At 35.8% G+C, this 72089-nt stretch overlaps 1 long non-coding RNA gene and 1 other non-coding gene across 5 annotated transcripts; one reads left to right on the top strand and one right to left on the bottom strand.

Annotated features, from left to right (window-relative positions):
• The first annotated feature begins 6452 nt into the window (after positions 1 to 6452).
• TRNAL-AAG (transfer RNA leucine (anticodon AAG)) lies at positions 6453 to 6533 on the top strand. Its single transcript has one exon. It is a non-coding gene; the product is annotated as a tRNA-Leu (tRNA).
• A 7222-nt stretch (positions 6534 to 13755) lies between these two features.
• LOC136220546 (uncharacterized) lies at positions 13756 to 31391 on the bottom strand. Of its 4 annotated transcripts, none has more exons than XR_010684563.1 (7): positions 31062 to 31391; positions 30858 to 30955; positions 15246 to 15856; positions 14991 to 15077; positions 14752 to 14916; positions 14178 to 14298; positions 13756 to 14056 (listed from the first exon to the last, which is right to left on the bottom strand). It is a non-coding gene; the product is annotated as an uncharacterized lncRNA (long non-coding RNA). The 4 variants fall into 4 exon arrangements; XR_010684564.1 differs by having other exon boundaries at positions 13756 to 14298; positions 15246 to 15488; positions 15739 to 15856; XR_010684565.1 differs by having other exon boundaries at positions 13756 to 14298; positions 15246 to 15313; positions 15739 to 15856.
• Between the last annotated feature and the right edge of the window lie 40698 nt (positions 31392 to 72089).

Genomic DNA, 72089 nt, shown 5'->3' with positions numbered 1-72089 from the left:
AAGATGAGCCTGCAACTGAGGACACAACTGATCCTCCTCAAAAGAAGCAGAAGACTTCTACCCTTTCACCCATCAATGTCCTCCCACTTGACTTTGTTGTCACCATAGACTCGCATTATGCTCAGCATCATGCTGAAGAAACTGAGCTACGGGAAGATGCAGTGGAACTGAACGAACAGTTCATCTCTCAGCTCGAGGAAGAGCTTGAGAATAATAATTCTGAGGATGATGTAGCCGAAGGAGAACAAAAGGAAGGAGCTGACTCCGAGAAAACAGTTTGTGAAGATGATCAAGCTGATCAACCTCACTCTGAGTCAGCTGATGAAGCTGAACAACACAAAGTGCAAACTGACCAGCACACTGCTGATCAGAATGTAGATGTCTCTCCATCTTCAGCTGAGAACACTCAAGCTGATCCTACTCTTGTACAGAAGAGACGAATACGACTGGTAAAGGCAAGCATCCTAGACCAACCAGTCATTGCTCCAGTGCATGATCCTTCAAAGGTCAAAATGACTTTCTTCCGTAAGCCAAATCCTTCTGCACCATCTACTCAGCCTTCACCAGCAGCAGAAAAACAAGCCTCTGTTTCTATTCAGGAACAAGCCGAACAACCTATCTCTGCAAACCCACCAATCCAAACTGAGCAAAATCTCGAAGAAAACACAGTACCAGTCAGTTCTGAACCCATCCAACCTGACTACACCACTGAAACTGCACCTGCTGACCTACCAACTACACAATCAACACATGTGCAGAACCCAATAACAACTTCAGTCACTGACCCATCAACCTCTTCTCTATCTGGTCAAACTGCTATCCATCCAATCTCTCAGGCCACCATAAATGTCACTGAGTCCAGTCAACGAATCATTGACTCAGTACATGCTCTGATTAGAGATATTCAGCACTCCGCTCCTCCTGCTGCTGCCATTTCACACATAGAAACTACTCAGCCTTCTCAAGTAACTCAACTTCTCAATGAAGTTAAGGAACTCAAGGATCTGTTGAGTATTTTACTCTCTTCACAAGCACAGCAAGCTAGGCAGGATTCACTTGCTAAGCTGGCTGAGATCCAGCTGACAACGGTACAGTGCCTTACTTCTCTATCTTCCCAAATCCAGAACTTGTCAACTGCGAACTCAAATCTCGCCACTTCCTCTGAGTTAAAGATGTTGTTTGCTCAGCTTCATACTGAACAGAACAAGACCAATGCACAGCTCGCAAACACATCTCAATGCTCAATGGAGCAACTCAGTGAGGCAGTTCGTCTACTCAATCTCCATAAAGAACAAATGGACACCGACCAGCTCAAACAGGATCAAATACTGACCACTTCCCAGAAGATATTTGACCATGTTAGACACAACAATCTTCAGCGAGAGCACTATGATACTTCACTTCTCAAAACTTTCCACAACTCCTTTGCTGCGCTGACAGACACAATCACATGGCTGGGAAAAGGACAAGCCTATGTGCTCAGTATGCTTAGCGCTGCTGACATTGGTATTCATCCTGATGTTCTCAGCAACGGTGCTCCTATCTTTGATGGGTTAGATGAAAGTGCTGATCGCTTGAAGACCTTCTCAGCTGAGCTCACCAGAGCTGTTCTTTTGGATTCCTTTAAACTGCCTCCACTCGGTGCTGGCAAAATGGGGGAGAAGAAAGATCAGCGAAGAACTCAAGCTGAAGGCAATTTCAGTCAGCAAAAGAAGAAGAAATAGATAGCCAACCACCAATTAATCCACACTTAGCTTATTCTTCTTCTTCGTGTAATATGTATGCTGACTGATCTATGTTATTCATAATACTGCGTAAATACCTATTGAATACCTGTTGAATGTATGCTGCGTAAATACAATGTTTGAACCTGTCTAAAATGAACAATTGAACAAATTAATTACTCAGTGCTCTTTTACTATACAAATCTTCCGCTAAAGACTGAGTAAAATAGAATATATCCCATAAGCTGACCTATACTTGAAAACTGACCTTAGACTTATTCAATTAAACCTTAAAATGTTTAGAATAAAACTAAGTCAGTAGCTCAACCCTGACGGGGGAGTTTACTTAGTCAAATAGGTCAACTATCATGGGGGAGCTCAATGCTGAGTTCCTTGCTGAATAGTTTTTGCCAACATCAAAATGGGGGAGTTTGTTGAAACACCTTTCCACAGGATTTTGATTTGACAAAATTATTTAAGTACAATTAAATATTCTATAACACACTAAGTTTAAATGCTTTGATTTATTGTTACTAATGTGTTTGTTCAATGTTGAGTTTGTAATTGTTATAAGACATAAAGATCATAAGGCCCAAGCCCTATATGAAAGTTAAAGCCCAAGTCAAACAAGGCCAAGACCACTCAGCCCGCGTATTACAAAATGCTGCCATTGAGTGTTGAAACGCAGCTGAGCAAAGAAGGATCCAGAAGATCCACGTAGACAACTTCGGCATGAAGCTGCTGAGCTGTCTCGACAAAATGTACAAGACAGCAGCTGACTACAAAGCAGCTTCCAGACAAAGTATTTCCTCTTTTAGTAAAGATCAGGAGACGCAGCAAGCTGTCTGGTTGACGTTACCTAAAATGGAGGAACATACTGTCACACTGACCGAAGAACAGAAGATGCTGGAATCTGATTGGCCAAGAGAACTGCTGACAGACGGAGTGAAAACGATATGAAGCCGTTTCCCTCCAACGGTTATTTCAAAATTCGAAATAACCAGAAGCTCCCACAGCTCTCTATAAATAGAGCATTCAGAATCCACATTCAATAGAGAACTTTGTGCAAAGCCGTTACGCTGACCAAAAGTATACAAAAGTTCTCCATCAAAAGCAAAGCAAATTCTTACACTACAAGCTTATACATTTGTGTAAAAGTCTAGAGTGATTGATTCTCAATCATCTAAGGTGTTCTAGCAATTGTTGTTTAGGACAAATCTTAATCATTTCTAGGAATTAGAAAGGAGAGTACTCTTGTTATACTCAGCTTCTGATTTGTAAAGGGTTTTCGAGTCTCTACCTTTAAAGAGCTCAGTAGTGAATTGGAAATCTCGGAACGTGTTCCGGGGATAGGACGTAGGCTTAGAAGAAGCCGAACCTGGATAACTCCGCTGAGTGAAGTATTTCTAACCCTTAACTCCTTAATATATTGCTTGCTTAAAACAAACTAAAGCTGACCAAGTAAAAAGAAGTCAAGCTGAGTTGTGCGCTACCAACGAGTTAGTTCAGGAATAGACTCTAAATGCTATTTCCTGACCTAAGCAACGAAGCTGACCTAGTCACTAGTTGACTAAGCCAGTGTCTTGCTGATTGCTAAGCGCCGCTATTATATAACCTTTTCTCAAAGAAAAGAAATCTTCCCTAATCAAATTAAAAAGGTAGAATAGTTCCTAACCCCCCCCCCCTTTGGAACTATACTTGCAACCTTACAAGGGACCAACAGACCGGTCACAATTACCTGCTGTACACTTTAGTGGGAGGTCACCAAAAGGTTGTACATTTTAATGTGCAAAATTGAAGGTTGTACACCAAAGTGTGAAAATAGGTAAAGGTTGTACATCACGTATGTAATTTACCCCCGTCTGATGCTAGCTTGCTTTGTCGCATTACGTGCAATGACGACACAACAATCTCTATTGGAAACATTGCATCATGGCCAAACGTTAGGAAAAAAGAACTTACCCTAGTGGTTCGATTTTTTAAGGTTCGCATCACCCAAAGTATTTCGGATAATGTCTTATGCCATTTCCTCGGATTTTCTTCCAACAACTTTCTAAAATCACAATAAGAATTTTATTTGACGCCTCCGTTTGTGCATAAAAAGGTGTCGAGTGAATCAACTTAATCTCGTATTCCTTCATATCCTCACTTGTGAACGTAGTGCATTGGTCGGTAATGATAGACTTTGGAATAGGCGGGTTACCCAAGTATCTTTTAATTTCATCGAATGTTGATTAGTGCTTCTCCTCCCATTTGAAATGCTCTTCATCTTTCAGTTTCCACAGTTTGGAGAACACTTTCGATTTCCCTATCAAGTTCGATATAAACCGTCTTAAATAGTTTACTTGGCCTAGAAACCGCTACAACTCCTTCTTGTTCCTTAGAGGTTAAGCTTCTTGGATCACCTTGGTCTTATTCTTATTGCTCAATGCCTCGTTGATGTACTAGAAATCCGAGGAAATTCCCAGATTTGACTCTGAAAGCGCATTTCAACAGATTAAGCTTAAAGTTGTATTATCGCATATGTTCTTCAAATGTTCTATATAGTCCGCTTCCCTTTTGTATTTGACAACAATCTCATCAATATACACCTACATGGACACCCCAAGCAAATCATCTTCATTACTCATTGATAGGTGTCACTAACGTTCTTTAATCTGAATGGAATAACGATCCACTCAAATGTTATGATAGATATCAGACACCGGAAATCAGTTTTGGAAACATCCTTCTTAGTGATTAGGATCTAGTTCTATCCAGCACATCAATCACAGTAGGAAATGATGTCATTTTTAGACACCGCATTACTAGTATGTCTGTGATGTGCATGACATACACATCCTTCAGTGTGGCTAGATTTAGGTCTCGGATATCCACACAAAACCGAACAACATTAGACAGTCATTCCGCATTATCGCGTCGGTCGGATAAATTTTGCCTCGAGCAATTTCTCAATTTCTTCATTGACCTTCACTTCAACCTCATTGCTCATTCTTCATGCTATTTGCTGGAATGGCTTGAAATCAGGTTTTATTGGAAGTTTGTGCTCTTCTATCTCCCTACTGAGTCCCGACATTTTACCTTAGTTCCACCCGAAATAGTCTTTGAATTGCTCAAGCAATTTTATGATTTTTTTTGTTTTTGAGCGGGACGTAGCAGCTTGTCGACGTATCTTACATGAGGTTCTTCTTCTATTCCTAGATAAACTCTAGAACTGAAATTGTTACTATTTTTCACGTGAGAGTTAAATTAACTTTACTTCAAAAATCTTAAGGCTATTTTGGTACATCATCATTTTTCTTTTATATGAGCTTTATGTTATCAATGTACATTTGATAAATTATGTAAAAGAGATTGTTAGTTTTAATGGAGATAATTCAAGTTAAGGCGAAATACTTAAGAAAAAATTCTTTCTTTTTATCGAAAGTAGAGTGTTAGAAGAGAAATACTGAAGATAGATTAGTCATCTTAATAGTCTAATAAATATTTTATTAATTTTATTGAAAAACTTTAAAACACATATATTAAAAATTGGAGATAATATATATTTATATAACATCTAATTTATATGATTTAAAATATAGGATAAAATATAAAAATAAATCTCATAGTTTTAATTGTATTAGTATAAAATTTTGGCCTAATGCTCATCCAGCCCCCTTAACTTGTTCAAATTGATCATTTTACCCCTCCAACTCATCGAATGTCCTATTTACCCCCTTAATTCCATAGAAATGGTATTTTTCACCCCCTTAACTTGTCCAAATTAGTCATTTTACCCCTCCTCAACTTATCAAATGTCCTATTTACCCTCTTAACTCCATAAAAGTGGCATTTCTCACCCCTTATGATCATATTTACCCCCCTTAACTCCATAAAAGTGGTATTTCTTACCCATTTATAGTGCAAAATTAATAGCACTTATTCAAATGAGTTTGAAAATATATATTTTTAATATCAACTTTTTATTTTGTTTTAATTTGATAATTATATTGATCCTTCATGTGTTTATTATAATAATATTGTATTACAATAATTAGATAATCAAAATTCAACTAGCAAAAACAGTTGAAAAGAAAAGAATGAATAAAAGAACAAATAACAAGAACATTAATATAAACAAGTTGAAGACATTATATGTAGGGAAAAGGTACCAAAATAGGTCTATGATTTTGGAGAAGTATCAATTTAGGTTCCACGTACAAAATAGCACCAATATAGGTTTAACGTTTAAAAAACGTATCAATTTAGGCCTCGATGACGGATTGTAAGGGGTGAGAAATACCACTTTTATGGAGTTAAGGGGGTAAATAGGACATTCTATGAGTTGGGGGTTCGGGGGGGGGGGGGGGGGGGGTAAATGGACAAGTTGAGGGGGTGAGAAATACCACTTTTATGGAGTTAAGGGGGTAAATAGGATATTCTATGAGTTGGGGGGATAAATGGACAAGTTGAGGGGATGAGAAATACCACTTTTATGGAGTTAAGGGGGTAAATAGGATATTCGATAACTTGAGGGGGTAAAATAATCAATTTGGACAAGTTAAGGGGGCTGGAGGAATATTAGGCCTAAAATTTTTGCAAATATTTATACCAAGTTTTTTCCATTTGTAAAGATATATTTTTTTAATTAAAGACATCCAGATTTACTTACAAATTTGAATATTACTTTTCCAAGCAAGATCAGTTGTATCCATATGTTATAAAAAATTAGAAAAATTGATAAAAGTTGAGATGACCGAGTTGGTCTAAGGCGCTAGATTAAGGTTCTGGTTCGAAAGGGCGTGGGTTCAAATCCCACTCTCAACAATTATGTTTTGAATTTTAATTTAAAAAAGTTGAAAGTTAGCTTAGTGGTAATGTTTATTAATCAGCTTTTAATATTCAATAATACTAATTGGTATTTTCCAAAATTCTATGGATTTTGAAGGTTGATTAATGGATATTCGTGCATGAATCAACATTCATTAACGTTTATTATATTTCTACTGCATCACTAAGTGTACGAATGACGTGATGTACTAAGTGACCTAACATATTATAAACTTAAAAAGGATCTGAATACACTTTTATGGTAAATTATTATTTTAACTAGCTACTTTTACAATTATAAATTTTTAATAACTTTCCCATTTTGTTGAGAAAAAAGGGTGTTGTTATTCTCAGCCTCATTTTTCCACCCTTAGCCATTTGAAAGGATGAAAATGCCCTTTCAGGTGTTGGTGTGGGAAGTGTTTTTTTTTTACTCTCCCGACACGCGGGTGTGAGGACATCACGCCTCACCTTGTTGTGAGGCGTTTGGCTATCACGACTCACCACATAATGAGGTGTGATAGCCAAACGCCTCACCACAAGGTAAGGCGTATGGTTTCACTATGCCATTTTCCCTTTCACATGACACAAGATACATGACAGACATTTGTTTTCGTGTCGTGTGAATATTTTTCGTGATAGTATTTTAACTGTATGTCATCTGAAAGTGAAATAAAAAATGCGCTCGATTCTCAGATGACATTACAATTACATAATCCCGTCATCCAAAGAAAACGTGCGTTTTCGTTAAATTTCACTTACTTAACATATGACACTTCTAATAAATGAATGTCATTGTTTGGCGAAAATAAAAAAGCGACAAATGAAATTTCACTTACGCGGCCAATCCCCAAATTTTAGGCGCTCTTGTTTGACTGGAATTTCAGCTGATATATAAACCCTCTCTCTAATCCCAAACCCCAGTTTAGGTTACGTAAGAGCTTCATCCCTCTTATCCCTCTCTATCTCCATGGATGATTTGAACATGCAATCACTGGCTGAGCTATAAACACGGTACTGGTAAGTATCTATTGATTTTCATTGTTCCTTACTCTCTCTTTTCCTCATCCGATTTACTTTTGTGTATGTCGATTTCAGCAACTGGAATAAGGATCTATTGATTTTCAGAGCTATGATTTAAAGGGTTAGATCTCTCGCTTAGATACTGATTTTATTGTATTCATTATTAGATTCACCGCTGAAATTCTTGGGTCATTATCTTTTTTAACCTAGGGCAATACAGTGCCGGTTGCTGAAGATGTTCTAATTTCTTTTTATTTGAACATAATATTTGCAGGGAAAGTAAGAATGCTACATACGAAGGCTGACTGAAGAGATTGTCATTCAGTTCTTGCGTTTAGCATATGGGAAGATTTCTTTAACTTATTGAGTATATATTGTTGTTATGTTGGTTTGAACTGATTGGTTGCATGTATGATGTTGTTGTGGGTGGTGCTGGTGAGATAGGTTTGCAATATATCTTCCACTTGGATTGTTATCTGAATGAGTATGTGTATGTATATGAACATAGAACTCATTGATTTAGGAAACTAGCCCAATTTTGAGTATACATATATATATATATATTGTTATGTGGGTTTGAACTGAACGATTACATATATGTATGATGTTATGGGTGATGATGAAATGATTGATATGAACTGATTGGTTAGATATAACTGATTAGGCATACTCTAAAGCTTTGAATGTTCATTGTGATTGGCAATACTCTTACACCTATGAGTTATACTGATAGAAGTCATTGAGTATGTGTATGAAACATGTTTATGTTTGAGGTTCTGTATGAGTATGTGTACGATTGTTCAATTGGGCATGTAGCTTATTAATCATGCATCAAGTATTAGAGGAACATTGTAAAAGGGTCATTGAGCATGTATGAAGCATGTATTAAAGGGTAAATTTAGGCTAATTGCATGTACTGATATGACTTGCAAATGATAAGATATATATCACCATTCTCTTTTTTATTTGAACATGACCTATGATGATAAGTAAGGAATAAGTTGTATGCTTGTTATAGCATGTTCACTTGAATATACATGTTTGCTTGAATAAGTTGTCTACTTGTTATAGCATGTTAGGCATACTCCTAAATCTCCATTACTATGTATCATGTCACTTGGCTTGTTATGCTTATGGAAAAGTGTTTAACATGGTGATGAAGTTGTATGATTCTAACAACACAAGTTTATGACTAAGCTTGTGGTGACAGTATCATACACTTCATCACCATGCTAACTTCATCATGAATTGTACAATCCAAGTGGCAAGTACATAGTGGTGGCTTTATGATGCTATGAGAACAAGTTTTAGACATGCACGAATAAGTTGTCTATTTGTTATAACATGTTAGGCATACTCTTAAAGCTGAAAATGTTATGAAACCATTCAAGATGGTGATGAGATAAGTTTACAATATACCTTCCACTTGGCTTGTTATCTGATTGAAACCATTCAGGATGTTGATGGGTTTTCGATGCTATCAGCATATGAACTTGATATTATGTTTAGGAAGGTAGCTGATCATGCATACTCTTAAAGCTGAAAATGATGAACTTGCCTGATTCTTTTCTATTTTAACATGAGTTATGCTGATGAGACATATGTTTCATGTCAATTTAGCATGTTATGTGTTATGTGTCTATGTATGAAGCATGTTGGCTTGTTTTATGTTATGTTTATGAAGTAACTGATTCAGGAATAGACATATGTTTCATATCAATTTAGCATGTTATGTGTTAAGAAGTAGAACTGATTCAATTTAATAGACATAAACGAATAAGTTGACTACTTTGTTATAGCATGTTATGATCCACTTGAATATACATATATATGTCTACTTGAATAAGTTGTCTACTTTGTATTGCCTATCAAAAAAGGATAGCGTGCAAGGGGGGGCATTATGATGTGACGTGCGAATAGTGAAGGAAAATAGGCAAACGTTTGGCAGCGGAAATATAAAATTTTTACCTATTTCCTTTTTCCAAGATCCATTAATCGTTATTTCATACAAGGAGGGATTGAACATAAATACCTTTATGACGATCAATCTACCGTTGCAAACGAAGTGCCCACAACTTCAAAAGAGATGGAAACTGTCTACCAATCTGTCCCTACCCGAACAGACCTTCCAGACCTCCGAACGACAATCCCAATGGTGGAAACGTGGAAGAATATGTCTAGAAGCTCCTGTCCAAAAATCGTGACGATCCAACGATTCAATCTCCAGGAATTCGCGAAATCATGAACTGACCTGATGTAGGAGAAGCAAAACGAATTTCTCCTTTTGTATGTCTTTTCTACATTCATGAACATAACAAAACATATAAGTAAACGATTAGAACTCAACCAAGTAATAGCAATCAAGATAGATTGCCTCTAATTAATAAACACAAGATCAAGGAGAAAAAGGAAGAGATGAAATCAATTGATTCGGAAGCAATCGGTGGAATTCCGTCCTCTACTGTAGTGGTCGAAATTCTCAGTCTGCGGGAGAGACTAGGGTTAGCCGAAATTTGCTAATAGGAGGGGGTATAAATAACCTCTTGTATCTAAACCCTATTTAGATAGAATTAGGTTACGTAATAAGAGTTATATTTGGAATAATACTCTCGTTATTATTATCTATAATTATATCTAAATATAAAGATAATAATAACTTATTGATAGGATAATAATAGAAGTAATTTAATCTAATTAAACCTCCTAACTTATTTATCCTATAATTAATTTAATTCGCAATCATAATCTAATTATAATTGTTGGAAATTTAAATTAATTCCTTTATGTTTTATCTACATAAAATCGCCCCCCTATGTTACTGGGCCTTGGTGGACTCAGTTGGGCTTCCATCAATTAATTAATATCTGTTTCTCTTTTGGGCTCCACATTAGGTTCTTATTGCTTCTAGCCGTATACAACTATAAATTAATTCCTTAGAATTATATTTAATCTTTGCATAACGGAATGAGTACGCAAACTGTGATTGGCAGATCCGAAACATTCCCCTAGAGCTATAAGAAGACATGTTGATTCCGTCATTGACCTTTCCGTATTAGTTACAGTATAATTCGATCCTTCATCAACTATATCCTTGAACAGAATCTTATGACTATGGGCAATGTCAAGTCATATATAGCGAGACGTTCGTTTTACTTGTACATGCCGAGTTAACTCCAATTAGATAGGTTAAGTGAAATCTACATTTCAAGTCTTAAGCTATCACCTTGCAAGGATTTAGAGTTAAGTCTTCCACAAGTGATCCTTAGACGTATCTCCCATTTATCAGGAGTGACAAATGCTCAATCCAATGTATAACTATCCTGCAATTACTTCCTGTGATACCCAACGTCTGCCGTTCACACCCCAGAGTCATCTCTGTTATGGATCATGTTACAACAGGATCAAAGCATCACATTCCATAATCCAGAATCACTAATTAACATTCCTTTGAGTCTTAGGATTACTTATACCTATTAATACCAATGAGATGAACAAGTGACAAGGATAAATCTACCCATCCTGTTGTCTCAAGTCGGGTCCCCAATCCTAATGAACCCCTTTCATTGGATCCATGTAACTGTCCAGATATCTGTATATCTAAAGCTTGTGAGATCAGCTCTCTGTCTCGACAGAAGACATTGTTACATGCAAGTCTCAACAGTGATATGTCAATCCCTTATTCAAAACATATTACTTGACTTGGGGTGGTTTTAAGTTTATTAGTTTATCATAATGTTTCGTCTCACTTCATGCTTGTATGAACACTTTATAATCACTTTAAATAAAATTAGGGATTTCCTTTTATTAGACTTGTTTAGTTCTTTAAAGGAGGTTGCCTTCATACAGTTATAAAACCATATCTTATTAAAACAAATGACATAAAGAACAATTCATTTATATTAGGTTTATATCCTGGAACAATTGTTTATAGGACACTAAACCCCAACAAATAGCGTACAAGGGGGGGCGTGATGCGCGATTAGAAAGGAGATTTTGATGCTAAAGAAACACTGGAGCTGGATGGATGGAGTGGAGTACTGGAGGGGCATGGAGCCAACATTGAAGATTAGGTTGATTACCAAGTACATTTGTAATCAGTAATCATTCTGTTCTTCAAGAATGGCTCTATGCCCATCCATTAGTCCACACCATCCAGCTCAGTGTTTCTTTGGCATCCAAATCTCCTTTCTTCAAGAATGTGTAGATGGTAAACAAGGATATCGGGATGATGGGGAACCATTAGAGTTAAATGGCGTCGAATACTGGAGGGGCATGGAGCCAACATTGAAGATCAGATTGATTACCAAGTACATTTGTAATCAGTAATCATTCTGTTCTTCAAGATTGGCTCTATGCCCATCCAATAGTCCACACCATCTAACTCAATGGTTGCCCAACATCCAAATTTCCTTGCTATTCGCACATCATGCCCCCCTTGTACGCTATTCGCACGTCATATCATAATGCCCCCCTTGCTTGCTATTTGCACATCATATATCCACTGCATGCTCTTCAGTCCATCTCCTGGCAGTTGCTACGTAACCTGCCCTGTTGCTGATGTATCGTTCAGCAATTCGCTCTCGGCTAGAAAATGGCCCCTCAATGAAGGGCTCTACCAGAAGTCCATAAATATTCCACAGCAGCTATAAAATGCATAGATAAATTAAATTAGACCCCAAACATGAATAGATAAATTTACGGGTAAAAAATACATAGATTTACATCTTACCATGGCAATACTATGGGCATGGCGATCAAGTAGTTGGGGCATAGAAACATGCCCCAAGGGACCGATATTAGGATGGTAAATTTTGGTCCTGAATATGACCTACGAACAATAGTAATATCATGAGTGTATTTACAAAGATATGAACTGATTTATGTGTGTTAACAAGTTTATGCATGTTCTTACAACTGGAGGTGTGGAGGGGAAATCGATAGGGAAGTCCATTTGGACTATGAATACACCTCCTTCATAAGGGGTGTTTGGAGGGACATTCATCACGGCAGTCCATTGCCGCTGGTCAGGACCATGTATATTGACAAGCCACTAAGTATAGTGTTAGGTTGCCCTAGGTGACTATTGAGAATTGGTAAACGCTTCCTATTTATAATGTAGATGGGTAAGTGAAGGGTCTCAGAATGAAGAAAGGGTAAAATGAGATTAATTAGGTCTATCTGTATACGGTATGTAATTAATGAGCATCATCAATTGGTTTTGTAGATATCAAGACTTTGGGGATTCTAGGAGATGATGACTTAGATATGCTTCAGTTCAAGTTGGATTTGGCTTTCCAATCAACACCACCACGCCTCTAACTATATATACAGATTTGGATTTAATTGCTTTTTTTTACCCTACATTCATTCAGTTATTTGTGTAGTTCAAATGAATCTAGATTTTTTTATTAAATTAATATTTAAAATCGAATTTGAAATAGAAATATTAATATAGAAATAAAAAAAATAAAAAGAAAAATTAGAAATAAACTAGCATGAGTACCCGTGCAATGCACGGGATGTTTAATAATTTTCTTCACTTACATATATTTATTTATTCATGTATAAATATAGTTGAAATAAATAATAAATAAAACAATTTAAATCCATTTAATTTATTGCACAAATTGCATATTTTTAATTGATAAAATCTATAAAATAATTTTAACATTTTATTTTAATACGTCTTGAATTATACAATTCATTTTTCCTTTTTAAACTTTTATCTATACATTTATGAATTTAATCAATAATCATCAAATTTAACGTTAAACTGAGTTTTATGTTCAAAGCCGAATTTTTGGATCATCGGAGGTTTAATGTGATAAAAAAATAAAAGATCAGAGCTTTAAAATGTTAATTTAAAATAAAAGATCAAAAACTTAATACACTAAAAAACTACGAAAGATAAGAAGATTTATTAAGTTTTTACATGTCATATTTCTTAATAAAAGATAATAAAATTACAATTAAAAAATAATACCAATTGTTCTTGTACCTAAAATAAATCAATAATAGCATAAAGAAGTTAATACATAAACTCATATATGTAAAACCAAAGAAATTTGAAGAGAAAAATTATAATTCTTCAAAAGTATGCAGAAGATGCATGCATAAATATGAACCCACTTTCTGCATTGAACTACTTTATTTCTGCGACCTGAATAGCAGGGTTTTTTTTTTGATAGATGAATAGCATGCAGGTATTACAACTAACAAAATAGCATTATTGTGTTGAGCATATTCTCTAACCTTGGACAATAAATAAATTACAATATTGGTCATTAGGGGGGAAGGGAAGAGAAAGAAAAGGAGAAAGGGGAGAAAGAGCTTCAAATAAAGCATCCTAAAATAAAAAAAATTATACACATCAAAATGACCATGACTGGAAATGACATCTTTAAGATCAACAAAAAAAACTTTGAGATAAAAATTGATGCTCAGCCTCATCCATCAACTCCTTGACTATCTGCCTCTCCTCTACGGGTGTCCAAGAACTCAAAAGTTCAAAAGTTCAAAAGTTCAAAAGTTCATTGCCAAGTACAAAACCCATGAATCAAGCAGTGATCTATATATTCAAAACTTCTAACCAAGAAGAAATTGAAAGTAATTTCATACCTAATAACCCAAGCGTTCTCAGATTCAACTACTATGAATCGAAAACCCATGATATATTTCACAGCGTGTTTACTTCATCGAATTGAGAATTCTGCATCTGAAAACTTCATGAAACTGTTACCTACATGAATCGATCAAGACAACCACAATTAGAACAAAAGCATACAAATAGAGGGAGATGTAAAATTGTTCCAGAAAGGTTGGATTACCTGAAGTGGGGTTTTTTTTAACACATACAAAATTAATAAATACAATTTTTCTAACAAAAAAATAAATAAATATGGTTTTAATTCAATACATAAAAAAATTTATATGCTCTACAAAATAGCCATGTAAACAAAAACTCTAAAAGAGCATAATGGAAAGGATAATGCTCAACCTTTCAACAAACAAACATCCATTGATATACACTGATTTGATTCTATCATACAAAAGAAGGATATAATGACCAATGCGAACAAATATAAGCAATTACAAAAAACACACCTTATTAATTTGCAACTAATTATTCAACAGCAGAAATGAGCAAATATATATAAAAAACAAAGATGCAATAGGAGAAAAGATAAAGTACCCATTGAGTAAATTTGGAAGCCTGATTTTCATTAGGCTAGGAATTTAACCAGCAAAAGCTTCCACCAAAGCTAATATCCCAAGCTTGAAACTGGGACGAAATTGATAGTAATTTCTTCGAATCTAAACTCAAATTATGAACTCAAATTTCATCATCCCAAATTATCTGCAAAAGGAATCAATTATAAACATAACAACACTTTTATAAAAAGAGAAAGTAGAGTTAAAGGTAAAACAAACCATAAGACCAGTGAGATCATTGAGAGGAGATGGTCGATTAAGAATAGAAGCTAGCTCTTGATTTCTGTATTCCCTCTCAACCAAAACCTAAAATTCCCAATCTTAATGAGCCCCATTTTATGTGTGTTCTTGGATTCACAGAACAATTTTCAGAATAATTCAATGCATATAAAACAAATACGAACTCAAATTTCTCATAAATATTGTAAAGGAAAAATTATATAAAATTGAACACACAAAGATGCAAATGTATACCTTTGAAACCATGATAGATTGAACTCATAGGTGCAGAGACAGTGCAAACCCACGAAAGTTCCACTAAGCTGGAAAACCGGAAGATCCAACCCAAAACAAACACATCAGAGATGAAGAACTGAGGGGAAAAAGTAATGGGAAAAATTAACCTTTTAGTAAAGTTATCTTAGATTGACAAAGAAGTGAAGAAGAAAAGTGACCAACGATGAAAGCCGGACAAAACCTTTTGCATTGTTTATTAATCTACAAAATAACCTGTTGATTAGAAGGTAATATACAATATTGCAGAGTTTCCATTATGCAAATCAGTTTCCTAAGCCACTAAAACATAAATTAGCAAATAACAGTGCAGCAAAATATAGGGAAAGAAAAGATGAAGATAAGAATCGGTGTTCAAGTCTAAAAAAACCAGTTTTCACAAAACAAACCATTGGAAAAGAATCCCTTCAAACATACCATGTGGAAAAGAAAGAATGACAATAGGAGGACCAACCTTAGCAACTGCATTGGCTATAGCGTCACTGCCTAAGCACCCACAACATGGTTTTGGACCCCCTCCGGTAACACCAGAACTCTCGGTTTTTATGCCTGGTGAATCCGCAGGACTAATTCTAGAAGAAAACAATGAAGATTACCTACAAATTCATAATCAAATTGAGAGTAGAAAACTCTATGCAACTATAAGGAATTGCAATAATAGAAAGTGGCGGAGCTGTTGAGGATTACAGACAAAATTAAAAAGAAATTTAAGTTACCAGAAATCTAGACTATGAAAAGTTTCTTCTGCTTTTTGGATTCGAGAAAGGCTTCAGGATAAAACCTTTACCAAATGCATTATAAAAGCAAGAATTCACTTCACCAAATGCTTATAAATATGAACCAACATGCTTTTGGATCTTTAATTCATAATCAAATTGAGAGTAGAAAACTCTATGCAACTATAAGGGATTGCAATAATAGAAAGTGGCGGAGCTGTTGAGGATTACAGACAAAATTAAAAAGAAATTAAGTTACCAGAAATCTAGACTATGAAAAGTTTCTTCTGCTTTTTGGATTCGAGAAAGGCTTCAGGATAAAACCTTTACCAAATGCATTATAAAAGCAAGAATTCACTTCACCAAATGCTTATAAATATGAACCAACATGCTTTTGGATCTTTAATTCATAATCAAATTGAGAGTAGAAAACTCTATGCAACTATAAGGGATTGCAATAATAGAAAGTGGCGGAGCTGTTGAGGATTACAGACAAAATTAAAAAGAAATTAAGTTACCAGAAATCTAGACTATGAAAAGTTTCTTCTGCTTTTTGGATTCGAGAAAGGCTTCAGGATAAAACCTTTACCAAATGCATTATAAAAGCAAGAATTCACTTCACCAAATGCTTATAAATATGAACCAACATGCTTTTGGATCTTTAATTCATAATCAAATTGAGAGTAGAAAACTCTATGCAACTATAAGGGATTGCAATAATAGAAAGTGGCGGAGCTGTTGAGGATTACAGACAAAATTAAAAAGAAATTAAGTTACCAGAAATCTAGACTATGAAAAGTTTCTTCTGCTTTTTGGATTCGAGAAAGGCTTCAGGATAAAACCTTTACCAAATGCATTATAAAAGCAAGAATTCACTTCACCAAATGCTTATAAATATGAACCAACATGCTTTTGGATCTTTAATTCATAATCAAATTGAGAGTAGAAAACTCTATGCAACTATAAGGGATTGCAATAATAGAAAGTGGCGGAGCTGTTGAGGATTACAGACAAAATTAAAAAGAAATTAAGTTACCAGAAATCTAGACTATGAAAAGTTTCTTCTGCTTTTTGGATTCGAGAAAGGCTTCAGGATAAAACCTTTACCAAATGCATTATAAAAGCAAGAATTCACTTCACCAAATGCTTATAAATATGAACCAACATGCTTTTGGATCTTTAATTCATAATCAAATTGAGAGTAGAAAACTCTATGCAACTATAAGGGATTGCAATAATAGAAAGTGGCGGAGCTGTTGAGGATTACAGACAAAATTAAAAAGAAATTAAGTTACCAGAAATCTAGACTATGAAAAGTTTCTTCTGCTTTTTGGATTCGAGAAAGGCTTCAGGATAAAACCTTTACCAAATGCATTATAAAAGCAAGAATTCACTTCACCAAATGCTTATAAATATGAACCAACATGCTTTTGGATCTTTAATTCATAATCAAATTGAGAGTAGAAAACTCTATGCAACTATAAGGGATTGCAATAATAGAAAGTGGCGGAGCTGTTGAGGATTACAGACAAAATTAAAAAGAAATTAAGTTACCAGAAATCTAGACTATGAAAAGTTTCTTCTGCTTTTTGGATTCGAGAAAGGCTTCAGGATAAAACCTTTACCAAATGCATTATAAAAGCAAGAATTCACTTCACCAAATGCTTATAAATATGAACCAACATGCTTTTGGATCTTTAATTCATAATCAAATTGAGAGTAGAAAACTCTATGCAACTATAAGGGATTGCAATAATAGAAAGTGGCGGAGCTGTTGAGGATTACAGACAAAATTAAAAAGAAATTAAGTTACCAGAAATCTAGACTATGAAAAGTTTCTTCTGCTTTTTGGATTCGAGAAAGGCTTCAGGATAAAACCTTTACCAAATGCATTATAAAAGCAAGAATTCACTTCACCAAATGCTTATAAATATGAACCAACATGCTTTTGGATCTTTAATTCATAATCAAATTGAGAGTAGAAAACTCTATGCAACTATAAGGGATTGCAATAATAGAAAGTGGCGGAGCTGTTGAGGATTACAGACAAAATTAAAAAGAAATTAAGTTACCAGAAATCTAGACTATGAAAAGTTTCTTCTGCTTTTTGGATTCGAGAAAGGCTTCAGGATAAAACCTTTACCAAATGCATTATAAAAGCAAGAATTCACTTCACCAAATGCTTATAAATATGAACCAACATGCTTTTGGATCTTTAATTCATAATCAAATTGAGAGTAGAAAACTCTATGCAACTATAAGGGATTGCAATAATAGAAAGTGGCGGAGCTGTTGAGGATTACAGACAAAATTAAAAAGAAATTAAGTTACCAGAAATCTAGACTATGAAAAGTTTCTTCTGCTTTTTGGATTCGAGAAAGGCTTCAGGATAAAACCTTTACCAAATGCATTATAAAAGCAAGAATTCACTTCACCAAATGCTTATAAATATGAACCAACATGCTTTTGGATCTTTAATTCATAATCAAATTGAGAGTAGAAAACTCTATGCAACTATAAGGGATTGCAATAATAGAAAGTGGCGGAGCTGTTGAGGATTACAGACAAAATTAAAAAGAAATTAAGTTACCAGAAATCTAGACTATGAAAAGTTTCTTCTGCTTTTTGGATTCGAGAAAGGCTTCAGGATAAAACCTTTACCAAATGCATTATAAAAGCAAGAATTCACTTCACCAAATGCTTATAAATATGAACCAACATGCTTTTGGATCTTTAATTCATAATCAAATTGAGAGTACAAAACTCTATGCAACTATAAGGGATTGCAATAATAGAAAGTGGCGGAGCTGTTGAGGATTACAGACAAAATTAAAAAGAAATTAAGTTACCAGAAATCTAGACTATGAAAAGTTTCTTCTGCTTTTTGGATTCGAGAAAGGCTTCAGGATAAAACCTTTACCAAATGCATTATAAAAGCAAGAATTCACTTCACCAAATGCTTATAAATATGAACCAACATGCTTTTGGATCTTTAATTCATAATCAAATTGAGAGTAGAAAACTCTATGCAACTATAAGGGATTGCAATAATAGAAAGTGGCGGAGCTGTTGAGGATTACAGACAAAATTAAAAAGAAATTAAGTTACCAGAAATCTAGACTATGAAAAGTTTCTTCTGCTTTTTGGATTCGAGAAAGGCTTCACGATAAAACCTTTACCAAATGCATTATAAAAGCAAGAATTCACTTCACCAAATGCTTATAAATATGAACCAACATGCTTTTGGATCTTTAATTCATAATCAAATTGAGAGTAGAAAACTCTATGCAACTATAAGGGATTGCAATAATAGAAAGTGGCGGAGCTGTTGAGGATTACAGACAAAATTAAAAAGAAATTAAGTTACCAGAAATCTAGACTATGAAAAGTTTCTTCTGCTTTTTGGATTCGAGAAAGGCTTCAGGATAAAACCTTTACCAAATGCATTATAAAAGCAAGAATTCACTTCACCAAATGCTTATAAATATGAACCAACATGCTTTTGGATCTTTAATTCATAATCAAATTGAGAGTAGAAAACTCTATGCAACTATAAGGGATTGCAATAATAGAAAGTGGCGGAGCTGTTGAGGATTACAGACAAAATTAAAAAGAAATTAAGTTACCAGAAATCTAGACTATGAAAAGTTTCTTCTGCTTTTTGGATTCGAGAAAGGCTTCAGGATAAAACCTTTACCAAATGCATTATAAAAGCAAGAATTCACTTCACCAAATGCTTATAAATATGAACCAACATGCTTTTGGATCTTTAATTCATAATCAAATTGAGAGTAGAAAACTCTATGCAACTATAAGGGATTGCAATAATAGAAAGTGGCGGAGCTGTTGAGGATTACAGACAAAATTAAAAAGAAATTAAGTTACCAGAAATCTAGACTATGAAAAGTTTCTTCTGCTTTTTGGATTCGAGAAAGGCTTCAGGATAAAACCTTTACCAAATGCATTATAAAAGCAAGAATTCACTTCACCAAATGCTTATAAATATGAACCAACATGCTTTTGGATCTTTAATTCATAATCAAATTGAGAGTAGAAAACTCTATGCAACTATAAGGGATTGCAATAATAGAAAGTGGCGGAGCTGTTGAGGATTACAGACAAAATTAAAAAGAAATTAAGTTACCAGAAATCTAGACTATGAAAAGTTTCTTCTGCTTTTTGGATTCGAGAAAGGCTTCAGGATAAAACCTTTACCAAATGCATTATAAAAGCAAGAATTCACTTCACCAAATGCTTATAAATATGAACCAACATGCTTTTGGATCTTTAATTCATAATCAAATTGAGAGTAGAAAACTCTATGCAACTATAAGGGATTGCAATAATAGAAAGTGGCGGAGCTGTTGAGGATTACAGACAAAATTAAAAAGAAATTAAGTTACCAGAAATCTAGACTATGAAAAGTTTCTTCTGCTTTTTGGATTCGAGAAAGGCTTCAGGATAAAACCTTTACCAAATGCATTATAAAAGCAAGAATTCACTTCACCAAATGCTTATAAATATGAACCAACATGCTTTTGGATCTTTAATTCATAATCAAATTGAGAGTACAAAACTCTATGCAACTATAAGGGATTGCAATAATAGAAAGTGGCGGAGCTGTTGAGGATTACAGACAAAATTAAAAAGAAATTAAGTTACCAGAAATCTAGACTATGAAAAGTTTCTTCTGCTTTTTGGATTCGAGAAAGGCTTCAGGATAAAACCTTTACCAAATGCATTATAAAAGCAAGAATTCACTTCACCAAATGCTTATAAATATGAACCAACATGCTTTTGGATCTTTAATTCATAATCAAATTGAGAGTAGAAAACTCTATGCAACTATAAGGGATTGCAATAATAGAAAGTGGCGGAGCTGTTGAGGATTACAGACAAAATTAAAAAGAAATTAAGTTACCAGAAATCTAGACTATGAAAAGTTTCTTCTGCTTTTTGGATTCGAGAAAGGCTTCACGATAAAACCTTTACCAAATGCATTATAAAAGCAAGAATTCACTTCACCAAATGCTTATAAATATGAACCAACATGCTTTTGGATCTTTAATTCATAATCAAATTGAGAGTAGAAAACTCTATGCAACTATAAGGGATTGCAATAATAGAAAGTGGCGGAGCTGTTGAGGATTACAGACAAAATTAAAAAGAAATTAAGTTACCAGAAATCTAGACTATGAAAAGTTTCTTCTGCTTTTTGGATTCGAGAAAGGCTTCAGGATAAAACCTTTACCAAATGCATTATAAAAGCAAGAATTCACTTCACCAAATGCTTATAAATATGAACCAACATGCTTTTGGATCTTTAATTCATAATCAAATTGAGAGTAGAAAACTCTATGCAACTATAAGGGATTGCAATAATAGAAAGTGGCGGAGCTGTTGAGGATTACAGACAAAATTAAAAAGAAATTAAGTTACCAGAAATCTAGACTATGAAAAGTTTCTTCTGCTTTTTGGATTCGAGAAAGGCTTCAGGATAAAACCTTTACCAAATGCATTATAAAAGCAAGAATTCACTTCACCAAATGCTTATAAATATGAACCAACATGCTTTTGGATCTTTAATTCATAATCAAATTGAGAGTAGAAAACTCTATGCAACTATAAGGGATTGCAATAATAGAAAGTGGCGGAGCTGTTGAGGATTACAGACAAAATTAAAAAGAAATTAAGTTACCAGAAATCTAGACTATGAAAAGTTTCTTCTGCTTTTTGGATTCGAGAAAGGCTTCAGGATAAAACCTTTACCAAATGCATTATAAAAGCAAGAATTCACTTCACCAAATGCTTATAAATATGAACCAACATGCTTTTGGATCTTTAATTCATAATCAAATTGAGAGTAGAAAACTCTATGCAACTATAAGGGATTGCAATAATAGAAAGTGGCGGAGCTGTTGAGGATCACAGACAAAATTAAAAAGAAATTAAGTTACCAGAAATCTAGACTATGAAAAGTTTCTTCTGCTTTTTGGATTCGAGAAAGGCTTCAGGATAAAACCTTTACCAAATGCATTATAAAAGCAAGAATTCACTTCACCAAATGCTTATAAATATGAACCAACATGCTTTTGGATCTTTAATTCATAATCAAATTGAGAGTAGAAAACTCTATGCAACTATAAGGGATTGCAATAATAGAAAGTGGCGGAGCTGTTGAGGATCACAGACAAAATTAAAAAGAAATTAAGTTACCAGAAATCTAGACTATGAAAAGTTTCTTCTGCTTTTTGGATTCGAGAAAGGCTTCAGGATAAAACCTTTACCAAATGCATTATAAAAGCAAGAATTCACTTCACCAAATGCTTATAAATATGAACCAACATGCTTTTGGATCTTTAATTCATAATCAAATTGAGAGTAGAAAACTCTATGCAACTATAAGGGATTGCAATAATAGAAAGTGGCGGAGCTGTTGAGGATTACAGACAAAATTAAAAAGAAATTAAGTTACCAGAAATCTAGACTATGAAAAGTTTCTTCTGCTTTTTGGATTCGAGAAAGGCTTCAGGATAAAACCTTTACCAAATGCATTATAAAAGCAAGAATTCACTTCACCAAATGCTTATAAATATGAACCAACATGCTTTTGGATCTTTAATTCATAATCAAATTGAGAGTAGAAAACTCTATGCAACTATAAGGGATTGCAATAATAGAAAGTGGCGGAGCTGTTGAGGATTACAGACAAAATTAAAAAGAAATTAAGTTACCAGAAATCTAGACTATGAAAAGTTTCTTCTGCTTTTTGGATTCGAGAAAGGCTTCAGGATAAAACCTTTACCAAATGCATTATAAAAGCAAGAATTCACTTCACCAAATGCTTATAAATATGAACCAACATGCTTTTGGATCTTTAATTCATAATCAAATTGAGAGTAGAAAACTCTATGCAACTATAAGGAATTGCAATAATAGAAAGTGGCAGGGCTGTTGAGGATTACAGACAAAATTAAAAAGAAATTTAAGTTACCAGAAATCTAGACTATGAAAAGTTTCTTCTGCTTTTTGGATTCAAGAAAGGCTTTCGGATAAAACCTTTACCAAATGCATTATAAAAGCAAGAATTCACTTCACCAAATGCTTATAAATATGAACCAACATGCTTTTGGATCTTTAATTCATAATCAAATTGAGAGTAGAAAACTCTATGCAACTATAAGGGATTGCAATAATAGAAAGTGGCGGAGCTGTTGAGGATTACAGACAAAATTAAAAAGAAATTAAGTTACCAGAAATCTAGACTATGAAAAGTTTCTTCTGCTTTTTGGATTCGAGAAAGGCTTCAGGATAAAACCTTTACCAAATGCATTATAAAAGCAAGAATTCACTTCACCAAATGCTTATAAATATGAACCAACATGCTTTTGGATCTTTAATTCATAATCAAATTGAGAGTAGAAAACTCTATGCAACTATAAGGGATTGCAATAATAGAAAGTGGCGGAGCTGTTGAGGATTACAGACAAAATTAAAAAGAAATTAAGTTACCAGAAATCTAGACTATGAAAAGTTTCTTCTGCTTTTTGGATTCGAGAAAGGCTTCAGGATAAAACCTTTACCAAATGCATTATAAAAGCAAGAATTCACTTCACCAAATGCTTATAAATATGAACCAACATGCTTTTGGATCTTTAATTCATAATCAAATTGAGAGTAGAAAACTCTATGCAACTATAAGGGATTGCAATAATAGAAAGTGGCGGAGCTGTTGAGGATTACAAACAAAATTAAAAAGAAATTAAGTTACCAGAAATCTAGACTATGAAAAGTTTCTTCTGCTTTTTGGATTCGAGAAAGGCTTCAGGATAAAACCTTTACCAAATGCATTATAAAAGCAAGAATTCACTTCACCAAATGCTTATAAATATGAACCAACATGCTTTTGGATCTTTAATTCATAATCAAATTGAGAGTAGAAAACTCTATGCAACTATAAGGGATTGCAATAATAGAAAGTGGCGGAGCTGTTGAGGATTACAGACAAAATTAAAAAGAAATTAAGTTACCAGAAATCTAGACTATGAAAAGTTTCTTCTGCTTTTTGGATTCGAGAAAGGCTTCAGGATAAAACCTTTACCAAATGCATTATAAAAGCAAGAATTCACTTCACCAAATGCTTATAAATATGAACCAACATGCTTTTGGATCTTTAATTCATAATCAAATTGAGAGTAGAAAACTCTATGCAACTATAAGGGATTGCAATAATAGAAAGTGGCGGAGCTGTTGAGGATTACAGACAAAATTAAAAAGAAATTAAGTTACCAGAAATCTAGACTATGAAAAGTTTCTTCTGCTTTTTGGATTCGAGAAAGGCTTCAGGATAAAACCTTTACCAAATGCATTATAAAAGCAAGAATTCACTTCACCAAATGCTTATAAATATGAACCAACATGCTTTTGGATCTTTAATTCATAATCAAATTGAGAGTAGAAAACTCTATGCAACTATAAGGGATTGCAATAATAGAAAGTGGCGGAGCTGTTGAGGATTACAGACAAAATTAAAAAGAAATTAAGTTACCAGAAATCTAGACTATGAAAAGTTTCTTCTGCTTTTTGGATTCGAGAAAGGCTTCAGGATAAAACCTTTACCAAATGCATTATAAAAGCAAGAATTCACTTCACCAAATGCTTATAAATATGAACCAACATGCTTTTGGATCTTTAATTCATAATCAAATTGAGAGTAGAAAACTCTATGCAACTATAAGGGATTGCAATAATAGAAAGTGGCGGAGCTGTTGAGGATTACAGACAAAATTAAAAAGAAATTAAGTTACCAGAAATCTAGACTATGAAAAGTTTCTTCTGCTTTTTGGATTCGAGAAAGGCTTCAGGATAAAACCTTTACCAAATGCATTATAAAAGCAAGAATTCACTTCACCAAATGCTTATAAATATGAACCAACATGCTTTTGGATCTTTAATTCATAATCAAATTGAGAGTAGAAAACTCTATGCAACTATAAGGGATTGCAATAATAGAAAGTGGCGGAGCTGTTGAGGATTACAGACAAAATTAAAAAGAAATTAAGTTACCAGAAATCTAGACTATGAAAAGTTTCTTCTGCTTTTTGGATTCGAGAAAGGCTTCAGGATAAAACCTTTACCAAATGCATTATAAAAGCAAGAATTCACTTCACCAAATGCTTATAAATATGAACCAACATGCTTTTGGATCTTTAATTCATAATCAAATTGAGAGTAGAAAACTCTATGCAACTATAAGGGATTGCAATAATAGAAAGTGGCGGAGCTGTTGAGGATCACAGACAAAATTAAAAAGAAATTAAGTTACCAGAAATCTAGACTATGAAAAGTTTCTTCTGCTTTTTGGATTCGAGAAAGGCTTCAGGATAAAACCTTTACCAAATGCATTATAAAAGCAAGAATTCACTTCACCAAATGCTTATAAATATGAACCAACATGCTTTTGGATCTTTAATTCATAATCAAATTGAGAGTAGAAAACTCTATGCAACTATAAGGGATTGCAATAATAGAAAGTGGCGGAGCTGTTGAGGATTACAGACAAAATTAAAAAGAAATTAAGTTACCAGAAATCTAGACTATGAAAAGTTTCTTCTGCTTTTTGGATTCGAGAAAGGCTTCAGGATAAAACCTTTACCAAATGCATTATAAAAGCAAGAATTCACTTCACCAAATGCTTATAAATATGAACCAACATGCTTTTGGATCTTTAATTCATAATCAAATTGAGAGTAGAAAACTCTATGCAACTATAAGGGATTGCAATAATAGAAAGTGGCGGAGCTGTTGAGGATTACAGACAAAATTAAAAAGAAATTAAGTTACCAGAAATCTAGACTATGAAAAGTTTCTTCTGCTTTTTGGATTCGAGAAAGGCTTCAGGATAAAACCTTTACCAAATGCATTATAAAAGCAAGAATTCACTTCACCAAATGCTTATAAATATGAACCAACATGCTTTTGGATCTTTAATTCATAATCAAATTGAGAGTAGAAAACTCTATGCAACTATAAGGAATTGCAATAATAGAAAGTGGCAGGGCTGTTGAGGATTACAGACAAAATTAAAAAGAAATTTAAGTTACCAGAAATCTAGACTATGAAAAGTTTCTTCTGCTTTTTGGATTCAAGAAAGGCTTTCGGATAAAACCTTTACCAAATGCATTATAAAAGCAAGAATTCACTTCACCAAATGCTTATAAATATGAACCAACATGCTTTTGGATCTTTAATTCATAATCAAATTGAGAGTAGAAAACTCTATGCAACTATAAGGGATTGCAATAATAGAAAGTGGCGGAGCTGTTGAGGATTACAGACAAAATTAAAAAGAAATTAAGTTACCAGAAATCTAGACTATGAAAAGTTTCTTCTGCTTTTTGGATTCGAGAAAGGCTTCAGGATAAAACCTTTACCAAATGCATTATAAAAGCAAGAATTCACTTCACCAAATGCTTATAAATATGAACCAACATGCTTTTGGATCTTTAATTCATAATCAAATTGAGAGTAGAAAACTCTATGCAACTATAAGGGATTGCAATAATAGAAAGTGGCGGAGCTGTTGAGGATTACAGACAAAATTAAAAAGAAATTAAGTTACCAGAAATCTAGACTATGAAAAGTTTCTTCTGCTTTTTGGATTCGAGAAAGGCTTCAGGATAAAACCTTTACCAAATGCATTATAAAAGCAAGAATTCACTTCACCAAATGCTTATAAATATGAACCAACATGCTTTTGGATCTTTAATTCATAATCAAATTGAGAGTAGAAAACTCTATGCAACTATAAGGGATTGCAATAATAGAAAGTGGCGGAGCTGTTGAGGATTACAAACAAAATTAAAAAGAAATTAAGTTACCAGAAATCTAGACTATGAAAAGTTTCTTCTGCTTTTTGGATTCGAGAAAGGCTTCAGGATAAAACCTTTACCAAATGCATTATAAAAGCAAGAATTCACTTCACCAAATGCTTATAAATATGAACCAACATGCTTTTGGATCTTTAATTCATAATCAAATTGAGAGTAGAAAACTCTATGCAACTATAAGGGATTGCAATAATAGAAAGTGGCGGAGCTGTTGAGGATTACAGACAAAATTAAAAAGAAATTAAGTTACCAGAAATCTAGACTATGAAAAGTTTCTTCTGCTTTTTGGATTCGAGAAAGGCTTCAGGATAAAACCTTTACCAAATGCATTATAAAAGCAAGAATTCACTTCACCAAATGCTTATAAATATGAACCAACATGCTTTTGGATCTTTAATTCATAATCAAATTGAGAGTAGAAAACTCTATGCAACTATAAGGGATTGCAATAATAGAAAGTGGCGGAGCTGTTGAGGATTACAGACAAAATTAAAAAGAAATTAAGTTACCAGAAATCTAGACTATGAAAAGTTTCTTCTGCTTTTTGGATTCGAGAAAGGCTTCAGGATAAAACCTTTACCAAATGCATTATAAAAGCAAGAATTCACTTCACCAAATGCTTATAAATATGAACCAACATGCTTTTGGATCTTTAATTCATAATCAAATTGAGAGTAGAAAACTCTATGCAACTATAAGGGATTGCAATAATAGAAAGTGGCGGAGCTGTTGAGGATTACAGACAAAATTAAAAAGAAATTAAGTTACCAGAAATCTAGACTATGAAAAGTTTCTTCTGCTTTTTGGATTCGAGAAAGGCTTCAGGATAAAACCTTTACCAAATGCATTATAAAAGCAAGAATTCACTTCACCAAATGCTTATAAATATGAACCAACATGCTTTTGGATCTTTAATTCATAATCAAATTGAGAGTAGAAAACTCTATGCAACTATAAGGGATTGCAATAATAGAAAGTGGCGGAGCTGTTGAGGATTACAGACAAAATTAAAAAGAAATTAAGTTACCAGAAATCTAGACTATGAAAAGTTTCTTCTGCTTTTTGGATTCGAGAAAGGCTTCAGGATAAAACCTTTACCAAATGCATTATAAAAGCAAGAATTCACTTCACCAAATGTTTATAAATATGAACCAACATGCTTTTGGATCTTTAATTCATAATCAAATTGAGAGTAGAAAACTCTATGCAACTATAAGGGATTGCAATAATAGAAAGTGGCGGAGCTGTTGAGGATTACAGACAAAATTAAAAAGAAATTAAGTTACCAGAAATCTAGACTATGAAAAGTTTCTTCTGCTTTTTGGATTCGAGAAAGGCTTCAGGATAAAACCTTTACCAAATGCATTATAAAAGCAAGAATTCACTTCACCAAATGCTTATAAATATGAACCAACATGCTTTTGGATCTTTAATTCATAATCAAATTGAGAGTAGAAAACTCTATGCAACTATAAGGGATTGCAATAATAGAAAGTGGCGGAGCTGTTGAGGATTACAGACAAAATTAAAAAGAAATTAAGTTACCAGAAATCTAGACTATGAAAAGTTTCTTCTGCTTTTTGGATTCGAGAAAGGCTTCAGGATAAAACCTTTACCAAATGCATTATAAAAGCAAGAATTCACTTCACCAAATGCTTATAAATATGAACCAACATGCTTTTGGATCTTTAATTCATAATCAAATTGAGAGTAGAAAACTCTATGCAACTATAAGGGATTGCAATAATAGAAAGTGGCGGAGCTGTTGAGGATTACAGACAAAATTAAAAAGAAATTAAGTTACCAGAAATCTAGACTATGAAAAGTTTCTTCTGCTTTTTGGATTCGAGAAAGGCTTCAGGATAAAACCTTTACCAAATGCATTATAAAAGCAAGAATTCACTTCACCAAATGCTTATAAATATGAACCAACATGCTTTTGGATCTTTAATTCATAATCAAATTGAGAGTAGAAAACTCTATGCAACTATAAGGGATTGCAATAATAGAAAGTGGCGGAGCTGTTGAGGATTACAGACAAAATTAAAAAGAAATTAAGTTACCAGAAATCTAGACTATGAAAAGTTTCTTCTGCTTTTTGGATTCGAGAAAGGCTTCAGGATAAAACCTTTACCAAATGCATTATAAAAGCAAGAATTCACTTCACCAAATGCTTATAAATATGAACCAACATGCTTTTGGATCTTTAATTCATAATCAAATTGAGAGTAGAAAACTCTATGCAACTATAAGGGATTGCAATAATAGAAAGTGGCGGAGCTGTTGAGGATTACAGACAAAATTAAAAAGAAATTAAGTTACCAGAAATCTAGACTATGAAAAGTTTCTTCTGCTTTTTGGATTCGAGAAAGGCTTCAGGATAAAACCTTTACCAAATGCATTATAAAAGCAAGAATTCACTTCACCAAATGTTTATAAATATGAACCAACATGCTTTTGGATCTTTAATTCATAATCAAATTGAGAGTAGAAAACTCTATGCAACTATAAGGGATTGCAATAATAGAAAGTGGCGGAGCTGTTGAGGATTACAGACAAAATTAAAAAGAAATTAAGTTACCAGAAATCTAGACTATGAAAAGTTTCTTCTGCTTTTTGGATTCGAGAAAGGCTTCAGGATAAAACCTTTACCAAATGCATTATAAAAGCAAGAATTCACTTCACCAAATGCTTATAAATATGAACCAACATGCTTTTGGATCTTTAATTCATAATCAAATTGAGAGTAGAAAACTCTATGCAACTATAAGGGATTGCAATAATAGAAAGTGGCGGAGCTGTTGAGGATTACAGACAAAATTAAAAAGAAATTAAGTTACCAGAAATCTAGACTATGAAAAGTTTCTTCTGGTTTTTGGATTCGAGAAAGGCTTCAGGATAAAACCTTTACCAAATGCATTATAAAAGCAAGAATTCACTTCACCAAATGCTTATAAATATGAACCAACATGCTTTTGGATCTTTAATTCATAATCAAATTGAGAGTAGAAAACTCTATGCAACTATAAGGGATTGCAATAATAGAAAGTGGCGGAGCTGTTGAGGATTACAGACAAAATTAAAAAGAAATTAAGTTACCAGAAATCTAGACTATGAAAAGTTTCTTCTGCTTTTTGGATTCGAGAAAGGCTTCAGGATAAAACCTTTACCAAATGCATTATAAAAGCAAGAATTCACTTCACCAAATGCTTATAAATATGAACCAACATGCTTTTGGATCTTTAATTCATAATCAAATTGAGAGTAGAAAACTCTATGCAACTATAAGGGATTGCAATAATAGAAAGTGGCGGAGCTGTTGAGGATTACAGACAAAATTAAAAAGAAATTAAGTTACCAGAAATCTAGACTATGAAAAGTTTCTTCTGCTTTTTGGATTCGAGAAAGGCTTCAGGATAAAACCTTTACCAAATGCATTATAAAAGCAAGAATTCACTTCACCAAATGCTTATAAATATGAACCAACATGCTTTTGGATCTTTAATTCATAATCAAATTGAGAGTAGAAAACTCTATGCAACTATAAGGGATTGCAATAATAGAAAGTGGCGGAGCTGTTGAGGATTACAGACAAAATTAAAAAGAAATTAAGTTACCAGAAATCTAGACTATGAAAAGTTTCTTCTGCTTTTTGGATTCGAGAAAGGCTTTCGGATAAAACCTTTACCAAATGCATTATAAAAGCAAGAATTCACTTCACCAAATGCTTATAAATATGAACCAACATGCTTTTGGATCTTTAATCTGCAAATGTGAAAATCGACTCTAGACACTTTTCTATTATGGTCTCTGGGTGAAATACTGATAGCCGGGTCTATATGATTGGAATCCTTTATATGCAGAACCTCTACTCATAGTTCTTATGAAAATTCTGGAAAAAAAATAAAGGATCAGAGAGAATAACACCTAGAAATCATAAACTGTAGGAACAGAAAGATATCTCTTACACGTAGAGTCGTTATTCCCCTTCTTTTGATGAAAAACCTGGTACCCAGATACTAATTTGGCCAAATCATCTCCAACAATTCCACTGAACCCACAATTCCTATGGAAACAGATTGCAATAGATTAGGGAAACGGGAAAAGATAGAGCAAAAAGAGGAATGGAAAAGAAATTAGCAGAGTAAAAAAAAGATCAGAGAGAATAATACCTAGAAATCATAACAACTGTAGGAACCGAAAGATATCTCTTACACGTAGAGTCGTTATTTCCCCTTCTTTTGATGAAAAACCTGGTAACCAGATACTAATTTGGCCAAATCATCTCCAAGAAATCTACTGAAATTGAGAGAGACAAAAATGGGTGAAAAATTACAGAACCGAGAGAGGCAGGCGACGCTGTGGAATTGATAGGAGAACACACTTCAGAGAAGCGGACCATAATGGAGAACTAACTGCAGAGAAGCGGATCACAAACGCTCTGAGAAACAGAGGAGGAACATCTAAGATATAGATAGAGGTGAAGGAAAGAGAAAATAGGAAATGAGAATCACTGACGTGCAAATGAGGAAGAAGAAAGAAACCGTAGAGAAAAACAGGCAGCAGTTGTTAAAAACACGTAGAAGTATAGAGGAAGGTACTCTTGTCATACTCAATTGCTTATATTGTAAAAGGTTTGAGGCTCTACCTTTAAAGAGCTCAGTAGAGGATTTAAAATCTCGGAAGTGTTCCGGAGACAGGACGTAGGCTTAGAAGAAGCCGAACCTGGATAAATCTGCTGAGTGAAGTATTCCTAAACCTTTAACTCCTTATTTGTATTGCTTGCTTAAATAATCAAAAACTGACCAAGTAAAGAGGTCAAGTTGAGTTGTGCGCATTAAACGTAAGAGCTCAGGAATAGACTCTAAGTGCTATCTCCTGACTCAAGCTAAGAAACTGACCTAGTCACCTGTTGACTAAGCCAGTATCTTGCTGTTCACTCAGCGTCGCTGTTAAAACCTTTTTCCTTAGAAAAAGAAGTCTGCCCTAATTGCGATAAAGTTTAAATAGTTCCTAACCCCCCCTTTGGAACTATACTTGCAACCCTACAAGGGACCAACAATGACATTAAAAGTGACGTTAATAAATAAAAACGCATCGTAACAATGTTCATATGACAGTACGAAACTAGGCTGATGTCATGTATAGTATCTTCAAATGACAGAACCTAACCATCGTCTGAAGGTGCAATAGACGGCAGCGAGCCCTGTGACAGATTTATATCTCGCGGGACGACGGTTTTTAACCGTCGTTTGAAGGGGGGTTTGGCGTAGTGTTTTATAACACCTCACCACAAGGTAAGGCGTATGGCTATAACGCCTCACCACATGGTGAGGCGTGATAACCAAACGCCCCACCTTATGATGAGGCGTGATGTCCTTACACCCCTTGTAATTTTTTTTAAAAAAATAATTTAAATTAAAACACGTAACAATAATATAAGTTGATAAATAAATTAAATTTAAACATGTAATAATAATATAAGTTGATAAATAAATTAAATTAAAACATTTAACAATAATATAAGTTGATAAATAAATATTGTCAATTAAAACACATAAATTGATATACATCAATATAATCTATTCCAAGCCGCTCTCCTGTCAGCATAAATACTGTCCAAGTGTCTCGCACTCGGATCATGATATCCATGCTATTGGACGGGAATGGGAGGGACTGGAAATCCAGGTCTTAAATAAAGACGTATATAGTGTTCATAACTCCCCAAATGACAAATGACAATCTCTCACTCCGGTGGTCTTCCATCCCCTGAACGCATTGGCAGTATAGTACAACATCCTAACCGTGGCTCAGTAAAAAGGAATATCGATGCATTCAAAACAGATGCAGCAACATATAAGTCATCCGGACTCGCCATCCAGTGGGACTCACCACACCCTGCTCCTGCCCATCTAATACACATGAGTGCACTATCTAATCGGTTCCAGAACACTACCTCATACAGATCATGGTGGCTGTTGAGTGATTTCCGCAAGTGCACGATTTCGCTTGTAGTAATAAAAAGATATCGATCCCACAGGGAACGCTTTTTAACGAAAACTTATTTTAATTCAGTTTGATTCACGTTTTAGATTTATAATATGGAAATCGTTAATTGAATTTTGGGTTTTTGAGATTGAATTAATAAGAATCAGATTGGAAAATATGTAGAATGTTAGAAATCAATTCTGTTTGAATATGAATTACAAAACAGAAACGTTTAGTGTTTAAAATAAGAGAATAATTGTATTCGTTTGCATTAAGCAAAGAAAACAACTTTAAACTTTGTAAAAATTATAAATGTTTAATAACGTAAACTCTCTTCAATTAAAAGGCTTTGAACCGCAGACAATCCTCCTACGGTCGGGCAAGATTGCTACCTTAACCAAATTAATACTTATTTCCGATAAGCCGACTTAACGATCATATCGTCCTTAAGAATGAATTTGCCTAAGTGTTCAACAAAGTTTCTTTGTAAAGATATTGAATTTAACTACGTTTTAATGAAAACACCAGAACTCACTTCAGATCCTTTACCAAAGTGCTACATAAAAATATATTGAATTGCATGAACTTTGATAAATGCAAAAAGTAGCAAGTAAACATGCTTTATTCTCGCACTTATTCGAATTCTGATTCCTTGATTTTAGAGCTTTTTACTTGTTATTATCATAAGGTACTTGCAGGAACCAATTTGGAGAAAGTAAAGCTATTTAGAGCTTAATTGGGCATTTTTACCTAAAGTTACAGAATTTTGATCAGAGATGACTTAGTCTGGCCCAAGACTAAGGAAGGTCGACAGAAGCAGGATTGCCAACTCAGCAGATTCGGGATTTACTTTCCCAGCAAGCATCCTAATGTGCCAAGGAGTGTCCAAATTACCTAATTTCGTGGGGAATGAAGAAGTTTTGTTAGAATAGGAGTCTTGAGATCCTTTTCATTTGCCCTAGATGACTAAGGAGGGAAAAACTCTATTTAAGGCCTCACTATGTTTTGAGAGAGGCACGTTTTCTGTAGGATTGAGCTCGTTTCGAATTCCAGAACAGGGAGAATTCGTTTATCTTCCAGGTTTTGTAAAGCTATCATAGCCAAGTTCCATGGTTATGAGTAGCTAAATTCTTATTCGGTTAAGGGATTGAATCAAAGGCGAGCTTTTATTCTCTATCGTGAGATCGTTGATCTTCATCTTTATTTCTTGTGATTATAATCTGTTTGCACATTTATTAATCTATAAAATCAGGCATCCATTGAAAGCTCAGGTAAGAATCCGGCCGGGTCTTCACTTTTTCCTACAATCGATTAATGCTAGAAGATAGGATTTGTGATCATCTAAATATTCTAACAAGATTAAGCGTATGAATGTGTAAATTGGTTTAAATCGGAGTCACTAAGAATCCGATTAACTTAGACTAGGTCTTTCTAGGTTTTAACGCTTTCGATTGATTAAATTCCTACCGCTAAGGAGGAACTGTCTAATTGAAAAGAGGTTAATCTTTAGGAATACTTGGATTAACTTTATAAATTAAGGAAAGATAAGATCGGGAATGAATAAGGAACGATTATAACTAGTTCGGATTATTTTAATTAAGAATATATTTCACGGCCCATGATTGATAGAAAATAAACTGCTTAGCTTGCGAGAATCTCCCTTGACTGAAGTTTTCACCCATTGATTTAATTTATTCAATTTCTTTTATTCATATTTCAGTTTTAATTAGCATAATTAATCTTCACAATTCAAAACCCCCAATTTTACTTTTTGTTAATCGGTTGTCATTATTATTCGGTTTGTTGAATAATCTCTTGGGTACGATCTCCACTTGTCCTATCTACAAATTAGTTTGTCACTGGAAAGTTGAATTATTTTTGGTGGTCTCGACGCCCATCAAACTTTATTAGATGAAGTGTGAATTGATACAAGTTTATAGAGAATAAAAAGCATGGAAGCATTCAAGAGGAATTAGTGAGTCCGGGTTGTCAATCCTTCCTCAAACCTCGTTAGAGTTTGTCAGGCTCCGGGGTCGAATCCGCTACTTAATCTTCTCGCTGAATCTTCAGAATAGAGATGGTTCTTCTACTACCAAAATGTAAACTAATCTTCGAACAGATCTTAATCTAAATCTAACTGCTACTGTGTTTGTAATTAATTTAAGAACAACTTGTGTACGGCAAGATTGCTTTTACAGAAATGAAATCTAATCTCTGACTCATTTCTGAGTCAGAGTTTCTGCATAAATTCTGCACTCTTCTTAATTAATCTAACTCTCTATGAACTCTAAAATCAACCCTCTATTTATAGATGTTGAAGAGTCGTGTCTAAGGATCATGTCCGCTGCAAAGAGACGTTTCTATCCACCCGAATGGACGCGTTTCTTTGAAATTAAACATGTGAAAATGGTGCTGAAAGACCTGCTGATCCTACCGAGATTAATTAAATCTCTACTGAGATTAAGGAGCTGTTGATTTGTCTTCGAAATGAAGGAGAGAGGCGCCGGAATTTAGCGTGTCGCGACCGAGATTAGGGAATCTCGGTCGCGACGCAGGATTTATTTCCCGGATCCGCCTTCGTTCCCGTCCTTCGTATTGGTGCGCTGAATTCCTCATCTTTTTGGCTCGTAACTTAGGGTTTTTCCTTCGTTTTTGATCTGTTTTCGTTCCTATTCGGATTTTACCAAATATTTAGGTACCTTGCATGAAAAAAACATATTCGAACGTAAAAGTAATCTAAATAGATATAAACAGCATGATTTCATAGCAAAACTAATGTAAATATTAATGATATTTTAGGTATATTTTGAGCTTAACAAATCTCCACACTTAATCTTTTCCTAGTCCCGGGCAAAATTTCACTGAATTTATCCTTTAACTAATCACTTTATGAAAATAAAACATATATCTTTGTATTCCTTTTTAAATTAATTAAGCCGAAAAGATTACTTCGCATGAAAAATTTATACGCAAAATATCAAACTAACTAGTATAAAGGCGATATATCATTCGTCTTGTATTTTCAATTTTTAAATTGAAGTATTCGGAACGATATAAGCACGCATGTTATTGAGTCTTTTGTCTCAAGGCATTTCAAAGCACAAAATTTCCTTTCCCATATCTAAACTATTATATGAATTATATATATATATATTAAATGAATAAGTATTTAGGTTAATTTATTTGCTTAGTTACTCCCGAGATAAGGGTGGTCTTGATAGTAACTTTATTTGCATTTTATTTGTGTTTGCTTAAGAGGTACCGACCATGCCATGGGTGGACGCAATCGTTATTTTAAACTTAAACACGCTTAATTTTTGCTTCAAATTTAACGTTCCTTCCATACCTCGATTGTGATAAGGGTGGTCTCAATCATGGCCAAAAGTACCGTTTACTTAATTTTCTTCTCTTTCATACCTCGATTGTGATAAGGTTGGTCTCAATCGTGGCCAAAAGTTAAGAATACGACTAATTGATTTAATTAACATGAATTATAAAATTAAAAATTGTAAATTGGGAAAAAGAAAAATAGCACATTCATCCTATATTGACTTAAAATTCATCATGTATTATGGCTAAAGTTTCCTTAAAAACTGTTGGTCCCTAGTAATTAGTTCCAAGGGGGGATAGGAACTAATATAACTTTTTCGCTTTTAATTATGCTGACTTAATGTTATTTTAAGAGTTTGTTAACTCAGCGTGTTGGTCAGCACGGTCGATTGATTAGTCAGACAGTTTTAGTTCTATGATGACTAAGACTGCTTGACTTGAGAGTTGGGAATTGACTCTTGAGAGGTCAGCTTCCAACTCAGCACTCAGATTTACTCAGTTTCAGTTTTAACAATTTATATGATGAGTAAATACCACAAGCAACACATGCAAATATATATATATATATATATATATATATATATAAATTGAGAGAAAGAGTTTAGAAGTTACTCAGCACGACTTATCCTGGTTCGGCCTCTGTGCCTACGTCCAGTCCCCAGTTCCTCCTGGGATTTTTAATCCAATACTGAGCTCTTTCAAGGTAGAGCACAAACCCTTTACAAGGAAGTGAGTATGCAAGAGTACGTCCTCTATTCGTCTACTCAGCTCCTACTAAGTACTACAACCCAGCACTTAGATTTTTCTACCACTGAATGCTTACAACCAAGCACTCAGCATACACTCTCAATATTACAATTGATAAACTTGTTCTTTCTCAACAGAAGAACACTTTAGATGATTACACAACAATCAATCTAGCATTTACACAGAATATAAGATTTGGTGTAAGATCTTTGTATTTGAGTGCTTTGAAGATTTCTCTCTTGGATTTTTCTTCTTTGTAATTCGGCCTGTTGTCCAAGTGAAATCCTTGTCCATTTTATAGATGAATTCTGGAGATTAGACCGTTTGAATTTGGTGTGTCCGTTGATTCCAAAACGGCTCTTTTAGTAGACAGCTTCTGGTTAGCTTCAGTTTTGCAGGCCAATCCTGTCATCTGTTTTCTTCAGGTGTCAGCCTTGTCTTCTTCCTACAGACTTGTCTTTTTTGTGGCAGTTGTCTTTTACCAGTAATCCATTGACCCATGTTTCTTGGAATTAGTCTTCTGTGTATTTTCGAGGCTTCAATTATTGGTGCAGAAGATTGGCAGACTTTGTCTTTTAGTGAACGGATCCTTCATACTATCCTGACTGTTACTCAGGTCCATTCGTTATCTTCGAATGTTCAACTTCCATGCTGAGTTCCTTCTTAGTCAGCTCCGTTCTGTTTATACAATTCTGAAGGAGTCTTCTAATTTAGTCAGCCTCGTTCTGGCAACTTTGAAGGAGACTTCTGATACTGAGTTCTACTCCACTCAGCTTCTATTCTTTCATTCTGAGTTCTGTTCCATTCAGCTTGGCTTATGCTGACTTTTGTCCTGTCTAACTTTATATATATATATATATATTTGCACTCAATTTTGAACAAACACATTAGTACAATTAAATCAAAGCATTTAAATTTAATTGCCTCTTAATCATGGATGATTTTGTCAAATCAAAATCTTGTGGAAAGGTGTTTCAACAAACTCCCCCATTTTGATGTTGGCAAAATACATAATTATGGAACTCAATTATAAGTTACCCCATGATTGATTTATTTTTGAAATAACTCCCCCGTAAGGGTTGCACATATTGTCTTAACTTAATTCTAAACCTTCCAAGATTTAATTGAATTAACCTTAAGACATTTGTGTATACTGACTTAGTTTAATGTTAGATTTTTCAAGATCTAAGCTAATTGGATTTAAGTCAGTTTTCAAAAATATTAGAAGTATGTTGGTACTCAGTTTATTACATAAGTATTTTAGTGTTAATGTATACTGAGTATGTTTTACTTCTTAATTTGTTTGTTCAATTTTATCAGCCAGGTTGAGAAAATGGTACTTGTCATAGATTAAACAAAAACATATGAGGAAAGATTCTATGCTAAGTTCTAAACATTGACTAAGCTATATCTAGTTCTTCTTCTTTTCCTTTATGTTGACCTGAGCTTGATGGTCAGCTCGATATACTCCTTTGCCTTTATCTTTACTTCCTGAGGCATTACCTGCAAGCTGAGTTCCGTCTTGGCTTTTCTCCCCCGTTTTTCCATCATCGGGTTTATAAAGGAAGGTATCGTTACGAGCATGAGTGGAGAGGACATTTGAGTAACGCTGAAGCCTCTTTGTGCTTTCACGCAAGCCATCAGGTACACTGTCATCTTGGACATGGCGAGGAATCCGGAGAGAGCTGCTAATCATGCTGAGTAGGCATTCATGTGATTTGCTAAGCCAGGTGAGCGAGCTGGTTATCTGAGCAAAAGATTGGTGGTACATCTTCAGCAGGGCAGAGTCATAAAACATGCGCTGAGCATTGTTGATGCGCATTGCCTTCATAATTGCTTGGGAAAAACTCAAGATTTGACCATTGGAGACTGGGTCAACATCCATCTGAGCCTTGTTGACGTTAAGTAGACTTACCGCTTCACTCAGTTGGTCAATGGTGCACTGAGAGGTAGAAGATACTAATTCACGCGTACTGGTCAGTTCAGCAGTTAGCTTGGCAAAGCAGTCTTGTAACTCAGTAGAGGTAGCATACTCAGGATTGCCAGTTGCGCTTGATTTGGTCAGTTCTGCAGTTAACTTAGAAAAATAGCCTTGAAGCTCAGTGGAAGTTGCATACCCTGGATTAACTTCTGACAATTGTTGGATTTTGCCTTCAAGCGAGTTCAGATGGTTCACCATTGTGAGTACCAATTCAGTCAGCTTTGCTATTTGGTCTTGCCTGGGTTGCTGAGTTTGAACGGTGGTCATAACACTTACAAGATCCTTGAGTCCTCTTAGTTCATTGAGAAGCTGAGTGATACCAGACAGTTGGGAGGACTCAACATGAGAAGATCGAGTAGCATCAGCTTGAGGAGGGTTCAAGTCTTGAAGCAAGGACTGAGCAGAGGCAATGATTCGTCGTCCTGACTCAGTAGCATTCAAGTATGTGAATTGAGCAGCATTTGTCTTAGAGGCTGGAATTGAGCTTGATGGTGGTGGAGTTGGCTGTTTGCCAGATTGATCATCTTGATTGGTGACAGGACTTTGATGCAGATTGGCTTCAGGAGCTGATTTATCAACATGCTGTGTTGGAGGTGGAGTTTGGTTAGTCATGTTGACCTGCTCAATTTGAGTGGGTGAAGTTGAAGCAGGATTTGTTCCATCTTGAGCAGTTGGATTTGGATTTTCAAAGGTTTTGGCTTCTTCCTCATCCTGAGTAACAGAGGCTTGTTTTTCTTTTGAAGGAGACTCAGTATCGTTTGCAAAGTACATGAACTGTAACTCAGATAGGTCAGTAAATGGTTCTTGAAGAGGAGAGTCTGCAAGGAGGTCAAGAGCTGGAGTCTTATGGGCTTTCTTTTTGAGCCGCTTGAACTTTATTTCTTTAGGAGGAGATGGGTCAGCATGAATAACCTCCTCATCAGTATCAACTGTCTCTTCTTCCACAATTGGATTCTCATGTTGCTCAACAGCAACATTTTCTTCTTCCTCAATTCTCCACTCAGCATCATCCTGATGTTGCTCAACATCAGTAGGTTGTTCTTGCTCGGTATTGACTTCTTCCTCAGCAGGAGTTTCTTGCTCAGCATCCTTGACCGGCTCAGCATGAGTTTGGTCTAGGTTAATTCCATGACCTTTTGGAGATACAACCCAATCCAAGGGATTAGCTTCAACTGTCTTTAAGGTATGAACCTTCTTCCTTTTCATCAAAGGGGATTCTGGAGTTTCCTCTTCTTCATCCTCAGGCTCTTCTGGCCTCTTTCTTTTCACTGCCGACTCAGCTTTCTCCTTAGCCTGGTCAGCTTTAGCTTTCTTTTCCTGAGACACTAGTCTTACTTTCTTTGGGACAGAATTGATGTCTTTTGAGCATGTTTCAATGGCCTTTCTCTTCTTCTTCTTCTTCTTCTTCTCAGACTCAGCTGACTTAGGTTCTTCAACCTGTTCAATATCAACATCTTCTTCCTCTTCATCTTCAACCTCGTCAAATCCTTTTAACGGCTGATTGTATAGTAACCCAACCAGCAAGGCGGCTGTAATCTCATTCCCCCAGCTTTTAGTTTCATTGATTGTCTCAATCTTTTGGTCCTCAATGATCTTAGTGATCAGAGAACCCAGCCTGAGCTTCTTTCCACTGCGTTGAAGAGCCCCAACCAGAAAGACGGGCATGTTAAGTGGAGTGTAGGTCAACATGTGCCATATGAAGCACTGTTCAAAATTGGAGGCAGAGGAAGCTGAGCTTAGCTTGGGGAAGATAAAGTTGGTCAGCACGTAGTGAGCCATCTTCTGTTCTTGCCCCATACAGGTGCTGGGTATTTCACCTTTATGATTCTTTGGTTTGCAGAACCCCTTGATCTGGTCAAGCTTTTCCTTTGGTACCTTTTCTTTTGTTGTCCTAAACTCCATTCCTTCGTCTGGTAAGTTTAGCAGAGTAGCTAGATAGGCAGGGGTTATGGTGATTTTCTGTCCTTTGACCGTGGTCTCCAAATAGTCAGCATCTTCTTCATCAACAAACATGTTGGAATAGAACTCTCTGACCAGCCTAGGGTATGTTTTTCCGGTGAGTGAGAAGAGACGGGTCCATTTGTTCTTCTCGATCCAGTCACAGAACGGTTTCTCAGAAGTGATGAATCCTGGAGAGAACCATCTGCATTTTAGAACCTCCAAGTTGTTGACCTTCTTATGGACCTTGATCATGTTCCTTTCTACTGGCTTTGATGAACCGGCGGGGTCAGCTTGAGTGGGTTTGCTAGAGGTTTGGCCAAGCTGAGTGGTGAAGTTAGGGATTTCATTTTTGCCGGAAGCCATTGTTACAGATGAAGGTTTTAAGATTTAGGGAGAGAGAATGATTCGATTTCAGAAGATTTTAGGCGTAAAGAGTAATGAGTGGGGATCCTTCCACTACTTATAGAGTCTTGAATCATTCCTAATTAATGAACTAGCCGTTTTCTTCTTGGGATTTTAATCGACAAGGATTCTGCCATTTATGACAGGTTCGGCGCATGGGTATTCATTATTACTTGCGTTTTTCTAGGTATGATTTGTTACACGTGTCATTGTTCATTGGTACAAGTGGGCTTTTACTCAGTTTGCCAGAATATGAATTGTTTATGATACTGAGTATTTAATTCTACGTAAATGGATTTTCTATCTCTTAGTAACTCAACATACGTTAATCACTCATCATGTACATCTACTCAGAATAAGGTGATTACTCAATATGTTTATCTACTCAGCACATAATATTTACTCAACATTTGTATCTACTCAGCATAGACTATTAAGCTCAATGTGCAGTAGTTACTAGATTGATATCAGTCAGCATGACAATCACTCAATATTTATTCAAATATTTAGAATTATTGAAGAGGATTAGACATACCGATAGCTTCCCTTAGTATGTTAAATTGCTCACGAGCCAAAGGCTTGGTGAACATATCTGCAAGTTGTTCATTTGTTGGCACATAGGTCAGCTTGATCTCACCCTTTAGTACGTGATCTCTGATGAAGTGATGCCTTATGCTGACATGCTTCATCTTGCTGTGTTGGATAGGATTCTTGGATAGATCAATGGCACTCTTGTTGTCACATTTGATCTTTATTATCTCAGTTCTTACTCCATAATCCTCAAGCTGTTGCTTTATCTATAGGACTTGAGCTACACAGCTTCCAGCAGCAACGTACTCAGCTTCAGTTGTAGACAGAGCAACTGATGACTGCTTCTTGCTGAACCAGGATACTAGACAGCTTCCAAGGAAATGACATCCTCCTGAAGTACTCTTACGTTCTAGCTTATCCCGTCCATAGTCAGCATCAGTGTATCCTATGAGTGTGAAGTCATTTGAAGTTGGATACCATAAACCTGCATCAACTGAGCTCTGCAAATATCTAAAAATTCTTTTTACAACAATTAAGTGAGATTCCCTTGGGTCAGCTTGATATCTTGCACAATAACATACTGAGTACTGTATATCAGGTCTACTAGCAGTGAGATAAAGTAAGGAGCCTATCATATCTCGATAAAGTTTACTATCTATTGACTTACTTTTCTCATCTTTGCATAGGACAATATCAGTACCCATAGGGGTTGATATGGGCTTACAGTCTCCCATATCAAACTTCTTTAACATTTCCTTGGTGTACTTGGACTGACTAATGAAGATGCTGTTCTTCCCTTGCTTGATCTGAAGTCCAAGGAAGAAGCTGAGTTCTCCCATCATAGACATTTCGAACTCAGTCTGCATCTGTTTGCTAAACTCTTGACACAAAGATTCGTCAGTAGCACCAAATATTATGTCATGTACATAGATTTGTGCAAGTAGGGTATGTTTACCCTTTTTCTTAATGAACAAGGTTGTGTCAGCTTTTCCTCTGACATAATTCCTGGTCAGCAGAAAGTTGGTCAACCTTTCATACCAAGCTCTTGGAGCTTGCTTCAGGCCATATAAGGCCTTCTTGAGTTTATAAACGTGGTTTGGAAATTTTGGATCTTCAAAACCCGGAGGTTGATTAACATATACCTCTTCGTTTATAAAGCCATTAAGAAATGCACTTTTAACATCCATTTGATACAATTTAAAGTTCATGAAACTAGCATATGCACACAATATACGTATAGCTTCTAACCTAGCAACTGGTGCAAAAGTTTCACCATAATCAATGCCCTCTTGCTGACTATAGCCTTGGGCTACAAGTCGGGCTTTGTTCCTAACTACATTTCCATGCTCATCTAGTTTGTTTCTAAAAACCCACTTAGTTCCTATGGATTTTTGATTCCTAGGTTTAGGTACTAAATCCCATACCTCATTTCTCATGAATTGGTCAAGCTCTTCTTGCATAGCATTGATCCAATACTCATCATGCTCAGCATCAGCAAAGTTCTTTGGTTCATGAACTGATACAAAAGCAACGTTGCTAAAGAATTTCCTAAGCCGGTCTCTAGTCATTACTTTGTTGTTGGCATCATCAAGGATGGACTTTTCTGAATGTCCTCTTGGAATTTTTATCTCCTTGGGTAATGTTGAGTTGTTTGGAACAGGTGTTTCTACAATCTCTGTAGGGACAGATTGGTCAGCAAAGGTAATTTCAGTTTCGATTTTACCTTTGGCCAGCTCTTGTGCTGATGGCTCAGCACCTCCAATTAGGTCAGTATGAGCTGAGTTCGGCTCATCCTCCATGGGTTGAGTTATCTTACCTACAGGGTCAGTTTCATCGAAATCTACATGGACTGACTCTTCTACAACTTGAGTTCTTTTATTATAAATTCTATATGCTTTGCTGTTTGTTGAGTACCCTAAAAAGATTGCTTCGTCAGCTTTGGCATCAAATTTTGCCAAATTGTCTTTTGTATTGAGTATGAAACATTTACACCCAAAGGCACGAAAGTAACCAATGTTGGGCTTTCGTCCTTTCCAAAGTTCATAGGGAGTTTTCTTTAATATGGGTCTAACTAAAGCCCTATTCAATATATAACATGCTGTGTTGACAGCTTCTCCCCAAAAATACTTTGGAAGCCTATTTTCACTCAGCATTGTCCTGGCAATTTCTACTATTGTCCTATTTTTCCTTTCAACAACTCCATTCTGTTGAGGAGTTCTAGGGGCAGAGAAATTGTGGTCAATACCATTGGTTTCACAGAATTCATCAAACATTTGGTTTTTGAATTCTCCACCATTATCACTTCTAATGTGAGCTACTCTTAGGTCTTTGTCATTTTCAAGCTTTTTGACTAATGTAGTAAACATCTCAAATGTTTCATCTTTGCTACTCAGCAAGATGATCCAAGTATACCTAGAGAAGTCATCTACAATAACTAAGGAAATTTTCTTACCTCCCATGCTGAGTGGCTGGATAGGTCCGAAAAGATCCAAATGTAGTAATTCCAATGGTCTTTTGGTTGAGACAACATTTTTGCTATGAAAAGACTTTTTGGTTTGTTTACCTTGCTGACAAGCATTACAAAGTTGATCTTTTTCATACTTTAATTTGGGTATTCCCTCAACTAATTGCTTTCTAGCTAGTTTGGCAAGGAGGTCCATGCTGACATGCCCAAGTCTCTTATGCCATAGCCAGGAGTTGTCCTCTTTAGATACTAAGCATATATTATTTGAAAATTGTTTTTCTAAACTCAACATATAAACATTCTCTACACGAGGGGCTGTTAAAATCAAATCGTTTGTTTTTCCCTCGAGTATTTGACATTGAGTATCATCAAATATAACCTTTCTTCCACTCTTGCAAAGCTGAGCTACACTTAGAATATTATATTTGAGACCCTTAACTAAGGAGACTGACTCAATTCTGGGGTTACCTCCGATAGTTCCTGAGCCAACTATCTTACCCTTCTTGTTGTCTCCAAAGCTTCCACTACCTCCTCGTTTAAGCTTTAGTGTGATGAACCGAGTTTCATCACCTGTCATGTGTCTTGAGCATGCGCTGTCTATGTACCAAAGTTTTGACTTCTCCACGCATGTCAAGCTGGCCTGCATTTTAAACTATTCATCTTTAGGTACCCAATTCCTTTTGGGTCCTTTCTTGTTAGTATAAACAGATGCAGAGTCATATTTTAGTTTGTGACGGCATACTTTTGTAGTATGGCCACTTTTACCACAAAAGCCACACTGAGTTACCCTTTGAGGGTGATGTTGAGTGTGGTCAGCATTGTTGTGCTGAGCATGCCAGCATACCTTGGTAGTATGACCTTTTTTACCACAGAGTTCACATTGGACAGTCTGTTTGTTATGCCAGCACACAGCTTTTGTGTGTCCTTTCTTCCCACAACAGCTACATTGAGTAAACTGTTTGTGCTGACCAGTACCTGAGTACTCAGCATGGGGTTTATTCTTAGTCGAACCTTTTATTTGGTTCTGTAAGGTGGTGACGTCCTTTTTCAGTTTCTTTGAATCTGATTGGACTTCTAAAACAAACTTGTGCATAACTTCTATGTTGCTATGCAATGTTGAGTTGTCTTGGAGGAGATATCGAAGATCACTCAGTTTGACCTCCTCAATCTCGTCGCAGCGCCTGCTGAGTGCCTTAATCTTTTTGTTACACTTCTTAGTTAGTGTATATAAGTCACTCATGGCATTTACCATTTCGTTTCTAAGCAAAAGTAAGGATGTTACCTCATTGTTGTTTTCCTCCTGCTCAGAATCTCCAGAGAGGTCAGCTTGCTCAGATTGAGATTGGTCAGCTCCATCATCTGCCATGAAACATATATTGGCTGTTTCATTTTGCTCAGCTTCAGATGATGTTGACTCATCACTGTCACTCCACGTGGCCACCATTTCCTTTTTGCTTCCATTCTTATCTTTCTTCAGATTAGGACAGCTTGACTTAATATGCCCAGTTTGATGGCACTCATAACATGTGACAGGCTTGGAGCTGTCCTTTTTGTATCTGGTGTTACCGGACTCAGCTTTATATCTGTCTCCTCTCTTGTATGGCCGCTTACTATTTCTTTCATTTCTTCTGAATAGCTTTTTCATTTTTCTAGTAAACATGGCCATTTCCTCATCATCAGTTGACTCAGCTTCTGTGGAGTCAGCTTTCATCACTAGTGATTTCTGTTTCTTATCCTCAGATTTTTCTTTAGCTTCAAAGTTTTTTATGGAAATTTCATGGGTCAGCAAGAAACCGATCAGCTCATCATATTTGTATGTGGTCAGGTCCTGAGCTTCCTCTACAGCTGTCTTCTTAGCTTGCCAGCTTTTGGGAAGACTTCGTAAGATTTTCTTCACTTGTTCTTCTTCAGTGAAGTTCTTCCCGAGTCTTTTGAGCTCATTTATTATGTTGGTAAACCTGACATTCATTGCTGAAATGTCCTCATTGTCAGTCATCTCAGACAGTTCATACAATCACATGTGCTGGTTTATTTTGGACTCCTTGACCTTGCTTGTGCCTTCATAAGTCACTTCCAGCTTCTTCCAGATCTCCTGTGCTGACTCACAACCTGAAATCTTATTGTATTCTGCAGCATCTAGAGCACAGTGAAGCATATTGATAGCCGAAGCATTATTTTGCAATTTTCTGAGGTCATCTTCTGTCCACTCAGTTTCACTCTTGACAACTTTCTCATTATCAACAGTTTTGTAAGGTATATGTGGACCTTGAACTATTGCAAGCCATGCACTCATGTTTGTGGCTTGAATAAAGTTCTTCATCCTATTCTTCCAGAATGTATAATTAGATCCAAAGAATAGGGGAGGCCGACTAATTGATAATCCCTCAGGGAGTATCTGTGTTGTTTGGTTCCCTAGAAGGAAACGAGTGCTGTTTTCAGCCATTTATCGGGATCAGCTCAAGATTGTTAGATCTTTGAGTAGTGAGCTCTTAGCTCTGATACCACTTGTTGGTCCCTAGTAATTAGTTCCAAGGGGGGGGATAGGAACTAATGTAACTTTTTCGCTTTTAATTATGCTGACTTAATGTTATTTTAAGAGTTTGTTAACTCAGCGTGTTGGTCAGCACGGCCGATTGATTAGTCAGACAGTTTTAGTTCTATGCTGACTAAGACTGCTTGACTTGAGAGTTGGGAATTGACTCTTGAGAGGTCAGCTTCCAACTTAGCACTCAGATTTACTCAGTTTCAGTTTTAACAATTTATATGTTGAGTAAATACCACAAGCAACACATGCACATATATATATATAAATTGAGAGAAAGAGTTTAGAAGTTACTCAGCACGACTTATCCTGGTTCGGCCTCTGTGCCTACGTCCAGTCCCCAGTTCCTCTTGGGATTTTCAATCCAATACTGAGCTCTTTCAAGGTAGAGCACAAACCCTTTACAAGGTAGTGAGTATGCAAGAGTACGTCGTCTATTCGTCTACTCAGCTCCTACTAAGTACTACAACCCAGCACTTAGATTTTTCTACCACTGAATGCTTACAACCAAGCACTCAGCATACACTCTCAATATTACAATTGATAAACTTGTTCTTTCTCAACAGAAGAACACTTTAGATGATTACACAACAATCAATCTAGCATTTACACAGAATATAAGATTTGGTGTAAGATCTTTGTATTTGAGTGCTTTGAAGATTTCTCTCTTGGATTTTTCTTCTTTGTAATTCGGCCTGTTGTCCAAGTGAAATCCTTGTCCATTTTATAGATGAATTCTGGAGATTAGACCGTTTGAATTTGGTGTGTCCGTTGATTCCAAAACGGCTCTTTTAGTAGACAGCTTCTGGTCAGCTTCAGTTTTGCAGGCCAATCCTGTCATCTGTTTTCTTCAGGTGTCAGCCTTGTCTTCTTCCTACAGACTTGTCTTTTTTGTGGCAGTTGTCTTTTACCAGTAATCCATTGACCCATGTTTCTTGGAATTAGTCTTCTGTGTATTTTCGAGGCTTCAATTATTGGTGCAGAAGATTGGCAGACTTTGTCTTTTAGTGAACGGATCCTTCATGCTATCCTGACTGTTACTCAGCTCCATTCGTTATCTTCGAATGTTCAACTTCCATGCTGAGTTCCTTCTTAGTCAGCTCCGTTCTATTTATACAATTCTGAAGGAGTCTTCTAATTTAGTCAGCCTCGTTCTGGCAACTTTGAAGGAGACTTCTGATACTGAGTTCTACTCCACTCAGCTTCTATTCTTTCATGCTGAGTTCTGTTCCATTCAGCTTGGCTTATGCTGACTTTTGTCCTGTCAAACTTTATATATATATATATATATATATATATATATATATATATATATATATATATATATATATATATTTGCACTCAATTTTGAACAAACACATTAGTACAATTAAATCAAAGCATTTAAATTTAATTGCCTCTTAATCATGGATGATTTTGTCAAATCAAAATCTTGTGGAAAGGTGTTTCAACAAAAACTTCAATCGGTGTTAATGTAAGACGAAATCAAACCGAGCTAAAAATTGTTAGTTCAATTTAATGCCTATTGTCGCAACCAGATTTCTCCGGGCGCGGACGCCGGGCGTTAAAATTCAGTTAATTAATAGTTTTTCCATGTTTTAAACTATTTTTTTAGAGTCGCCACCAATCAAAATTAAGACGTGATTGGACCGAAATTGGGTATATTTTAATGGATAAGGGGGTCTGCGAAATGGAGATTTTAGGTTCGTTTGTCGGTTACGTGTAGGGAAGAAAACTTAGAGTAATCACCCTACCCCGCCCAAAATTGGTACTAAAAGATGTGATTTTTGTATTAAACTTACTTGATTTATTCGATTCATTTCACTTTATTTATATTTTTTTATAATAAAGGCGTATAAGTTCGGACCGTTTAATTTGACTGATTTTATACCTCTATAACATAGGCATATGAATTGAGCCATTTCATTTAGATAAATTTTATTTTTATTATGATGAATTCATACTCCTATTAACATAGACGTACGAATTAGACTATTTAATTGTAATTAACTTTATTTTGACCGATTTCATACCCCTATAACATAGACGTATGAATTTGGCCGTTTCATTTTAATTAATTTTATTTTGACCGACTTCGTACCCCTATGACATGGGCGTATAAAGTAAGTCGTTTTCTTTCGATTAATTTTATTTTGACCGCTTTCATACCCCTATAGCATAGACGTACGAATTGAGTCGCTTCATTTCGATTAATTTGATTTTGACCGCTTTCATACCCCTATAGCATAGACGTATGGATTGAGCCGATTAATTTATATTATTTTAACCGCTTTCGTAACCCCTATAACATAGAAAGTACAGATTAGGCCATTCCATTTAAAGTTAATTTCAACGGTAATATAGACATATAGGTTAAATAGTTTACATTATTAATTTTATGTTTCTAAAATTTAAAACCTTTATTTGATTTGTTTTTTTAGCTTTTACCATTTTTATAGTTTTTATTTAACCATTAGATCTATTTTTAGTTCTTCATACAAATAATAGAAAAAAGGAAAGTAATAAGCTTTAACAAAATTTACGGGGGGTGAGCTTTAACAAAATTTACGGGGGGTGGGCTTAATTTATACTCTTCCTTTTGCTCTGAACCCAAGCCCATTTACCTAACCTTTTACCCTAATTCTCTTCGGGTGTTGTTAAACCCAGCCCCAAATTCCCACCCCTAGCCCCGTGAAAGGACGAAAATGCCTTTTCATGGGTTTTGGGGAGGGAAATTTTTGCCAATCTGACACGCGGGCGTGTGGCTATCACGCCTCACCGTGTGGTCGGGCGTGATAGCCCCACGCCTCACCGCAAGGTCGGGCAGTTGGCTATCACGTCCGATCATGCGGTGAGGCGTGTGTCTATCACGTCCGACCACGCGGTGAGGCGTGATAGCCACATGCCCGCGTGTCGAATTGGAAAAAAAATAGCTTTTTAAACCCGTAAATAGGCCGTTAAACCCGTAAATAGGCCGTTAAACCCGTAACTACAGAATTGTACTTAAAACCTAAAAATACCATACAATTTAGTCCTAAAATCAGTAAAAATAATATAAGTTAATTAATAAATATTATTAATCACAACATATAAAACTAATATAATCTAGTCCAAGCCTCTCTCCTTTCAGCGTATAGATTCTCCAAGTGACGAACACTCGGATGACGAAATAAACGCCATTGGGTGGCAATGGGAGGCACTGGAAACGTAGGATGTAAATAAAGACGTATGTAGTGATGATAACTCCCCAAATGACAAATCACAATCTTTTGCTCTGGTGGTCTTCCATCGTCCGAACGCATCGGCAGTATAGTGCAACATCCTAACTGTTGTGTAGTAAAGAGGAATATTACTGCATTCAATACAGATGCAGCAGCATATAAGTCATCCGGACTCACCATCCAGTAGGACTCACCACAACCCGCTCCTGCCCATTTAATACGTGTGAGGGCAGCATCAAATCCGTTCCCGTACACTGGCGCATACAGATCACGGTTTGCCCGCATCTCAATCTCTATGAGCACTCTCATCAGCTTCCACTCCTCTTGGTTATAGGTGATGGCATCGGCTAAAACACGAAATCCACAGTTACCATCTGCTACAACATCATGGAATCCAGTAATAAATGGTACGATGAGACCTTGAACCCGATGTAAATGGTGGTAACCGACGATATCCGCATCAAATCCGACTGAAAATATTAATATATGAAATTCATCAATAAAAATATATTTACTTTAACTTCAACATATATATTAATAAAATAAAATAAAATATACCCGACATCTGGCTGTTATGCACAGATGAGGATGAGGAACGGCCTTGACTACGACTACTCCTCGAACCTGATGACCGTGCTCGACCTCGTTGACTGTACTCCCATGCACTCGGATTTCGTTTCGTTGATGAATTTCCCTTTGGTCTACCCGTAGCAGTGTCTTTGACCTCAGGTTCTTTGAAGCCACTCTGTTTCGGGTTTATCTGATCATGAATGTATATCGATATGCTATGCACCATTGAAGGATCTAATTTTTCAACCTTTTCCACAAGAGATTGAAAAAATCGGTGATCCTCAGACCCGTCAGCATATACTGGAGCAGTAACTGGTATGTCACTCAACCCTTCAAACGCAAGAGATCTCCAAAAAGGATGGATGCGGTCAACACGGACCGTTTCATCTGTGTCAATATATGTTTTAAGCTCACATGCACACGGAATGCCATTAGTAATGGGCAACACGCACCGCATTCACTTACCACATCCATACTCAATCCGTGCATACGCTTGAGCTCATCATTTAGTACAGCCAAGTAGTAATGTGAAACGTGTAAGTCGAGATACATGAAAGGTGCTCCACAGTGATTCACCACAGATCTTCTTCTCGAGTCCTCGAGTGAGTATCTGATTATATACAGTGAAGGATTACAAAACTAATGTATTAAATTTTAAAAGATTAAAGCAAATAACAGAATAAATGTCTTACTTGATCGCCTCGATCTGAGCCTCAATGTCCTTGTGCACCTTCGCCCACACTGTATCGAGTGCACCAGTAGATGAATTCAACCACTGTTTCAACTGTGCATGTGAACTCTCCACTCGACAGGTTGTGGTGTTTCCTAAGTGCAACACATTGTTCGTCCATACTCGACAAAACTTCTCTTTATGCACTAGCCATGTGGTCTCCACGTACTCTATCACATGAGGCTAGTTGGCAGTAGTATTCTTCATGGCTACCACTGCCGCCTCATATTCGGCTACTGTCGGGGCTTCAATTATACGTTTCCATTTGGAATTCTTAAAAATTTCACCAAACCTCTTCATTCCACACAACTTGCCTACTCTATCCTCCACATCTTTATTAATATGCCATGTGCACAATAAATGATGACTATGAGGAAATACCTCACGAACCGGCCGCATCAGTCCTAACTCCCGGTCTGTAGCAATGGTTGTCGGATGCACATCAGGTTGGAGCAAAAGCTTCAATTTTTGTAACACTCACATATAACTACCCTCAATTTCATCCTTCATGATTGCATAGGAGATCAAGAAGTTTTTGTTTGAAGGCGTCATTCCAATGATTTCAAAGAATGGCATCTTATACTTGTTTGTTTTATATGTTGAATCCATATCAACAAACAAGTAATAAGATCGGAACAGTGTGATCGATGTTGGATGTGCCATAAATAAGTGAGTCACAACATTGCTGCCCGGCACCGCTTGCGTCCAATGTATGTACTCCTTATCTATAGCAAGCCAATAAAACTGACCGATTACATCCCGACCCTCAAAGCTCTCAGTCCTGATTTTCTCCCTGTAATTATAGATATGTCTTTGTGTCGGGCAATCCTCCGGATGTTTTTCTTTGATTGCAGCAAAAATAGCACAAGGCTTAGCTTGAGCTGAACTTATTTCACGAACAAGTTTTTTGAAAGCCGGGCTTAGTCCGCTCATCTGTCTGTAGCCCTGACGATATACAGCCAACTGATGACAGTGTCGTCCTCTATCTCCAGGAATCCCATTCACCACCCAACCGCCCAATTCAGCGATTTCCATAACCTTTATTTGGAATTTGCAACCACAGTACTTTGTTTTTGTATTCTTCCATAGTATAACATCCATATCCATATCTTTTTTCCTTTTATAATTCTTAACACCACGAGCACATTTAACCAATATCCACTTTGACTTGCCCCCCGTCTTGTGCAACGCTGTTTTGCCCACTTGCCATCTGTTTTGCCCAGTTAACAGCTTCATGATATGTTTGAAACGTTTGTTTGGGAAAAAACTGCGAACTGTAATCTATGCCGTTTCCATCAAATTCTTCCCACGAAACCTCCTGTAAATGATAAATAACGAACATTACATTCCATAACGTGACATTTCTACAGCGTTTCGGTGTCTAAACCCGAAAAACAGCCACAAATACACTCGGGCGTGTGAGCATCACGCCTCACCATGTGGTGGGGCGTATGAGTATCACGCCCGACCATGTGGTGGGGCGTGTGAGCATCACGCCTCACCATGTGGTGGGGTGTATGAACATCACGTCCCACCTCATGGTGGGGCATGTGGCTATCACGCCTCACCATGTGGTGGGGCGTGATACTCATACGCCCCACCACATGGTGAGGCGTGATGCTCACACGCCCGAGTGCCGAACCAGATTTTTTTAAAATCAAATTACAGAAATGAAAGGAAGTTCAATCGAAAAAATACCTCGACTTCAGACACAGCATCACTCCCGTCTCTTCCCGGTCATAACGGATTGCCTTCCATCAAACGTGTTGTCTTTGGTTCGGATCAAAATGTATTTGGAAGACTTTGAGAGAGTTTGGGAGGGATTGGAATTTTCAATTTTTAATTAAAGGGCGGTTACGTCTTTTTCCGGGGCTGGAAATGTGAAATTGGGGCTGGGTTTAGTAATCCACTTCTCTTAACACTCAAACTATGAATCTCATTTTCCTCTCTTGAATAAAACGAAACATTAGGGTTCTTTCCCTCTTTCCAGCCACATCCCTCAACGACGATTTGTTCTCGATGGCGACGAGTCTCTCTCGACGACGGTTAGATTGTTTACTCTTGTCATCTCATCATCGACATGTTTCTATTCCAACGACCCCTCTCTCCTCTAGACTAGCGATTCTGATGTATCTATAACCGGAAGACGACATCAAATCTGGAATGAGGAAAGGAAACAGCGGTGCCGGAGCTTGAAAGGACTAATAAAGTGAAAGGATGGACAGGGTGGCGGTTCACTGGATTTCGGTCAAAAACCGAAGCACGTGCTGGGTTTTCCCTCAGGTATGTCTCGATCTGTTCATGTGATTTTCTCTGTTTCTATTTCTCCAATTTTGTTTGATAAATCAATTGCATGTTCCCATAAAATTAATCAACTGCATGTTCCGATTTGTGGAAAAGGTTTCATCGTGTTTGAGTTTTTCCGAGTTTTTATGATTTTACTGTTTTATGCGATGCCTATGGGAGTTGAAGTCATAAGACTGTGAACCTTAATTTCTTCTTAGCTCTCTTATCTGTTTCCTGCTATGAGGATGAGTTTGTTCTTTGGGATTCTGTTTTACCCTTACTTGTTTTAAGAACAAGTAACCCTAAGAAGATCAATGGAGCTAAAAGCTAATTTCCCTTTTGTTGTGTGGAATGATTGGGTCCATCTATATTGTGTTCATTTGGGCATATGGAAATGTCAGCACCTCTATTTAGCTATATCTTGTTTTAATTATTGAAAGATTTTAGGGGAGTCCTGCTTTATTGTTTATTAACTACATATTTGATTAATTAGTGTTGGATAAATAATTGATAGGGTTCAGAGCTTAATGATGCATCTTGATCAGCCAAGAGTTTAGGAACCAGCCAACTATTTTCACTCATGTTAAATAGAAATAAATCTATGAAGGAATTACAAGTGTTTAGATTGCACAGTGGGATGCCTTTAAATGATGTGAAAGAATGTAGCACATCCTTCCATTCATTTACAGGCCTCCTAGAAGAGAAAATTCAGTTTGTCCCTATAGCATAGGCACTCCCCAAAATCCTCTATACTGTGTTTTCTTGAAGATAGGTGATGACAGAGACTTGAAAATAGAGTTGTACATTAGGAAGAAATTCTATCTGAGGAGACGTTTTCCTGTGCTTTCAAACTTCTTTTCTATTCTTTGTCTGTACCCTAGCTTGCTTTTGTCTATTATTTTCTGTTTGATGCATCTGGTTGGATTTTCTACTTTGTTATCGTTGATTTTGCTTGTTGATGCTACAGATGGTTTCCATTAACAGGACTTTGAAGTTTGATAGTGATAAAAAGGTTTGATGAGGATGAAAAGGGTGTGAGAGGGAGATTTAAGAGAAAGAGGAGGGCACTGCTCTGTCTTCTCCTCCAAACCAGAACCTGGCTTGAAGACCCATTCAGGTGTAAAGAGAAGTCCAGTCTTAAGATGAAGAAGGTGAAGATGAAAAGAAGTGGAGATGCTGAGGTCTACATTGGAGAAGTTCCAAAATCCCCCTTGCTGTCTGTTTTTGGCTCTCTAAATAGAGAGCCAACAGACTTAGCGGCAATGGCGTGGCTTTCTATTTTTTTTTGTACAACAAAGCTTATTCAGTGGCCAAGCGATGGCCAAGCACGTGGTGTGGCATCTGTTTGGCCACCAAGATTTACTCATTTTTATTGTATTTCAGGTTGTATTTGTGATGTGTTTACTGGTTGTATGGATTCTGATTTTGCGGGTCTGTTGGAATGATTTGGGCCTCTGTACCTTTTTTGTAATTCTAAAACTTATTAATGAAAGTTCCATTTTATTTTATTTATTTGATTTGATTTTTTATCTTAGTCATAAGAACAAGTTGATTAAATTTTTGTACTGTGTAAACGTGAATTAGCAATGGATGGTTTTTTTTATTATTGTTTTTAATTATTTAACTAAAGGCTTATAACTACAAATTAATTATGCATGTTTGCATTTCCATATTTAACTAAAGAAAGGGATAACATTTTTGTCAAAATTAATAATTAATATACTAATCAATTAGTCAAATTTTTATAATATAACCATTTAACTAATTTTACGAGCTATTAGAATATTATTTTTTATTTTTTTTTATATTGTAAAAATGTAATTGATGACAATATATAGTGAAATATCAATATATCTAGTAATTATAACAAAATATCAGTATATTTAACAAAATATCTGCAATATAAATATTTATGAAATTTATTGGCTAAAAAGGTAAAATTAAGAAAAAATGAAAATTTACTCCGGACAAAATGGGTATCTACACCTATAAATCTAATTGAAAATTTAAAATAAGATTTATTGTATCATGAATTGCATGATATAAAATAGAGATTGAAAATAGAATTTTTTTACTAAAAATACATTCACTCGAGACAATTTTATTTAAAATCGTATCGAAGATTTATGAAAAATTTGAAAAATATTATCCGTATAGAAATTTTATTTTCTATCGATAATGATAACCTAAAAATAATCATAAGTTAAATATTTTTTAAACATATGAAAATGTAAAGTTTATGAAAAACAATGTTTATAAAATAATATCATTTTTGAAAAATGTTGCAAAATTGTTGCATTTACATAAAACAATTGTTGCATTTTGTATACTACAAATTATTAACATGCATTTATATTTAAATAAATGTCATTCATTCTTATTCGTTGCATTCATTCGTACTAAAAATAAACGATATATGTAATATCTCCTCCGACATTTAATTTGGACCATGTCCTCATTGGTGCAAAAATTGATAAAACACGAAAAATGGTACGAAAATAAATCATACGAATTAAGAAAGAAAAATTATGAATTTAAAGCATCCAACATAAGATATTAAAATTGGAATTGTATCAAACGTAATAATAAAAGCATTGTACCAAACTTAAGTAAAAACAACGCAAAAAGATAAATGAGTTTGAGAAAAGATAAGATAAAACCTATTCTTGTGAAGGGGAACCCGGTGGAGACGGTGTGGTTACTATGCCTTGACGACGGAAAAATGATAACAACCGACGTCGGGTAGATGTGTGCTCGCTCCTCAAAGTATGTATATTTGCATCCACCGCGTTTAATCGCGAGCGCATCCCTTGATTATTTTCAACAATATCATCGAACCGCGGTAATCCTGTGACGATTGTGTTCATTTATTTGGTTCAAAATTCTTTGCAAATCAACTTGATTATCAACATTGTGTTCTTCCTTCAACATGCCCTTGTTCTTGTGTTTGTGGCTCAACATGCACCTCCTCCGCACCATCATTGACTTCTTCTTCACCCTCTTCAGTACCTAACCCGTGAGAACTAGAAGCTCCTCCACCCGTGCGAACATTTTAGGTGTGTAATACGTGTTTCATAAGAGACAAATACGAGGGGACCATCATTACGCAATAAATTGGCGCGAAGAAGAGCCGGAATATCCAAAAGAGGCAAATTTCCATGGTAAGTCAGGTTTTGAAAATCCATCAATTCACCACGTGCTCCCATAACAATCCCGGTAATAAAATTACCCAAAGGTACTTGCTTAGTGTTGGATGCGGAGGCACGGTGTAAATTGTCGAATAGCATGCCAATGCTATCAACTTGAAGACCTTTGAAAATATAATTAAGCACAAACAAGTCCCTAACTTGAACTTTAGAACTCTCAACCCTTCCAAACAAGGAGAAAGATAAAAACTTGTGAAAGTAAAATACACAATTATCCCTAATCCACTTGCTAGATGTATTTTTGGGATAAAAAGTATCATGGTTAGACAAAGAATGCCAAACCGTATGTGTATCAAAGTTGCTAGTAGGAAAACCAAACATCTCACCCATTGCTTCATAGACAATCGCATATCTAATCCCATTATTTCGAAAAGAAATAAGTTTACTTCTTCTTATCATACTTCAAAGTGCGGCATAATCTTTTAACATCGGAAATTAATTATGAGTAAGTGATGAAAAATTGCTAAAAAATACTCGTAGCACCCAAAACAAAAACCCGTAATCAAATGACCTAAGGAACTTGCTTAGTGGTTGAAACAGAAGTATGGACGGAATTGTAATCCGTAATCTACCACGAAACCCTTGAAGATGTAATCCAAAATGAACAAATAAATCCTAACTTCAAATCCTTTACCTTTTAACATGCTCAAAAAGAAAATAGGATAAAAATTTATTGAAATAGAAATTACTATTATCCTTAAGGAGCTTGCCAGAAGTGTGCTTGGAATTAAATTCATCTAATCCAACTTCATAATTTTAACTTAAATCCCTAAATGTAATCCTCTCATTCTTTTTAGCATAGGAAAGAGTAACCAAAAAGTCAATAATGGCTGTTGCACTATGCGCTATGTCCATAAAAGTGCTTGTATCGCTGCCCGTCCTCATCTGAAATAATGTTGAATGGATCCATATTCAACATGCAAACAATTATTAGAGGTAGAGGAAACCTTGTGAGTAACCTTCTTATGTCTAGGCATGGTGTTTAAATGTCGGATTTATGAGAGAAAAATAGAAAAATTGTGAGAGAGATAGAAAAATAGAAGGTTAGGTTATGGAATCTGTGTTTGGGAAAGAAGTATGTTGGATAGGTAAAAATTTGGTAAAAAGTAAAGGTGACATGGTGTGGAATTGATTGTGGAAGAAGAAAATGTATTTTAAATAGAGTTTATGTAATGTTTGTGTAAGTGATAGGTAATAATAGGGGTGAATATAGGTGTTAGGAAGTAGTGTAGGAATAGGAAAAGGTTGATTTTTGTGTAAAATGCGGATCTCCCCCTGCCTACAGGCCGCGTGTCGCGACCGAGATTCATGAATCTCGATCGCGACATAGCCATTTTAGGGAGATTCATTTCTCCTGAAACTTGTCGTCGACGCTGAAATTGTAGGGATTCCATAATCCCTATCGAGATTCACATCCTGGTGGCTGAAATACGCGTATATTAACTCCGTATTAATTTAATTTCCTTGCACATATGCCCTATGAATGAATATATTAATACCTGAAACTTTAAACACAAAATAAAACATTAAATGAAGGGAAAACCAAAGGTTTTACCTTAATAAAGATTAAATTAAATGAAACAATTAATGCTCTGAGGGAATTAATGTGGAAACATGAATGTTTTTATTGAATTGATTGAAAACATGAATGTTCATTAATGAATTAACGTTCATTAATCAATTAATTTGAAACATGAATGTGTTTTAATCATAAATATCACAATTAACTTCTAATTAATATTCAGAATACAGATATATATACATGAACTTAAACAGAGATGTAAACATGAATCGAAACATTCATTCATTTGATTAACATAAAATCACAAACATAGTTACAGGAATTGCAAAAACAAACCTATACATAAATAATCACAAACAAACAAACGCAATGAAAATAAAAATGATATGGTATCCCTATGAATTGGTGACTTTCATGTTGTAGGCCAAAATTTCCATTCTCTGACATTTTTAACTTGCGAAATTTATTTCATCTTGTACTAATGCTCATTTAATGATATTTAATACTAAACTCAAAAACAAAACTAAAAATTAAATTAAAGGTTGGCCTTAAGGGCTTTCCTCAATCTAAGAGTTATAAAAAAATATAATTACATGAAAAATGGAACTAGTATACACAATCAGAAAAGTAAAAATGTTCAAGCAAGAACTTAAAAGCATAGAAATGATACAGAAACATAATACTGTAAATACAACGAAAAAAAATCTAATCTATGCTTCATTAATTGAAATTCCACGTTCTTGAGCCCGGTTTAATTTACTTGCATTGTTAATATTCTCTCTTATGAAGAAAGAAACCAAAGACCAAGAACTATAAATAATTAAATTTCATGTTTGATGAATCCATCGTTCTTCAAGAACTTGAAATTAAGGACGGAGAAATGGTTAATTAACGCTCCAAGGAACGAAAATTATTCTAAGATACAACGTATAAAATTTCCAAATCCAATTTTCTTGTTCTTCGAACGATAAGTATATATCAAACCTTCTATTTAAAATATGTGAAGAATCCACAACTTTATTGTAAAAGAATTTTTTTTTAAAGGATGAATTAAAACAAATAAAGATTTCAAAAGATTTTAAGAAAAAAAAAATGTAATGTTGAAAATATGTCAAGTTAATAATTTGTTGGTTTGAAACCAAAAATCATGAATTATGAAAAATGAAAAGGTATCTTTTGTGCCTCTTGGTGAATAAAAATCTAAAATTAGAAATTGAATACATAGAGAGGAATTTATATATATATATATGCGTGTCGTGGTCCAGAAATTGGAATATCGATCGTGACACGTCTTGCCCCTTGGCAAGGAATGCTTTGCATTGGTCCTCTCTAATTTCTATAGAGATTTTTAAAATCTCAGTAGGAGCAGAAATTTTCCATAAGGCATTTGAAAATAAAAATCTCAGTTGAGATTATCAAATCTTAGTAGGAGCAGAAATTTATAAAATTTCAAATAAAATCACTGTAGAGATTTTAAAAATCTCTATACAAACAGAAACTTAAATTATGTGTGATTTTAATTCAATTGAGATTTTTTTTAAAAAAAAATCTAAAGACACTTTCCTCATTAATTACAAATATTTAAGATACATAGCATATTTTGAATCTCTTTCAATGAGAAATTTTATTTATTTTTAATCTGGGTATTATTTTCTAAACTAAAGATTAATACTAAAATGAAATGTAAAGATTAAAATACGAAAAACAAAGAAACTAAAAATGTGATAATCCTTAAGAATTCTCAAGGAAAGTCTAAATTTTGGACAAATCAATTATGTCGTCCAAATTTAAATATGGCCCTGTCCAGTTTTACTTACCTGGAAAAAGAATATATTTTTTTTTACGTTTTCTCAATTTAAGGATCTACTGATTCCGGTTGAATGCCCGAACTTCTGGTTTTGCGCATGAACAAGAACTACGTGCATGAACTGAAACTGTTGAAACTATGGTAAAAATCGACAATTCCTTCCTGGCGGATAAGATAATTTCAAGGACTGTATTCCCTATTCCTACTTTCTAATATATCTGTCTAAGAAGAGTTGATCTGCTGTTTCTTAGAGAGATAAATGTAGGTGTTTAAGGAAATGATATGATAAAAGAAGAAATTATTTGAGTGTAATGTAAGAATTGAATAATTTTTTTTTACAAAGAGATATGACGTTTTGGTGAAGGGTTAAGTTTATAGAAAAGAGATAAAGGTTTCTGGGGAGAGTTAATTTTTTTTCTAGGAAAATCATCTGTCTTGTTCCTGATACTGCAGTTGCGGAACCTGATATGCAATTTTTCTTGAAAAATTTCCTCTCCCTTCTGATGTATTTGCATGCTGAATTTCTTTCTTGTAGACTACTTCTGTGCATCAAATCTCCAGTTTATCTTCTTTGAGAAAACTTAGATTTTTTTGTATTTTTTTTATCTGCAAATATCTAAATGCAAACATTAAATAACAACGAGGATTTAGTCCTAGCGACCATCCTCAAAATAAAAAAAAACTATAAAAATAAATAAATACATATATTATAAACCAAGGTTCAGAATAAAACACGAAAAATATAAATTTTTGTTAAAAATTTGGCGTTCCCCGACAACGGCGCCAAAAACTTGTTGAGCGATTTCCGCAAGTGCACGGTTTCGCTTGTAGTAATAAAAAGATATCGATCCCATAGGGAACGCTTTTTAATGAAAACTTATTTTAATTTAGTTTGATTCACGTTTTAGGTTTATAATATGGAAAATCGCTAATTGAATTTTGGGTTTTTGAGATTGAATTAATAAGAATCACATTGGAAAATATGTAGAATGTTAGAAATCAATTCTGTTTGAATATGAATTACAAAACAGAAACGTTTAGTGTTTAAAATAAGAGAATAATTGTATTCGTTTGCATTAAGCACAGAAAACAACTTTAAACTTTGTAAAAATGATAAATGTTTAATAACGTAAACTCTCTTCAATTAAAAGGCTTTGAACCGCAGACAATCCTCCTATGGTCGGGTAAGCTTGCTACCTTAACCAAATTAATACTTATTTCCGATAAGTCGACTTAACGATCATATCGTCCTTAAGAATGAATTTGCCTAAGTGTTCAACAAAGTTTCCTTGTAAAGATATTGAATTTAACTACATTTTAATGAAAACACCAGAACTCACTTCGGATCCTTTACCAAAGTGCTACATAAAAATATATTGAATTGCATGAACTTTATTAGATGAAGTGTGAATTGATACAAGTTTATATAGAATAAAAAGCATGGAAGCATTCAAGAGGACTTAGTGAGTCCGGGTTGTCAATCCTTCCTCAAACCTCGTTAGAGTTTATCAGGCTCTGCGGTCGAATCCGCTACTTAATCTTCTCGCTGAATCTTCGGAATAGAGATGGTTCTTCTACTACCAAAATGTAAACTAATCTTCGAACAGATCTTAATCTAAATCTAACTGCTACTGTGTTTGTAATTAATTTAAGAACAACTTGTGTACGACAAGATTGCTTTTACAGAAATGAAATCTAATCTCTGACTCATTTTTGAGTCAGAGTTTCTGCATAAATTCTGCACTCTTCTTAATTAATCTAAATCTCTATGAACTCTGAAATCAACCCTTTATTTATAGATGTTGAAGAGTCGTGTCTAAGGATTGTGTCCGCTGTGAAGAGACGTTTCTATCCACCCGAATGGACGCATTTCTTTGAAATTAAACATGTGAAAATGGTGTTGAAAGACCTATTGATCCTACCGAGATTAATTAAATCTCTACTGAGATTAGGGAGTTGTTGATTTGTCTTCGAAATGAAGGAGAGAGGCGCCGAAATTTAGCGTGTCGCGACCGAGATTAGGGAATCTCGGTCGCGACACGGGATTTATTTCCCGGATCCGCCTTCGTTCCCGTCCTTCGTATTGGTGCGCTGAATTCCTCGTCTTTTTGGCTCATAACTTAGGGTTTTTCCTTCGTTTTTGATCTATTTTCGTTCCTATTCGGATTTTACCAAATATTTAGATACCTTGCATGAAAGAAACATATTCGATCGTAAAAGTAATCTAAATAGATATAAACAGCACGATTTCATAACAAAACTAATGTAAATATTAATGATATTTTAGGTATATTTTGGGCTTAACAGTGGGCTCGCACCTTATTTTCTATAAGTGTTCTTACCAGCTTCCACTCCTTATTATTTGTGATGACATCGGCTAAAACACGAAATCCACAGTTACCATCTGATACAACATCTAGGTATCCAGTAATAAATGGTACGATGAGTTTATGGACCCTATGTAAATGATAGTATCCGTTGATATTCGTATTAAATCTGGCTGCAAATATGAATATATGAATTTCGTCAGTGATAATATATTTACTTTAACATTAACTTATTTATTACGAAAATAATAAATACCCGGCATCTCATTATTATGTACAGAGGACGATGAGCTTCGTAGATGAACTCCCCGAACTCCTCGAAGTAGAAGATCGAGCACGACCATGTGCACTCTGATTATACTCCTATGCACTCGGATTGCGCTTCGTAGATGAACTCCCCTTTGGTCTACCCCTAACTGTATCTTTGACCTTGGGTTCTTTGTAACTGCCTTGATCTAGTTTAATTTGATCATGGATGTAGACAGATATGCTACGCACCATTGCAGGATCTAACTTGTCGACCTTTTCCATAAGAGAGTGAAAAAACCGTGATCCTCGGACCCATCGCCCAATAGGAGAGCAGTAGCTGGTATGTCACTCAAACCATCAAAAGCAAGAGTTCTCCAAAAAAGATGGATGCGGTCCACACTAATCGGCGTATTCGAATCCATATGTTTTTTTCCACATGCATAAGGAATACCATGAGTCATGGGCAACACACACCCGCAATCGCTAAACACATCCACACTCAATCCGAGCATACGCACTCGCTCATCATACAGTAGACGCAAATAGTAATGAGAAACATGTAAGTCGAGGTAACTAAAAGGAAATCCATAGTGAGACACCGTAGATCTTCATCTCGAGTCCTCAAGTGAGTATCTGGTTATATACAATAAAACATTAAAAAACTAATTTATTATAATTGAAAAGATTAAATTTAATAACAGAAAAAATGTCCTACTTGATCGCATCAATCTGAGCGACAATGTCTTTGTGCACCTTCGCCCACACTGTATCGAGTGCTCGGGTAGATGAATTCAACCACTGCTTCAACTGTGCATGTGCACTCTCTACTCAACATGTTGTTGTGTTTCCTAAGTGCAACACATTGTTCGTCCACGCTCGGCAGAACTTCTCCTTATACACTAGCCATGTGGTCTCCACATACTATATCACACGAGGCCATTTGGCAGTAGTATTCTTCATTATTCTCACTGCCTCCTCATATTTGGCTATTGTCGGCGCTTCAATTATTTTTTTCCATTTTCTATTCTTAAAAATTTCTCCAAATTCCTTCATTCCAATCAATTTGCCTACTCTATCCTCCACATCTTTATTAATATGCCATGTACACAACAAATGATGAGTTTCTGGAAATACCTCACTAACCAGTCTCATCAATCCTAACTCCCAATCAGTAGCAATGGCTGCCGGATGAACATCACCTCCGAGCAAAAGCCTCAATTTTCCTAAAACCCACATATAACTACCCTCAGTCTCATTGATGCGTACCGTCTAGTGTAGTGTTTTCTACGACGAAATATGTATATGATAAATGTGTTACGACTATGGATGTTATCTTTCTAAATGCTCTATCTTTACTAGACGTCACTACTTAGGGGCAAGTGTACCCCGTCGTATCAAGTAATAATCCGGTTAAGACCGGGTATCTAATCCACGGGATTTATAACTACAAGTATTAAACGACTCGGTTTTATACGTTATTTAACCGGTGAATACTTTGAGGTTGATATGGGGACCAACTACAAACTACTCCTAACTACGGGTGAGGCGAATTTATATAACGAAACTATGTCTTTTTATTGCTTGAATTGGTCCTTTTACGCCGTGCGTAGCTGAAGCACGCCTCGCGTAAATGAGTCTCTGATTCTTTTAGGTTGAAGAATTCCCTCACACGCCCCGCGTGTAAGGTGGTACGCCCCGCGTATGGATAGTTGACTCAGGGAGACCATGCAGTCTGACTTTCAGGATTAGGCTAATCATTTTTGACATATGTCATACGCCTCGCGTAGGGTGGTATACGCCTCATGTATGCTGAGTAGATCCCACGTGGTGTCTGTGGATAGGGCAATTATTTCTGACTTGGTGTTTCACGCCCCGCGTATTGTGGTGGATTTTCACTCCTTGTTCGTACCTGAAATAGAATTCTTGAGAGCCGAGTTAGCTTGACGTTTTATTTCCTAAATTAATAAAAAACAAGGAAAATTAACCGAAAGTGCGGAATTTATTTTTATTTCGTTATTTTATTAAAACACTCTATTTTTGCAATTAAACTTATTCATTTCTTCTAAAATTAATCCGTAAATCACGCTAAAATATAGGGGTAAAATACCCCTATCAAACCTCCTCAGACTTTAAAGTTTTACTTGTCCTCAAGTAAAAGAAATCGAAAGACAAGGGATTGAGATTATTAAGAAACAAACCGTCGGTTGGTTTTACCAAGTGCGTGATTTCAAAGTTACAGTTTTATGCAAAGTTTTCGGTAAGTACCTACGCAAACAATGGGGTGACCAAAACTTGTTTGAAACCTCCATGATCAAAATTAATAGGCAATATTAACGGGGGTTGATTATCTTTTGAGAACCCGATAGTACCTCACCAAGGGGTTTCACTCTTACGCTCAAACTTTGGTGGGTCGGTGTTTCGGCACTCTTCTTTGCACTTACTCGAGATAACTTTGAGTTTGCATTTTTATCCGGGTTTTTCCTCCTATGTTATGGTCTAGGCAATATTAAAAATGAATCCGGAGGGGGGTTGTAATGCGGGTGGCTTTTTAGTGGTTAATTTTTGGAAACTCGAGTTTAAATACCATTTTGATGATCGCACCGCGTTTTTACTTTGGCCTTAGTAAGTTTGTAAAATATAACTCGAAATTGCTCGGGTGGAGCTTGAGAATGCCTTTTTGCTCTTTATTATGTTTTTCTTTTTCTTTTTCTTTTTGTTTTGAGAGCAGCACAAAAACGATCTCGAGAACTTATGGTGCTCACTTATTAAGGCCTTGACTTATTTCGGGTGCGAATTGATTTTGTTGGTATTTAAACAAGAGAAAAAAGAGGGTTAATTGTTAAAAGGATATTAACAAGAAAAGTTGGTTAGTAGGCTCAAGGGGGTTTCCTAGAGATTGATAAAAACGAGAAAAATAAATTAAGAGAAGAATTAGACTAAGTGGGTTCGTTTTCTCATCTATTGCCATTTTAACCAAAATAGGTGTACTTAACCCGGTATTAGATGCAAATTCTATGAGTCGAGTGAAGTCAAAGCTCTCGAAAAATTGTGAAAGAAATAGAGTTCTCGCACGAACTCCTTTAGGCTCAAAAATATCTCATAAAATATTCGAGTTTAAATTGTGTACTATCGAGTCTTCGCTAAACTTTCAAACATCTCGTTTTTATTGCCTTTTTAAATTTCATTATGGAGATGACATGTGGGTTAGGACACAATGCTTTTGTTTAGTATAAACCTAGGCTTTGCATAAATTCTAGAACTTCAAAATTAAGACTAAAATTTCTCACTAAAACCGATCCTTTGTGTTCCAATGGTATTTACCTTTAACGACAAATAACGAAACTTTAGCTAATTTCCGATGGAGGGTAGTGTGTCGGAAAAATTAAAGAATCAATAAATTAGTTTAGTTATTTTGTTGTTTATCTTTTATATATATATATATATATATATATATATTTGTTTGTTTTTGTTAGTGCAAAACAAACGTTAAGTGCGGGGTTACACGACCCTCCGCGTTATTAAAATGACGTCTATTCCAAGGACGGCGCAAAAGAAGAAAAACAAAAACAAAAAGAGGCATGAAATTAAAAATGGACCCTTTGAAGGTTTGGTCCTACGCGAGGCGTGCCCAGGGGGGCGCCCCGCGTAGGAGGTGCGTTGTGAGCACTTTTTGAGTCAGAGACCCAAATACGCGGGGCGCAGTAAGAGGGGCACCCCGCGTGTTTGAGTTTTTGGACGTTTGATATAGGAAAGGAAGGTGATCACGCGGGGCATAAAAGGGAGTACGCCCTACGTGAAAGATGCATTTTAGGCCGATTTTGGCTAGAGGCTCAGATGCGCGGGGCGTGACGGTGTGCACGCCCCGCGTAAGATATTTGGATTCAAATGGGATTTCGTTGATTTGAATTGAAGAGAATAAGGATAGTGCCGAAAAAGAACAAACAGATATGATACATATATACAAAAGGGTTTGAGGAACGCAAATCGAGGCTACGTTTAGAGTCGGAGTAGCTCGACTTTCTCGTGATGTGTGCATGCTTACGGTGTTTTGAGGAATGTGGTTTCTCCATGTTGTGGAAGAGTGCCTCCGCAATAGATTTTCAGGCGATGTCCGTTTACCCAGTGGGTTTCATTGTCGGGACCTTGGATGTTGACTGCTCCGGATGAGTGGGCATTGATAACGGTGTATGGTCCCGACCACCGACTTTTTAATTTTCCTGGGAATTGGCGGAGGCGAGAATTATATAGGAGGACTTGGTCCCCTTTGTTGAATTCCCTGATTTGCACGTGCTTGTCGTGCCATTTCTTCATACGTTCTTTGTACATCTTGGCATTTTCGTACGAACCGAGATGAAGTTCATCAAGGGTATTGAGTTGGAGGAGACGTTGGTCCCCAGTGGCCTGCATATCAAAATTTAAAAATTTCAGAGCCTAATAGGCCTTATGTTCTAATTCCACCGGTAAATGACATGATTTCCCGAGAACTAAACGATAAGGAGACATCCCAATATGCGTTTTAAACGCCGTGCGGTAGGCCCAGAGAGCATCGTCGAGCTTTAGGCTCCAGTCTTTCCTGGAGGAACTAACCGTTTTTTCCAAGATTTGTTTAAGTTCGCGGTTAGAAACCTCGACCTGTCCACTAGTTTGCGGATGGTAGGGGGTGGAAACTCGGTGTGCAACCCCATATTTATGTAAGAGTTGATCGAATTGGCGGTTGCAAAAGTGGGAGCCCCTGTCGCTGATGATAGCTCGAGGGGTTCCAAACCGAGTAAAGATGTTTTTCTTTATAAATTTCCCCACTACCTTAGAGTCATTTGAGGGTAAGGCAATGGCCTCCACCCATTTGGAGACATAGTCAACCGCCACAAGAATGTAGGCGTTGTTATGCGACTTAGAGAAAGGTCCCATAAAGTCTATCCCCCAAACATCAAAAAGTTCACAAACGAGGATCCCTTGTTGGAGCATTTCATGTTTACGGGAGATGTTCCCGCTCCGTTGACAAGCGTCACATGATTTGACGAAGTCTTGGGAATCCTTGGACAAGGTAGGCCAATAAAAGCCACATTGTAGAACCTTTGCCATAGTCCGACTAGGGCCGAAGTGGCCCCCCGGCTTTTGGGTGTGACACATATGCAACACATGATGTACCTCATCTTCCGGTATGCACCTACGAATGACATTAGCAGCACAAGATTTAAACAAGTAGGGCTCTTCCCAAAAATAGTTCTTAGCATCATGAAAGAACTTCCTACGTTGCTCGTAAGTAAGATGCGGGGGAAGAATATTACCGGCTTTGTAGTTTGCCATATCGGCATACCAAGGTAAAGGTGTTACTGCATAGAGAGTTTCGTCGGGAAAGGTCTCCTTGATTTCCACAACTTCCGGAGTTGTGGCTTGCTCGCTTTGTAACCGGGAAAGATGGTCGGCTACGACATTCTCCACTCCTTTTTTATCCCTAATTTCGATGTCAAATTCTTGTAGGAGTAGAATCCACCGAATTAACCGTGGTTTGGCATCCTGCTTAGTCATTAGGTACTTGAGAGCTGCGTGGTCAGTATATACGATAATTTTGGATAACACGAGATATGATCTAAATTTATCGAAAGCAAAGACTACAGCAAGCATCTCTTTTTCTGTAATGGAATAATTTTGTTGGGCTTCATTGAGCGTTTTGCTCGCATAATAAATGGGGCAAAAAATTTTATCCACCCGTTGGCCCAAACAAGCACCTATAGCCAAATCACTTGCATCACACATAAGTTCAAAGGGAAGACTCCAATCGGGTTTCACCATGATGGGTGCATTAACTAGTTTTTCCTTTAGCGTATTAAATGCAAGCAAACATTCGGAGGAAAAACTAAATTCCGCATCCTTTGCGAGGAGTTGGGTCAAAGGGGTCGCTATTTTAGAGAAGTCTTTAATGAATCGCCTATAAAACCTCGCATGACCTAAGAAACTCCGTATTCCTTTAACATTGATTGGAGGAGGTAAATTTTCAATCACCTCAATCTTGGCCGGATCGACCGCGATTCCCTCCCCGGACACTTTGTGTCCCAAAACGATACAATCTTGAACCATAAACTGACACTTTTCCCAACTTAGAGCGAGATTAGTGTCCTCGCAACGTTGAAAGACTTTATCAAGATTGTTCAAACAAATTTCAAAGGACGACCCAAAAACAGAAAAATTGTCCATGAAGACTTCCATGAAATCTTCAATCATCTCGGAGAATATCGCCGTCATGCACCGTTGAAAGGTGGCGGGGGCGTTACAAAGCCCAAACGGCATCCGCCTATATGCAAATGTCCCATACGGACAAGTAAATGTCGTCTTTTCTTGATCCGAAGGATCAACGGGGATTTGCATGTAGCCGGATAGGCCATCGAGGGTACAAAAGAATTTATGTCCCGCCATTCTTTCCAACATTTGGTCAATGAACGGCAAGGGAAAATGATCTCTTCGGGTGGCTTCATTAAGTTTCCTATAATCAATGCATACTCGCCACCCCGTTACTTTTCGTGTGGGAATTAATTCCCCTTGATCATTTTCCGTCACTGTAGTGCCCCCCTTTTTGGGAACACATTGGACCAGACTAACCCATGGACTATCGGAGATAGGAAAGATTATACCTGTGTCGAGGAGTTTGATTACCTCGGCCTTTACTACCTCTTTCATGTTGGGGTTAAATCGTCATTGCGGCTGCATGGAGGGTTTGACTTTATCCTCCATAAAGATGCGGTGTGTGCAAATGGTGGGGCTGATCCCTTTAATGTCGTGAATGGTCCATCCGAATGCGCCCTTGTGTTTTTGCAACACCGCAATTAACGCTTCCTCCATTTCCGCTGTCAAAAGCGAAGATATAACAACCGGTAAGAAATTAGGAGGTTGTAAGAATACATATTTTAAATTAGGAGGCAAGGGTTTAAGTTCCAAAGTTGGAGGCTCCTCGAGAGAGGACTTCGGCTTTGCTTTGCTATCCCGGTCCAAACCCTCGAACCGGCTCCTTGCCAACAGACATTGCTCTATTTCGAAAGAGTATTCAAATGGCTTGTTCAATGGCTCCTTCATCCAAATGTTCATTACCATCTATTTCCGAAAAGGCTCCCGTAGAAGACCTCTTGTTGAGCGATTTTCGCAAGTGCACGGTATACGCTTGTAGTAATAAAAGATATCGAACCCACATGGAACGCTTTTTAACTAAAACTTTATTTAATTCAGTTTTAATTACGTGTTTAGGTTTAAAAAGAAATTCGTTTAATTGATTGAATTGGTTTGGGTAAATTAGGATTAGATAAGAATATTATATCGAGTTTAGAGAACAGTTCCGTCTTGAGATTTTGATTACAAGACAGATACTTCCGTAATTGGAATAAATAGAAGGTATAAAACTTATTTTCATAAAGTAAAGAAAACAACTTTAACTTTGGAAAGACTATGACATGTAATAATATAGCGATTTACTCAATTAAATGGCTTTGAACCGTAAAAATCTCTCTGGATCGGAGCAGATTGCTACCTTAATCAAACTAGTATTTTATATCTGATAAGCCGCGATCAGCGATCATATCATCCATAAAAACTAAATCTGTCAAGTGTTCAACAAAGTTCTTATATGAATAAGATGGAATAGAACGTTTTAATAAAAACACCAATTTATCATTTTGAAAATCATTTTGTCAGAACAATATCAAAATAACAACAGAAAGAATGTATTGAATAAATAAGTATATCATTAATGAAATGTGAATCTTCACAAGTTAACAGAGAAGTAGAAACTTGGAGAGAATTGCAACGAAAACTTTGAGATCCGGGTTGTCAATCTTTCCCTCAAACTCCGTAGGTTTGTCAGACCCCATACGCTTCAGCCGTCAATTCTTCTCACTGAATCTTCGGAGTAGAGACTGGTCAGTCCACTATCAGAATGAAAACTTGTCTCTGATCAACCTTTGAAACTAAACTAATACCGTGTTTATAACTAATCTAATAACAACTTGTGTACATCAAGTTTGTTTACAGAAATGAAATCTAACTTTCTGACTCTTTTCTGATTCAGAAACTCAACATAATAACTCTCTTCTCTAACTTTTCTAACTTAACCAACCTCTCAAATTTCTGAAATGGATCACTTATTTATAGTTGTTGAAGGGTTGTAAATGATGGGTCGTGTCCGCTGGTGAAGAGTCGCTTTTATCCAAACGAATAGACGTGTTTCTTGGATTAAAACATGTGAAATATATGCAGAATGCTTCGCTGTCGCGACTGAGATTCTAAAAATCTCAGTCGCGACAGGGGGTACAGGGGCGAGTTGAAGATTTCGTTCTTCTTCTGTGACGCCTTTCGTAAGTCGCGACTGAGATTATGAAAATCTCAGTCGCGACAGGGACTTGTCTCCCTGTCTCTTGACTGCTTCTCGTCCTCCTTGAGCGTTCTTCTGACTGATATGCATTCTTGGTACATTTTTTAGGGTTTTCCTCCATTTTAGCTCCGTTTTAGCTCCTATTTGGATTTAACCAAATAATTAAGTACCTTGCATCAAAGAAGTAAATAAAGACGTAAAAGTATTCCAAATGAATATAATTAGCACGATTTCAATGTAAATTTAACGTATTTATATATGATATTTTAGGTATATTTTGGGCTTAACAAACTCCCACACTTAAGCTTTTGCTAGTCCCAAGAAAAATTTCACTGAATTTATTCTTTACTCAATCTCTTTATAAATAGAACATATATCCATATATTCCTCTTTGAATTAGTTAAACCGAAAAGAAAAGGTTCCATGGTAAATTTATACGCAAAGTATCAAACTAGCTAGTATAAAAGAGATATATCATTCGTCTTGTATTTCAATTTTTATATTGAAGTATTCGGGACGGTGTAAGCACGCATATTTTTGAATCTTTCGTCTCAAGGCATTTCTAAGCACAAAATTTCCTTTCCCAAACCTAAACTATTATATGAAATATATTAAACGAATTAAGTACTTAGGTTAATTTATTTGCTTAGTTACGCCTGAGATAAGGGTGGTCTCGATCGTAACTTTATATGCATATATATTTGTGTTCGCTTAAGAGGTACCGACCATGCCATGGGTGGACGCAATCGTTACTTTAAACTTTAAACACGCTTAATTTTTGCTTTTAACGTTCCTTCCATACCTCAACCGTGATAAGGGTGGCCGTAATCGTGGCCAAAAGTAAATGGTACTTAATGTTCTTCCCTTTCATACCTCGATTGTGATAAGGTTGGTCTCAATCGTGGCCAAAAGTTAAGAATACGACTACTTGATTTAATTAACACGAGTTATAAAATTGAAAATTATAAATTGGGAAAAGAAAATTAGCACATTCATCCTA

Source organism: Euphorbia lathyris, chromosome 2 (assembly GCF_963576675.1).
Source record: "Euphorbia lathyris chromosome 2, ddEupLath1.1, whole genome shotgun sequence".
In the NCBI taxonomy this organism is placed as follows: domain Eukaryota; kingdom Viridiplantae; phylum Streptophyta; class Magnoliopsida; order Malpighiales; family Euphorbiaceae; genus Euphorbia; species Euphorbia lathyris.
This window is presented reverse-complemented; position numbering and strand designations above follow the sequence as displayed.